The 72,089-nt window shown below is 41.0% G+C and overlaps 1 protein-coding gene across 2 annotated transcripts; it reads left to right on the top strand.

The window, feature by feature from the left end:
• The first annotated feature begins 34,791 nt into the window (after positions 1–34,791).
• On the top strand, positions 34,792–61,466 carry npy4r (neuropeptide Y receptor Y4). 2 transcript variants are annotated; one of them, XM_039735228.1, is made up of 2 exons: positions 34,792–34,915; positions 56,647–61,466. In XM_039735228.1, exon 2 carries the CDS (start codon positions 56,741–56,743, stop codon positions 57,878–57,880), a length of 1,140 nt encoding a protein of 379 aa, XP_039591162.1. In that variant the 5' UTR covers positions 34,792–34,915; positions 56,647–56,740; the 3' UTR covers positions 57,881–61,466. The 2 variants fall into 2 exon arrangements, with proteins under 2 accessions (XP_039591162.1, XP_039591170.1); XM_039735236.1 differs by lacking the exon at positions 34,792–34,915 and adding an exon at positions 35,710–36,046.
• The last annotated feature ends 10,623 nt before the right edge of the window (positions 61,467–72,089 follow it).

Raw genomic sequence — 72,089 nt, 5'->3', positions numbered from 1 at the left:
TTTAATCACAATGTCTGAATTGTTTGCTTTGTAAATTTAAATTGTGGAGCAAAGGAGTAAATCAAGGAAAAATGTGTCTTTGTCCTTAACATTATGGAGGGCACTGTATGTGAAAACAGTTGTGCTGTAAATATGAAATTGTAAATTGACTTGTGGTGGTGTTTGCCATGCAATATGTGCTATAGGAAGTGGCTTGTTAAGGTAGTGCTCTGTGTAAAAGGCACTATATAGATTGTTTTATTGTATCCTATTTAATATTTGATCACTTTGTATTAATTTCTTTACTGCTTAATAAGGAGCTGTGGGGTGTTGCTCACTCCATAAAAATGTTAAATGAAATGAATGCTGGTGGTTGTGATATCATATAAAGCTGGGCTGTAATGCACATGGCTGCTACCTCAGTTCATACCTAAGTGGTTCTGTGTGAGGGTCAAACCAACCATTAAAGTGTAATATTGTACTTATCACAAAGAAAATGTATTTTATAAAATCAATACAGTTAACTAACATTCATTCTTCACTTTATGATTTTCTGAGCAATCAGAGATCACATTCTAGATATACTGCATCTAAAACTAAATGGACTATCAAGAAGACTTGTAGAAATGGAGCCCAGTGAGTCAAAATGGTTCAGTTTCAGTCCCCACTGGTATCTCCCTGTGTCCCTCTAGCAAGTTCACTTCTCGTGTCAAGACTCATATTGCAAAAATATGTAAACGTAAAACATTGTGGATTGTGCTTACAGTATAAAAGCACTACACAAAAATCAAAACTCTTTAAGTTCAGTCCCCATTACTGACTCCCTGTGTGACTCCAAGTGAGTGCTCACCATCCACAGCTCAAATTATAAAAATTTGTAATGACAGCCCTGGACTTGGAAAGAGCCTTCGGATGGTGTATAGCAGTGTGTGTGTGTGTGTGTGTGTGTGTGTGATATTGACTAAGTCTTTTTTTTTTTTTTACTAACAGAATTCTAACTTATTCTGGTCTCCCCAAATCTAGTGTTGAGGCGAACAACGACTGCATCTACAATTTGATGTACTCGCAGGAGCCTGACAGCGACTGTGTCCCACAGAGTGCTGTTGTGTAAGATGACGCTCTTTTCAAAAAAAATCTCCAGTCAACATTTGGAATTTTTTTTTTTTTTAATTTTCTCTATGCTTCATTTATCAAAGCTTCATCTCTCATAGCAGAAGAAGGCATGTCAATCCAAACCTCACAGATTCACTGTGTTTATGATGAGTATTTGCTGACTTCTCCAAAAATAAAAGCATCATTTTCTGATCTCAAGTTCTCAGGTTTTTTTTTGTTCTCTCATTTCCAGAATGCTGTTCAATCTCAGGCAGTGACCCCCAAAGATGAGAAGGGCCATCTTACGGGGCAGAATTTTTTACATTTTAATTCCTGAGCTACTTTTATTTCTATATTTTTAATTTTCCTAAAAATTTGGCTGTAACATTAGGGGCACTATAATCTAGTCAGGTCAAGCCATGTCAACCTTGTGAGCCCCACTGAGCCCCAAACCTCAGACACAATGTCACTCAATGGAATTCTGGGTTCACATAAAGGGTTTTGATTTTCCACCAACACTTTTCAACATAAACACCTTCCAAAATACTCAAAAACAAACAAACCCTCTTCCTCCTTCCTCTTCTTGTTGAGTGTTGCCCACTGCCTCCTGACCTGATGATCTCTCTATAAGCTGGACCTGGGAATGCTTTTGGTATTACAATGTGTCCTCTTTCATGCAGTTCTGGGCCACTTGGATACCAGTTAGGTCCACCCTCTGATGGCAGCTGGGGACCCCAACAGGGCTGCACTTTCAGGCTCCAACTCCCATGTACCCCTGTGGGTGTGCAAACTGGGATGCCTCAGGAGGACCACTGCCACCTGTTGTATGGGAGATGGAACTGCTCCTGTCCTGCAGTTTCTGATGGTCCATTCTTTATTTGACTCAGGCCAGGGTCTGTTCCTGTCATGTTCTCTATACTAGTTGAGATAGGCTTCAGCCAGACCTGCCACCCTGGTGTAGATGAACTAGGTTAGAAAATGACATGACATGAATATCATTATGAGAATATCAATTATAGTTAGCCAAGAAGCTGTTTCCTTGTCCACCTGGTATGACAATCTGCCCTTCCATTATGACATCTAAGTCAAGTGGCGGATGATTTCTTGCCCTGTCCTTCCTTTCAGGCATTTACAACATTTATTGTTCTTCTGCAACTTTGTACACATCCATAGGATATCAAGTACACCCCTTAATGGCCATGGTACTCTTTGGTGGAAGTGGCACACTGCCGCAATTCCACAGAATGTGTCGAGGAACATCGTGAAGAGTTCAAGGTGTGGCCTCCGGAAATTCCCCAGGTCTCAATCCAATTTTGGAATCAGTGGGATGTACAGTGCATTCAGAAAGTATTCAAAGCGCATCACTTTTTCCACATTTTGTTATGTCACAGCCTTATTCCAAAATGGATTAAATTCATTTTTTTTCCACAGAATTCTGCACACAACACCCCAACATGAAAAAGTTTACGTGAGGTTTTTGCAAATTTATTAAAAATGAAAAAACTGAGAAATCACATGTACATAAGTATTCACAGCCTTTGCTCAATACTTTGTCGATGCACCTTTGGCAAAAATTACAGCCTCAAGTCTTTTTGAATATGATGCCATAAGCTTGGCACACCTATCCTTGGCCAGTTTCGCCCATTCCTCTTTTCAGCACCTCTCAAGCTCCATCAGGTTGGATGAGAAGTGTCGGTGCACAGCCATTTTAAGATCTCTCCAGAGATGTTCAATCGGATTCAAGTCTGGGCTCTGGCTGGGCCACTCAAGGACATTCACAGAGTTGTCCTGAAGCCACTCCTTTGATATCTTGGCTGTGTGCTTATGGTCGTTGTCCTGCTGAAAGATGAACCATCACCCCAGTCTGAGGTCAAGAGTGCTCTGGAGCAGGTTTTCATCCAGGATGTCTCTGTACATTGCTGCAGTCATCTTTCCCTTTATCCTGACTAGTCTCCCAGTTCCTGCCGCTGAAAGACATCCCCACATCATGATGCTGCCACCACCATGCTTCACTGTAGGGATGGTATTGGCCTGGTGATGAGCGGTGCCTGGTTTCTTCCAAATGTGACGTCTGGCATTCACACCAAAGAGTTCAATCTTTGTCTCATCAGACCAGAGAATTTTGTTTCTCATGGTCTGAGAGTCCTTCAGGTGCATTTTGGCAAACTCCAGGCGGGCTGTCATGTGCCTTTTACTAAGGAGTGGCTTCCGTCTGGCCACTCTACCATACAGGCCTGATTGGTGGATTGCTGCAGAGATGGTTGTCCTGGAAGGTTCTCCTTTCTCCACAGAGGACCTCTGGAGCTCTGACGGAGTGACCATCGGGTTCTTGGTCACCTCGACTAAGGCCCTTCTCCCCCAATCGCTCAGTTTAGATGGCCGGCCATCTCTAGGAAGAGTCCTGGTGGTTTCGAACTTCTTCCACTTATGTATGATGGAGGCCACTGTGCTCATTGGGACCTTCAAAGCAGCAGTAATTTTTCTGTAACTTTCCCCGGATTTGTGCCTCAAGACAATCCTGTCTCGAAGATCTACAGACAATTTCTTTGACTTCATGCTTGGTTTGTGCTCTGACATGAACTGTCAACTGTGGGACCTTATATAGACAGGTGTGTGCCTTTCCAAATCATGTCCAATCAACTGAATTTACCACAGGTGGACTCCAATTAAGCTGCAGAAACATCTCAAGGATGATCAGAGGAAACAGGATGCACCTGAGTTCAATTTTGAGCTTCATGGCAAAAGCTGTGAATACTTACGTACATGTGCTTTCTCAATTTTTCTTATTTTTAATATATTTGCAAAAATCTAAAGTAAACTTTTTTCATGTTGTCATTATGGGGTGTTGTGTGTAGAATTTTGAGGAAAAAAATGAATTTAATCCATTTTGGAATAAGGCTGTAACATAACAAAATATGGAAAAAGTGATGCGCTGTGACTACTTTCCGGATGCACTGTATTGGAACAACTCAATGATATCAAACATTCCAGCTTTCGGTCACAAAGCAGCAATGCTCCATGGTCACCAACAACGTGGTCATGGCTGTCAAAAAACAAAAACAATCACCAAACAGTGAAGACTGAGAGTAAAAGCAAAATTTTAAACATGGCTGTGCAAAAGATGTAACACAATGTCATTAACTAATGAAGACTTATTAATGGATAAAAAAAAATTATGATGCACATACTGAAATAAAATTTGTACGTCCTAAAAATTCAAAATCATAACATCAACAAACAAGATTATGTAACGGGTAAGTCTCTCTAAAAACAAACTCTTGATTAAGTAATTTAGTTAGAAAGAGGCTTCTTAGATCAGTTCTCGATCTCCTGCCTGGCTATTGTGACTTGAACTTGACGTTTTAGGTTCTGGAGATCAGTGTCATTTTGACTTCCTGGTACTCTTAGCTCCTCAATCTTCTCTAATTTTGATTCCCAATCATCATCCCGGTTGCATTGACCACTCCAGGGCTTATTTTTCTACAACAACAACAACAACATTTATTTATATAGCACATTTTCATATAAAAAAATGTAGCTCAAAGTGCTTTACATAATGAAGAATAGAAAAATAAGAGACACAGTAAGAAAAGAAAATAAGTCATCATTAATTAACATAGAATAAGAGTAAGGTCCAATGGCCAGGGGGGACAGAAAAAAAAAAACTCCAGGCGGCGGAGAAAAAAATAAAATCTGTGAGGGATTCCAGGCCATGAGACCGCCCAGTCCCTTCTGAGCAATCTACCTAACATAAATGAAACAGTGCTCTTTGGATTTATGGTTTTCACGGAAGGATTTGATGATGATGATGATGATGATGATGACACGTGACTTCTGGCTTTTAGTCCATCAATGTTGGAGCATCATGATGCTTTGAGTAGGTGGTGGTGGCGCAGGCCGCCACCAAGAAACCGAAAAAGAAACAGAAGAGAGAGTAGGGGTCAGTACGGATTTTAGAGCCACCATGAATAGTTATTATGATGAATTGAACATATAGAGTATCAGGATTAAGATAAAGTGAAGTTATAAAATGGCCATGTTAAAGTAATGTGTTTTCAGCAGTGTTTTAAAGTGCTCTACTGTATTTGCCTGGCGAATTCCTATTGGCAGGCTATTCCAGATTTTAGGTGCATAACAGCAGAAGGCCGCCTCACCACTTCTTTTAAGTTTAGCTTTTGGAATTCTAAGGAGACACTCATTTGAGGATCTAAGGTTACGATTTGGAATATAAGGTGTCAGACATTCCGATATATAAGATGGGCCGAGATTATTTAAGGCTTTATAAACCATAAGCAGAATTTTAAAGTCAATCCTGAATGACACAGGTAACCAGTGTAGTGACATCAAAACTGGAGAAATGTGTTGGATTTTCTTTTCCTAGTTAGGGTTCTAGCGGCTGCATTCTGCACTCGTTGCAAATGATTTATGTCTTTTTGGGTAGTTCTGAGAGGAGTGCGTTACAGTAATCTAAGTGACTGAAAACAAAAGCGTGAATTAATTTCTCAGCATCTTTCAATGATATAAGAGGTCTAACTTTTGCTATGTTTCTTAAGTGAAAAAATGCTGTCCTAGTGGTCTGATGAATATGTGATTTAAAATTCAGATTACAGTCAACGGTTACCCCTAAGTTTTTTACTTCCGTCTTAACTTTTAATCCTAATGCATCAAGTTTATTTCTGATAACCTCATTGAATCCATTATTGCCAATCAATAAATTTCAGTTTTCTCTTTATTTAGTTGAGAAAATTACTATTCATCCATTCAGAAATACCAGTAAGACATTGTGTTAGTGATCGAGAGAGTCGGTGTCATCAGGTGCTATTGATAAGTACAGCTGTGTGTCATCAGCATAGCTGTGGTAGCTCACGTTGTAACCTGAGATAATCTGACCTAACGGAAGCATATAGATTGAGAAAAGCGGACCCAGGATAGAGCCTTGTGGAACACCATATAGATATCATGTGTCTTTGAGTTGTGATTACCACAACTAACAAAGAATTTTCTCCCTGCCAGGTAGGATTCAAACCAATTTAAGACACTGCCAGAGAGGCCCACCCATTGACTAAGGCGATTTCTAAGAATATTGTGATCAATGGTGTCAAATGCAGCACTCAGATCTAAGAGGATGAGAACAGATAAATGGCCTCTGTCTGCATTTACCGCAAGTCATTTACTACTTTAACGAGTGCAGTTTCTGTGCTGTGATTTGTTCTGAAACCTGACTGAAATTTATCAAGAATAGCATGTTTATTGAGGTGGTCATTTAACTGCATAATGACTGCCTTCTCTAGAATTTTACTTAAGAAGGGCAGGTTAGAGATGGGTCTAAAATTTTCAAAGCAGAGGGGTCAAGATTATTTTTCTTGAGTAGGGGTTTAACTACAGCAGTCTTAAGACAGTCTGGGAAGACCCCGTATCTAATGACGAATTTACTATGTCAAGAATTATCAATTAGCGCCTGATACTTCTTTGAAAAACCTTGTTGGTATTGGGTCAAGGACGCAGGTGGAGGGTTTCAGTTGAGAGATTATTCTGTGTAAATCAGGTAAATCTATCCTGGTGAAAGATTTAATTTGTTTATAATGGAGTACTGGGGCTTTGGAGGTTCCAGTGTTGGGGAGATATACTATGTTATTTCTAATATCATTAATTTTTTGATTGAAAAATACAGCAATGTTCTCACAGGTTTCACTGGAAGTATTCTTGGGGCATTCCTTTGTGTTACCTGGGTTTAACAGACGATCAATTGTAGAAAATAAGACTCTTGGATTACTAGCATTGTTATTTATAATCTTAGAGAAATAGCAGCCCTCTCAAGACGGACTGTGTTATTGTATTCTGTTATTTTAACCTTCAATATCTCATAATGGATAGTTAGTTTAGTTTTCCTCCATTTACGCTCAGCTCTACGACATGTTCTTTTAAATCAGACACTCTTTGGGTCTTCCATGGTATAACAATGCTAGAAGATTTTTAACTGTCTTTTCAGGTGCAACTATGTCAACAGCAGCTCTTACTTTAGAATTAAAGTTTTCCACTTTACTATTTACATTATCCTGCTATTATAGCTGGCACTATAAACGGACTGATTGCTTAGAATGTTTGTAAGTTTTAAAGCTGCTGATGAGTCAAAGAAGCGTTTTTAACAATATGCTTCTCATGAATGTTTTCTATCATTATTTCTATATTAAATAGTAGAAGAAATGGTCTGATAGACCAATATCAACAATCTGCTTTATATCAACTTTAGTCCTTTAGTAATCATTAAGTCTAACGTATGACCTGCTTTATGTGTAGGCTGATTAACGAGCTGTCTCAAATCAAAAGAGTCTAGGAGGTTCATAAATTCCTTTACTTTTAGGTCACACTGATTATCGATATGAAAGTTAAAGTCGCCACTATTAAGAGTGTGTCATAGTTGTAATTAAAATTGACATTAAGTCAGAGAATTCCTCAAAAAGGCGCGTTAAATTTAGGAGGTCTATACACGGATAATACGAGAACGTGAGAATCTCCATGAATAACAATGGCGAGATACTCAAAGGACTTAAATTTACCAAAACTAACATCTTTACATTTTAACCGGCTCGAGTAAATGTTTGCCAATCCGCCCCCCTTTTTCCCTGGCGGTCTGCACGAGTAAAACTGTAATCCGGAGGCGCAGATTCGATTAAAACAGCCGCCGCGCTGTCTGAGTTAAGCCATGTTTCACTTAGTGCAATAAAATCAATTTTTTTATCACTAATAAGATCATTGATAAAAACGTTTTGTTAGTTAAAGCTCTAACATTTAATAGTGCCATATTTAATGTTTCGGGGCAGAGCTGAATTCTATGCGTTATTAGTTATTGGAACAGAAACTAAATTATTTTTGTTAGCGCCGCTCTGTGTGTATTTTTATGTAATCTACAATCTGTTTTTATAGTTTTAATGCATTGTTGATCTAAAGTAGTAATTGCAATTAAATTATTGGTGTTTATGCCGCACTGCCTAGATTTTACGTGCATTAAGATTGGTTATTAAAGTATTAATGTTGTGCACTTTTACAGAAGACTTTATTAAGCCATTATGTCCTAGCAAAGCAGTAATATTACAGAGGGAGTTTAAAGTAGAAACAGACAGTCAATATAGACGAATTACCTTAGCGATGTTTTCGAGAGGACCCGGGCGCCAAATCTATTCGGTGCAGTCCATCCCGCTTGAAGAAGCGGTCTTTCCCAAAAAAGGTCCCAGTTGTCGATGAACCCAATGTCTTGAGTCTCGCAGAAGCCTCTCAGCCAGTTGTTTAATCCCAGCAGACGACTATAGTATTCATTTGATCGTCTGACGAGAGGTAGTGGACCCGAGATGAAAATTTTTGCCGATGGGGTCCTCTCCTTCATGTCTTTAATTAGTGCTGCAAAGTCAGCCTTGAGAATCTCAGACTGTCGGTGCCTTATGTCATTTACGCCGGCGTGTAAAATGATGGATCCAACTGCCCTCTTGTGTTTCTCGAAGATGGTCCGTGCCCGTCTTATCACGTCTCGGACTCGAGCACCGGGAAAACAAGAAACAAAAGATTTTTGATTAGGGCATGTGATGTTAAGGTTTTGTACTATCGAATCACCTACCACCATTATATCACCCGGGGTTGAAGGTAAACTGGGGACGCGGAGAGGGTCAAACCGGTTCTGGACTGGGATGCTCGCCTGTGCCGATGGAGGTGTTCTAGCCTTGAACCCCCGCCTGCATGTCTGAAATATGCCAAGGCCTTCATCGGCATCGTCGTCTCTCCTTCGAGGCGCAGGGGTGAAGCTTACTTGTCCTTGAAATTGGGCGGCACAAGGTGGGGTTAATGTTGCGTCGACATCAGATGTCGAGGATGGTTTATCCTGCAGCCGAGCCTTCAAAACTCCGAGGTACCTTCTTCTGGACAGGAGTTTCTGGATCTGCTTGTCGAGTGCCTGGAGTTCTTCGACGATGACGGCAACACGATTCGTCTCACTATCGGCCATTGTGTGCTTGTACTTCCGCTTCCGCTTTGTGACCTAGGAAAGAAAGAAAGAAAGAAAGAAAGAAAGAGAGTTAGTCAGTCAGTCAGTCCAGACCAGACCAGACCAGACCAGACCATTACACTAGCTGCTGCTTGAGTAGAAACCTGCCACTTTGAGTTAGCACATTTCCTAAAGCGTCTTTTAGATTGTCATAGTATTTTGTATTTTTGACTGTTGCTTATCACTGATTTTGGTTTCATTTTTGCACTCTACTACTTTAGCACACAATCTGAAAAGTATTTCAAATCCAATGCTGTTTAAGATCTTGAAAGAAAATAAGAATGAGATCAATCAATCAGTCATTCTCCATCCTGCTATATCCTAACACAGGGTCACAGGGGTCTGCAGGAGCCAATCCCAGCCAGCACAGGGCACAAGGCAGGAAAAAATCCCAGACAGGGCGACAGCCCACCTCAGGGCACACACACACACACCAGGGACTGTGGGAGGAAACCAGAGCACCTGGATGAAACCGACACAGACACGGGGAGAACATGCAAACTCCACACAGGGAGGACTTGAGAAGCGAACCCAGGCCTCCTTACTGTGAGCCAGCAGTGCTACCACTGAGCCACCACAATGAGATCAATTTAAACCATAATGAAAACATTTAAAAAAAAAATACCATTGACGAACGACTGACAAACTCAGGGCCCATAGAAGCAGAACTTGCTATTTGTAGTATTGAATACAGTCTTATATTCATCCGCTTCCAAATTGTCCACTCAGATATAAATATACAAGGGAGACAACCAAACTCTTCTAAATTTGTACTTTATTAGAAACTGAACATATTCACCAGTTTACAACAAGTGCCTCTGGTTAGCACTTGATTAAAAATGTATCCAGACTGATGCACACCGTTGGCAATGGTCGCCATATACAGTTATATGTTCTCTGTATTATATATCTGCCAAAGCAAACATTTCAAAATGTACATATCAGATGTAAGACAGGGGATATCAGCAATTTGAAACTTGACACCTAAATTCTAGAAAGGCCTGCCTTAGGGGATTGAAGCATTTGTCTTTGAACGTCATTCAGTTGCGCTTTACAGGTAGGATATTAGAGGATTATTTGTATATTTTTGCATAATGATTTCTGGCAAATGATGTGACTTGCTTGGGGATGTGAACCAACGCCCTTGAGCTTCATTCTGTGATTCATCAGTTACAGGGAGCGCACATCTAACAGTTTTGGTCATCGTAGATTGTGAATATTCATAACAATAGTGACAACTTTCCCAACTCAGATTTCTTTTATCTTTTTAGGATTTTCATTTATGTCTACCTCACATTTAGAATAATCTACAAGGGAGTCCAAATGCCTCTCTTACCTGTCCTTAAAGTGTGAGGACAAACCTGATTTGCAGATCACTGGACCATTGTGTTGGACCACGGTATAGGGACCTTGTTTCCAGGATGTAACCCTCAGGTGGACATTTCATATGGTGAGCCAACTCCTTCAGCCTTGCTTAATACTCAGCAGCTGACCTGCATCCACAGCCCACGGACTGCTTGGCAGAGACTCCTGCCGTGACCCTGGACCACCTTGTTCCGATGACGAGTTAAGAAATCAGTGAAGCTAGGAAGTAAAGCTGCAACAGAATTGAAGATATAAAAGAAGAGGTTTGAACCCATGCAAACACTCAAACAGGCCTTAGATAAAGCTGCTCCCCTCAAAATAAAGGCGATCAGAGTTAAATGGTATGCATTACAGTTGTGGAAGAAAATCATGAATACAGACACCCATCGCTGGAATGTCCCAATTTAAGCAATTAAACACAGGCGGGAGAAAGCGTCAATCGCTTATCTAAATCTCCGAAAAGATAAAAAGTGCATTACATGTTAGCCACATGCTATAAAGAAAAAAAGTGTCCTCTGCGCTATATTTATACAATTCATTGATTAGGTCACTAGTCTTTAGATGGAATTCATCACATAATAAGAAAACTTTTTATATGATTTGTTATACCTAGTTGCTAACGGGGCATGGCAGATGTTGATATCTTAGAGGACCACAATTTGATTAATAGTCCTGTTTGCTTAGGATGTACATGACATTTAAAATATATTATTTTTATTCTTATTTTAGGAGATGTGTGAGTTTCTCCACATACACCTTGTTTGTCATGTTTTAAAAAGAAAAGGACAATGGCCTTTATATATATTATGATCCGGCTGGGCTCAAAAACAGGAAACTTGGTACTATAGAAGAATAGTTATGCCATAAATAATATATATTTCTTTTAAGGGGTTATACAAAATAACAAGAATTAGAGGTCGCCACAGCAGACCATTCTTCTCCATCTATCCCATCATTTTCTACCATCCTGATTGCTTTGTTGTCCTTCCTCACCACATCCATAAACTTCCTCTTTGGCCTTCCTCTTTTTCTCTTGCATGGTGGTTCCATCCTCAACATTCTTTTCCCATTGTACCCCTCATCTCTCCTCTGCACATGCTCAAACCATCTCCTTCTAGCCCAGGGATGGGCAAACCTTTTGTCTCAGGGGCCACATTGACTTTTAAAATTTGACAGATGGGCCCTGCCAGCACTAGATGCATGCACATCAAACATAAACATAAAATAGGCATTACAGTGTTAATATTTACATTCACTTTTAGTGGGAACAGTGTTGTTGATCACCCTTTTTTGCCATGGCATCAAAGTCTGGTTTTAGTGTTGTTGTGGCAATTCTCAATTCTGTGGGTGCTTTGTTGGTGTTCATCACACTAAAAGTCTGTTCACACACATACGTAGAGCCAAACAACACCAGCATCCTCTGTGCCATCTTCTGGATGTTTGGACATTTGGCTGTGCTTAATGAAGCATAAAACTCATCCAGTTTCAGAGAGTTTAACTTCTCCTTTAATACGGTGTCACATTGGAGATCAATCCGTTCCAACTGCAACTCCCGTGGCGCCGTTTCAGGGTCCTGTGTGAAAGGACATGACACTAGGTGAAGTGACTTGTAAATTTTTCCAAAATCAGAGAACCAACGGCAGAATTCTCCATGCAGGTCATCCAGTGATTTCCTGTATTTTTTCACAAGTCAAGGGGCCTCTTTCAGTGTAGCTAGTGTGGGGAAATGAAAAATGAGTTGTTTGACATTTGCTTTGAGAATACAGTAAAGCTAGCTTGGTTTTGAAGGCTCTGACGTTTGTGTATATTTCATGCACAAATTGGTCTTTCCCTTGTAGCTTCACATTCAGCTCATTCATGTGTGTCAGTATGTCCAGAGCAAAAGCTAAATCACAAAGCCAATCTGTGTCACTCAGCTCAGGAAAATCGTCAGCTTTCTCAAGTAGCTCCAAAAATGAGATAATCTCTTGTTTGAGCTGCCACACTCGTCAACATACTTTCCCCAAACTTAACCAGCGAACATTGGAGTGGGAAAGCAAGTCCTGGTGATCAGCGTCAATTTCTTCAAGAAACTTAATAAACTGACGATGCTGAAGTCCCCACTCGAATAAAGTTAACGAGTTTTACAACTGGCTTCACTACGTCATCAAGCTGCAATACGGATTTACACAGTGCTTCCTGGTGGATTAGGCAGTGTAAGAAAATTACCTTTCCTCTCAGGGTTGTCCTCCTTCGCCCTCTCCTGGATTCTTTTGAACAACCCGATGTTTTTTCCAGTCAGATTTGGTGATCCATCTATGGTAACGTTGGCGAGCATACTCCAAGGTAGCTTGTGCCTATTGATGACCCCTGACACACTGTCATACAAGTTCTCTCCCCGCCTTTTCCCCTTTAAGGATTCCATGGCCAAAAACTCTTCCGTTATCTCAAAATTGTCATTAATCCCTCTGATAAAAATTAAAAGCTGAGCGGTGTCCTTTATGTCATTACTTTCGTCCAGTGCCATGGAATATAATGGAAATGACTTCGCTTTTTTGTTTAACTTGCTAACAAAGTCTTCGTCAATTAGCTCAACGCGGCGAGTAATTGTCCTACGTGATAAGCTAACTCTCAGGACACAAGATACCTGCTTTTTCTACCATGCACTCTTTGAGAAACTCCTCTTCGGAGAAAGGCTTGCTGGTCTTTGCTAATTTGAATGGCAGCACATAACTTGCCTTCGTGCTTGATTCTTGGATGGCAGTTTGTCGGATAAAGGTGTTTTACTGAGCCTGCAAACTAGCTGCCAACCTTTGAGCGGTAGCCGTCCGTTCTTGTGTTGACTGGTTGTTAGCGTAATTAGCATGCTTGGTGGAAAAGTGACGGCTGATGTTGTATTCCTTTAAAACTGCAACGGTTTCTTGGCAAGTAAGACATACAGCCTTTGACCGGAATTCAGTGAAAAAGCATTTAGTTGTCCATTTCTTATTAAACACTCGGCAAACACTGTCGACTTTTCTTTTCTTTGGCCCACTCATTGTTGCAGATGGGTTCAGAGCAGTAGCAGAGTAATAACAGTAAGTAACCTGGGCTCCGCAAAATCAAGTCAATATATCACTGCGCTTAATGCGCCACCTGGTGGAATGCCAGGCATTACAGGACAAGGTCAAATGAATGCAGTCATAATTATGATATGATTTGATTGAGGCAATTTTGTACTAATCTTGGCGGGCCGGATTAAAAAGAGCAACGGGCCGTAGTTTGCCCACCCCTGGTCTAGCCTCTCTCACAAACCATCATACCTGTGTTGCTCCTCTAATATACTCATTCCTAATCCTTTTTTACTGTTGATTCTCAGAGTTAAAATCGTAGCATCTTCAACTCCGCCACTTCCAGCTCTGCCTCTTGTTTTTTCATCGGTGCCTCAGTCTCCCAACCATACAGCATAGCTGGTCTCACTATAATTTTATAGACCTTCTCTTTCACTCCTGCAGATACTCCTCTATCACAAATCACTCCTGTCACTCTTCTCCACCCAGTCCACCCTGCCTGCACACTCTTCTTTACCTCATTGCCACATTCTTCTTTGGCTTGGACCGGTGAGCCCAAGAATTTTACTTTGTCTACATTCACCACCTCTGCTCCTGGCAGTCACCCCCTTCTGTTGCCTCCCCTTTCATTCACACACATTCAGATAAACTCTGAGATATTTCTATGTCCTGATGTCCTCCAAATATTTGCCATTGATGAGAACCAGGATAAGAGTGGACATTAACCCCCCTTAGGTTCACTGCTTTGGCTTAGTGATGTCAAGCTGCAGATCGTTCAGTTTGCACTATTCAAGTCCTTCACTAAGATCCTGCATTTGTTCTCCTGTGCACCACAGATACGGAAAGCTGTGGCTGTGTTATTGGAAAATGTCTTCAGATGATATGATTCAGTATTTTAAGATTGAGGCTTACAGGATGAATTGTAATGGCGTAAGTACAGTTGATTTAAGGCTGTGACCAAGCCCTAGAAGGAGGTCTCTCTTGATTTTTATACTCTCACCATACAACACCATGCCATCCAGTAGCAGTGGATCTGGCAAACATTATAAGAGTGGTACTGCTAAACGTAAGGCTCGCCAGAAACAAGAATTGAAAAACGCTAAGCTTACCAAGATTTCTACCTTTCTCAAAACTGAGCAAGCGCCAGCGATACGAACTGAGAATGCTGATGCTGGTGAATCGTCACAATGGTCACAAGCAGGTTATGCAGACAGTTCAGTGAGTGAAATGGTTTCAACTGCCGAGTCTGGAAGTATCGATACAACAACTGCAGATCAGTTCATCAGCTATCTGATGAAACTGTTCAAAATGAAGAAACTAGTACAGGCAAAGAAACAATATATATGACCATGCAATTTAATACCGACAAGGGTAATTTCTTAGAAACATTGACACGTCACTTTATGATGTCCATTTTCTCAGAACTTGTGTAAAACCAGTCGATGGTGTAGTAGTGTCCAGTCAGCCGGGGTTGTCGTTTTAATTTGTTATAAACTGAATTGACATCATTTTATAGCACAGAACATTTTCTGCTTTTTAGCTTTCAGCGGGTCCACATTATAGATATATTTATGTTCTAGTACTACTACATTCCATTCCCATGATTTACTTTATTTTTGCTAACTTACAGCTGCTGTAATAAAGCGATTAAAAAGTTATTACAAATTCCAGAGAACCAGTTTGTTTGTCACCAGCATGTGATTTGATAGTGACGCGGACACCACTGCCCAGCCGGCCCCTAGGATCTGGTTGTGAATAAATTACGAAGAGTTATGCTAGACAGTAAGGGCCCACCACAGGGTGCTGCACATTGGTCTTCAGCAAGCTGGCTACTCCACTGGTTGCTCCACTACATACATCCTGTCACACACGTGTGAATGGGAGGCAGCTAAAGGGCCCGAATGAGGGTAATTCCATGCCAGACTAGGGGGTGGCGGAGTGTACTGGTCCTTTCTTCCTTTCCACTGCAGATCGATTACGGGAAATTCCACCTGGTCCTGATGACGTCACTTCCGGTTCCAGCCCTGATGACCTCACTCCCTCTACTCTCCCTTAAAACTGCCATCTTTGCCTCATTAAGACAGCTCTGTTTTGGACTCAAACCTGTACACAACTGTAAACAATTTAACTATTTTGCAGCCAGGAAAAATTATGTGGGTGGCTGCCCCAAATCTTTTTGTGGTTCTTTGTCTCATCCTTGACAATCCGGACACTTTGTCATTCAGTTCTCTCTGTTCCTTCCATCTTTTTTAAATTGTAATTCCTCCCACAATTTCCTTCTGCCGTCACCTCAGTTTCTTCCCTAGTCTCCTCTGCTCTCCCATCTCCTGAATACTTCTCCTCTCCTGATAACAATGCTGCCATCTACACCCTCTGCCCAGCTCTTTCCTCTTGACTTCATGCTGTCTGACCTCAATCCTCTAGGCTTACATGTGAAAGACCCTCCTGCCCATGGCTTCTGAAGTGCTAGACAATCTATGGACAGAACTTAGGAGACCAGAAAATAGAGGAAGTCAAAGGCCCAGACTGACCTGAATGAGAATCAATCTGTTCTGTCTTTCTTCTCATCTTCTTCTACTATGACTAAGGTCATTTTCTGTCAAAGCAGGATCAGCAACTCTTCAGATACTTATAGCTTGTTCTCTGCTTTCACTGCTCTCTTATCAACCCTGCACCACCTCCACCGCCAGCCTCCTGGACCGCCAATGACTTTGCAACCTTTTGTAAGATAAAAAGCAAGCAATCTTCATCATGCCTACCAGGCAGTCTGCTCCCTCCTAAACACACCACAACAGGCTCATCTTTCTCTCCTTTCTCCACCACTGGTGTTTCCAAACTCCTCCCTAGTAACCACAACACGTCTCTGCCACATACTCTCACATCTCTTCAAAGCTATCTGTCCCTCACTCATTTCTGCTGCTACAAACGTCATCAAAATGATAAAAGGAGCTAACTCATAACAGGAGGCTGTAAACAAGTGAATATGTTCAGATTTGAATAAAGTACTAGTTTCGAAACGGTCAGGTGTCTCCTACATATATTTTAACCTGAATGGACAATCTGAAGTGCCTAAAGAACACAACAATGCCAAAAGGAAAAAAGAAATGAAAACCAGTAATAAGCACCAATGAAAACCATAAAATACTTTAAAAAATCAAAAAGCATTTTAGGAAACAACCTCTAGTATCTAGAATAGGCTCTGTAAATAAAGTAACTGTAAAAACTAATGGTAATGCCACAGCATTAGACCTTTCAGGTAACTGTAGTGTCCATCCATCCATTTTCTAACTGTTATGCAGGCCCACATCACGGAGGCAGCAGTACTAAGCAAAGAATAAGATGTCAACCCCCCGCCCCCCCACCTTCTCCAACTCCTCTTTTAGTATTAATTTTTATGAATCTTCTTCTTCTCCTTTTTTTCACCCACTTCTATGTGTCGTCAATACGCACAATCAACCTTCTCCAAACAGCTCAGTCCTGTACCTCCACCCCGGTCAGATCCTTTTCCTTCAGATCTTCTTTTACTTCATCCATCCACCTCTGCTTTGGCCTCCCTCACCTTCTCATCCCCTGCACTTCCATCTCCTTCACCATTTTGCCTACACATTCATTGTCTCTCCTTATCACATGTCCATAGCACTTCAACTTACTTTTTCTGTTTGTTCACATGTGATGGATTTCATCATTTTGTGGCAGGACAAACGGTCATTGTAGAAACTGATCATAGGCCATTAATATCATTATCTGTAAAACCCTCAACGAATGTCCATTACGAATTCAACGGATGCTGATCAAACCATAGTGTAAGGCACTAAACATTGTAAATACACCTGGAAAGCAGATGCATACAGCAGATACACTCTCCAGAGCAGTTGATCCAAAGTCTCCACCTGATTATTATAGAAAAGTATATTCTTAAAATTGGTAATCTATACATACTACAAAAGTACTATAAGCACATACTTTAATACTTAATATTTAGTGATTATAATATGACTCCCACACTCCCATCCATCCATCTTCCAAATGTGCTTATTCAGTGTAGTTTTTCCAGGGAAGCTGGAGCCTATCACAACAAGCATTAGGCAGGAATAATCCCTGGACAGGACAGGGAGTCAGCCCATTACCAGGTGGAATCACACACACACACGCACATGCACACACGCACATGCACACACACACACACGCACACACACAGACATCAGGGGCCAGTTTAGCCTCACCAGTCCACCTAACCTGCAAAGAAAGCAGACAATCTGGAGGACACCCATGTGGACATGTAGAGAACACACAAACTACACAAAGGCTGTTATAGAGAGGCAGCAACAATCGAGATACACATTTTACATGTCAGGACGCGCATCCCAGCATGCACAAGGGCACACAGGATTCTGGAATGGTAGCTGAGAGAATGAGAGACACATGTTCTAGTCATTTCCACATAGAGAAATAGTCATTTGTAGTAACTAAGAGTCCATATTATCCCCAATCAATTAGAAAGTGTGTGTTTAATGATCAGGAGTAAGTGCATTTCTATTTAACTTGCTCGATATACAGTTAAGTTGTAACTCGTTTACATTGTACTGTAGCATTTACATATTAAGAATCTTTGCCTCAGTGTTATTTCCATACAACAGTGGTCCCCAATCTCAGTCCTGAAGAACCCCTGTGGCTGCAGGTTTTTGTTCTAACCAGAATCACAATCTGTGATAATAATCGATAACATCTGATCTCATTTCATTAGCTGGTCTTTTTTTAACTCTTCTCTTATTCTGCATTCAGTAAAACACAACACTGTTTTTTTTTAATTTTATAAGACATTTTTAAATATTTCTATTTTTTTCTGAAGATATAAATGCTTAACTCTCTTTTGTTGTTTTCCTATTATTTTTCCTTTTCCTGTGTAGTTTGCTACCTTCATTTTAACCCTTCAGTGACAATTAACAAGCAGCACAGCAGACACCCAGGATGATGAACGCTGGAATGACGACCTGCTAATTAGTAAATAATCAATTAAACAACCAGAACACCAGGAAAATTAGGTTGAAAATACTGTTAACTACTTATTCCCCTTATAACTGCTTATTACATCTTAATAAAAAAACTGCCAAACTTAGTTTGTAAATTCTGCATTAACTCTAAAAGACAGAAACTGGGAAATAATGACTCACATAATTGGCTAAGAGTATAATGAAAAACGGAAGTTGGTTTGAACAAAAACCGGCAGCCACAGGGGGTCCCCAGGACCGAGTTTGGGAACCACTGACATACAGTAATATTTATTTCAATAATCATTTTATGTTGCCACATTAATATAATAGTTAAGTCTGTTGAAACTGTTTATTGATAAACTTTATTGCTTTAAAATTCATTCTGGGGACAAGTTAGTAACTAGACTAATTTGAGAGTAATGCTGCCATCTAGTGGACCTCTGTGTAATTTACCATTTTTTTCAGTATTGCTGACCACACACTCTTTCTAATACATGTATACTTCTTTATATCTCTAAAAAAATCTTGGAAGGAGAAGCGATGTGATTTTCTCAGAGAGATTTAACCACACCTGGGGCCAGAAATAAGAAACAAAGAGTAGATGACAAAGTAGAACGTTGTAAAGAATTGAAAAATGTTGCCGTGGTACAGATAATGGAAGTACGAAAATTCGAAAGTCTCAAATAAATGATAGTAAAGGTCATATTAGCACAAACAAACAGAAATTATTACTTGGTGAAATAATGGAAAAACAGTGAAAAGAGATTGAATATATTGTTTGGCTTTAAATTTTAAGTCAGAGACTTGTAGATCATCTAATTCATGTTGCCATCAGGGAGAAGTTGTATTTCTTCCCAATGAAGAGGCGTATCTGTGAGAATTAAAAGATTTGATGGTTGGTGAAAGTGAAATCCACATACGTGAGTGGCAGAGACACGAAGTTGCTGGTGCGTAGCGCAGGCAGGGGGGTTGGCGAGTGAAGCGAGCTGGGGGCAAAGCACCCTAGTATCACCAAATAAATTAACCATAATTTTTTTCAGTGCCACTGTGTGCAATACTCTGAATCCTTTACTAGTGTTCTGACTGACACTCTGGAGTGAACACTACATGTCCTGAACTCCTCACAGACAATGCTGTCCTCCTTTGCTAAACAGAAGGCACCTGGGATGTGAACCTCGTTTTCCTTGTTGTGAGGCAGCAGTGCTACTACTCTACCACTGTGCCACCCCCAAAACATCTAAAGTTCTGTTATTCTGTGAACAAAACCACAAGCGAGATGAAGGTGCCCACTGGTGATTCTGCCACACTCATGCCTTTTTTGAATTCAGCTGGGAAGAATGAACAACAATTTCTAAGGAAACATTCATGGGCCTGTTTAAAAGGACTGTCTAACTTTCCGTGAGTGGATGATTCCTTGTACTGCATGAAATGTAGTTTGTTTCAAGTCAAATGCTGCTTTTCAGAAACTGATCATCAAGTCTCAGAAAATGAATAGTGCTAAGGGCCTCCAATATCAGACTGCTGTCTCAAATAAGCAAAGTTGAGGTATGCATAGTGAGTTATATTATCTAATGCTCACCCAGCCACATCTGCTGCTACTGCATCCACACAACTACACTTTCATTTAAAAACGCATACATTTGTCTGTGCTGTTGTCTTTTATCTGCACAACCCTGTCATTTTTGATCAGAAACAAAGTCTTTTAAAATTGCTCTACAGAGATGGATGCTTTTGTAAATGCAGCATCAACATTGCGCTGAGTAGAAACGGGGTTTGCCAAAAATGAGGCTGTAACTCCACTCTGATTGGTTTGTGCGTATTTCGTGGCAGCTCCCGGATTGGATTCTGCTCATTACAACATCTTATTCACTAACTGGTCCCCTTCTCGGAAGAAGAACATTTTTCAACATGGGGGGTGTAGAAGAGTTGCTTTCTTTTGTTGTGCTGCTTACTTGTATGCATCTAAATTGTATGTTTTAAAGTTTGAATGGTGCAGACATGTGTAAAAGGAAAATTATTTACTGATTGCCACAGTTTTGTGATAAATCCTGAGGCTAGCAGCATTACCGGTGCAGTGAAAAATTCAGAGTCCCATGAAAGTCAGAATGTAAATAACTCGATTGACAGCCTCCAATCAACACTTATTACCTAAACCAGGGGTGTCCAAACGTTTTTCACTGGGGGCCACATACAGAGAAATATACGAAGGGCTTGCCACCGACTAGAGGTGAGGTATATTGCCTCACCTCCTGTGTATTAAGCTAGAAAAATCAGTCAAATATAGGTAAATTATGATTCGTAATTGAATATGCTTAAAGAAAAAACAGCATTACAGCTCTCCATTAATGAGTTTTCATTTATGGCATCGCATGCAATCGAATAAAAATCAAAGGTACACGCTTAATCTAACACTTGATGTTTTAAGCTAGCTGAGAAATCTTCAATTCGCCACACAACTGCATTTTTGGACAACAACAACAACATTTATTTATATAGCACATTTTCATACAAAAAAAATGTAGCTCAAAGTGCTTTACATAATGAAGAATAGAAAAATAAGAGACACAGTAAGAAAATAAAATAAGTCAACATTAATTAACATAGAATAAGAGTAAGGTCCAAGGCCAGGAGGGACAGAAAAAACAAAAAAAAAACTCCTCCATTTTCTCTGGGCACATTATTCCTGCGACTTTAGTGCGGCACTGTTTTATGAAGTCACCATCTGAGAAAGGTTTCCTGTGATGGGCAGAGAGTTGTGCTACCACGTGACTGGCTAATGTGGCATTTTCTTGTGTTTTGTTATCATGGAAAAAATACTGTTGTTAAGCTAGCAGACTAGCTGCCATTTGCTTAACTTTCTGTTCTCGCTCAGCACCAGTGTAGGACATGTAGGTCAGATGTTTGGTTTCATAGTGTCGACACACATTTTACTCTTTCACCACTGCAATAGTTTTGTTGCAAGTCAAATAGACACACTTGTCCTTGACTTCTAGGAAGAAATATTCATTTTCCCACCGTGTCTAAAATTTTCTGCACTCACTTGCTATTGTGCGTTTCTTTGGTTCTGCCATTTTTGGTCACCCGTAGCAAAATTGTTCTTTGGTTGCACTTGTTTGTGAAGACTATGCCTTGATCAAAACAATAGCTCCACCTTATGTTAAATCTAAGAAGTACAATATAGTTAAGAACAAGTTTCATGTGTGGGCCATACTGTATTTCATTATATTTTTAGAATTTGCTGCAGGCCAATTAAAACTGGACCACGGGCCAAAGTTTGGGCACCCCGACCTAAACTTAATGGGTCAGTTGCAGTACCATACTAGCTGCAGATCAAGACATAGTAGGGTTGTACAAAAGTCTGAGCACGCTGTCTGTTGCGTCATCACGCTCGCAGGTTATGCGTGAGCATGCACATGTTTTATTTCTGTATCTGATACGTGGAAAACTATGTACTTTCAGGAGTCTGCACGTACCCGCATTTGTTCAATTGTTTGTTGACTTTGTGTGCATTTATTTGATGTAAGTTACGCTTTGCTGTTATTTTATTAGAAATAATTTAATCTAAGTAATGATAAAGTTCATAACGGTGTTTTACTAACAAGTTCAGACGACCCTTTATGTCAAATTGTGTTCAGTTTAACGTTCAACGTTGCTTAAGTTGTGATTTGTCTGAGTCTGTACAGTGCTAACGTATTTGTTAAGTTTTATTTAATGCCTTTTGCCAACGACAGCACGTCATAGCGCTCCGTTAATTTCTGCTGACCTTTTTGGGCATTACCTGTTTCAGTGTTCTCTGAGCCTTTATTTTGTGAGTTATTTTATGTTATTGTATTTGTTCTGTTTCAGAAACCACACATAAATATTTGTCTGAAAATAAACATTTAGCTCTACAATACCATTGCAACGATTCCTTCCTTTGCAAAGTTCAGCAGTTAATTGATATCTTTCTACTTTAATTCTGGTCTAGGATTTGGTGCCACAGACGCACACCAGTTTGACGCATGCACTGTTTAACAAGGGTACCAAGGGGAGACGATCCTCAGGCCTAAGTAGGGGTGGAGTGGGTCTTTCAACCCCCGAGTGACATGATACAGGTTGGAGGGGTTTATTATAGGCCTCCATGGTAACTTGCAACAAAAGAAAAGAGACATACAACTCCTAAATCAGCTGTCTCTTGTTCTTTCAATGCACTCATCTAGATGCTAGAGCAACAAGTGTTCCTTTGTAGAGTATAAGTAGCTTCAGCTCTCTATCCATGATAGTGGAGGCCACACTTTCCAAATGTCTCTACCACATCTGCAACACACTTTGTTTTTGAAATTGTTAGAGGTGATAGCAAAATAAACAAATCAAGGTCTTTGGACTGGAGATGTGTAAATGAAAACCTTCAGCCGCTGGATCCCTCCAGGACCGGAGCTGGGAACCCCTGATTTATGAGACATTGAAAGGATGTGTATGGTGGATGAACTGACCTAGAAAGTCACCGGCCACCCCCAGGAAATGGAAAGGGCATACAGACTTCATACAGAATTTACCTTTGTGTGAATTATAACTGGAGCCCAAGCACTGTGAGATGACATCACTACAAGCCTGTCATTCTATTCTCTCTAAAGTCCTCTTCATTCCTATGAAGAATGAAACATTGATGGCCATTCCACCACTGACGGTTGTTTGCCCTCCTAGATCTGCCCCTTTCTGCCTGGAACCCATATGACCACCTTTGAGTCTGTTCTACATTGGACTCCCAACTGAAAAGACATTACTGATATCTTTGTAAAAAGATGATTTCTTTTTTCATTTACTAGGGGGCTCTGCCCCGTGCTCACTTCGCTCACCCACCCCCAGGTTTGGTTAACCGGATATACAATTTAAAGAGATTGTTATTTTCATGTATTTTTCACTTTTACTTTAAAACTTTAGTAAAAACAATATTTGGAATGAAATTTTCTTCAAGATTGCAATGAATTTTGATTCCATGTTTGGACTTACATCATAACAATGCAACGTATAACTAACTGCCTGTGAGTGAATATCGTTTCTTTCTCTCTAATTAATAAAATGACTTTTTTGAATGTTTGTCCATGCTCTTTCTTCTTCGCTTAGTCTTAACGTGTCATCAAGAACATATAAAATTATTGTCCTGATAAAAGTTATAAGATCTGAGAGTGCAGGAAGTGTGTCTGATAAAAGCATTCACAGGACTGAGGTTAGATGACCGTGGTCTTGTTTGAAAACAGTTGTAAGTAGGGCGTGACTTGAAAGAATCTCATGTTAAAAGTTACGGGACTTTTGGAATCTTTTAATTCTCGCTGGCAATACAAATTATACGATCTACAAGTCTCCAACTTAAAGTTTAAATTAAAACAGTATATTCAATCTCTTTTCACTGTCCCGTTATTTCACCGAGAAATAATTTCTGTCTGTTTGCGCTAATGCAATCTTTACTATCATTTTTTTGAGATTTTTGAATTTCCGTACTTCCATTATCTCTAACCTGGTCTATGTGTGTACCGCAAAACATATTTGGAATCTTTCAATTCTCAAAGATAGGCCTCTTCATTGGGAAGAAACACTACTTTTTTTTCCTGATGGCAACATGAGTTAGATGATCTACAAGTCTCTGACTTAAAGTTTAAATCCGAACAATATATTCAATCTCTTTTCATTATTCCGTTATTACACTGAGTAATAATTTCCATTTGTTTGTGCTAATGGGATCTTTACTATCATTTTTTTGAGACTTTTGATTTTTGTATTTCCATTATTTCTAACCAGCTCTGCATGTGTACCACGCCAACATTCTCGCGGGACATATAAGCATCTCTCTGAGAAAATCACACCTCGTCTCCTTCCAAGATTTGCTTTATAATAAAGAGATTTTTTTTTTTAATGTGTCACAAACTTTTTATGTCTGCTTCTTGATTTACTTGACATTTTGATATGCTTGCTTGTTTCTGAGAGATGGGGATTATTTTAAAATCACTAGGCCACCTTGTAACTCTAATATCTTCAAATTTGATATCTCTTTTCATTAACAAATTAAAGTTGATTATTGTATAGTTCCATAGAAACAAACACTGTGGCAGCAGAAAAAATCTGAGATTGGGCTGATAAGGTGGCAGCACAATAAGCATCCCTGCATTTATTCACCCATTCACAACGGACACCTGTAAATAATGGAGACCCTGCCCTGGTGTTCCCCTGCAGGAATGTGACAGTGTGGGCTGGCTCCACCCTCCCCTTGAACCCACCACCATCGATAACGTAACCAAGGGATGAGTCGGACAAATGAGGACACATACACTTAGCAAGTGGTAGGTGCATAAATTGAATAGTGCTTTAACTAAAACAATCAAAAACAAAAGTGTCCAGCAGTGCATAAATAAATAATCCATAAAAGTCAAAGTAATCATGAAAGTTAACATCAATCAAATAAATAATCTGTTAAAATGAGGTTCAGATTTTTTGAGAGAAATCTTTTAAAATCTCCAAGCCCTTTTGCAACTCTTCTATCCTGGCGTCTCCTCCCCTTATTTTGACCAGACCTTGCAGGAGGAGAAGATGCCCATCCGACAGTCACAGCCATCCTTCTTCCACAGGTCCAGTTTCCTACGGTCCCATGGCCCACTACAGGGCTCCGAATCCAAGCCTCATCTTGCTCCATCCAGCTCCCAGCGCCTGGGTTTACATCAGAGCAAGCACCGAGTCACTTCAGCTTCACAAATTACCCAGCTGGAATGGCCCCATGGCATCTGCCTCACGCTCCTCTGCAAGCTCTCCTCAAGGCTGTCTGCCTTCTCTCACTCACTCACACCGGCTTTCTCCCTTTTTCTAACCTCCCGTTCTCTTGTTGTCTTTTTCTCCACTTTCATTTCTCCCCCTTTCTGTCCTGTGTGGGCTCCTTTTATCCTGGCTGGCCTCCTAAACACCATTGAGGCGCCTGGCACGTGTATGCGGTGGCCACACACACTCACGCTCACCCTTACCTGATTGGCAACTGCACCTTCTAGGGGAGTGATGATTTATTTAAAATTAGCCACCTATTGCTGAGCTGCAAACCCACTATTACCACAAGGAAAAACTTTACAAATCCATCCCACAGAAGATGACAATATGACTTAAATGGGGAAATGCACCACATGGCCGTAGTGCCGTAACTGATGCTCCCTCACAATGCAAGTAATGTGCCTCATTCAGAACTCCATGAGCAACTGCAAATTCGACACAAAGTCAAACCAACGGTACCCAAGGATTTTCCAGAGAGACACAGTACCAAAGGAGTCCAGTCTTCATCTCAGGTCACTGGATAGCGTCCATGTCTCACAACCATATAGTAAGACAGGAAGCACCGTGACTCTAAAGACTTGGACCTTCGTCCTTTTGCATAGATATCAGGAGTGCCACACACCCCTTTCCAGCAACCTAATGATCCCCCATGCTCTCCCAATACATCGACTGACTTCACAGGAAGAGTCAACAGAGACATGAATGTCACTGCTGAGGTAAGTAAACCTCTCAACAAGGTTAACGTACTCTCCGCAAACAGACACACTGCTGATGGCTGTGACCAAAAGGTCATTATATGCCTGGATCTTGGATTTTATCAGGACATTCGCAAGCCCAGACACTCAGACTCCTCACTCAGTCTCTGGAGTGCTCCGATCAGAGCCTCCATTGACTCCGCGAAGATCACAGCATCGTCAGCAAAGTCGAGATCAGTAAATCTTTCTTCACCAACAGATACCCCACAGCCGCTGGACCCCATGACCTTGCCCAACACCCAGTCCATACAACCATCAAACTGAGTAGGAACAAAAGCACACCCATGACGAACCCCAGTATCAACTGTGAAAAATGCAGCAGTCCTGCCTCCAGGATCAATCACACTAGAATAAATTATTCAAAGTGATGTTCTACCAATTTTTACCTTCCACACAATTATTCAAAGCAGTAAATTAAAGCTAATATCATACATCGTGGACTCTCACTGTAAAATCCAGAATGAAACGTGATTGCATCTTCTTCTACACTTCCTTGTTGCAAACTCCTCAGTAGTCCAAATTAATGGAGATCTGGACAGCAACCTCAAAGTGGATGCTAATGACAACAAGACCACCAGGGCAATCCTATGACATAATGGACCTCAGGTAAGTCTTATAGGGTTTAAGGTTCGAAAAGCTCCTCTCTACTCGAGCCACTGTCAAAGTTGCAGAAATCCTGAGAGCGACCCGTAGATTTGCACAGATCTCTGTGGGCTGCTTTTCATGGTGGAACAAGAGCAGGTCAAGAGCAGTCATGCTGTTTCATGGCAAATCAAGCAATGTCTTCAGCTACTGTGCAAGCTGTCTTCCATCCAAGTCCGACTGTTCCACTCAGCTGAATGTTTTGCCAAAGGGCTTCTGATTGTTTTGTGAGTTACTTATCCAACACATTTTTGGAAATCTGAAAGCACTCTAAACTTTTCTCTCACATTTCTCAAGATCAGGAATCTTTCCACGAGCACAGAGATTGCAGCATCCAGAACTACACTGAAAAAAGTCACCTCCAACTTTTTAAAGTGCATCGTTTATAGGCACGTCATGGGACTCACAGAAGAAATGCTGTTTTGTGGAATGCAGCCTTTTTCGTTTGCTTCAGGATGCCACCACAATGATCTCTTCTCACATGTACTTTAGAGACATTTGGGCAGCTGTACTCACTAAGGCCTGTTTCAGGATTTCTTAGCAGACTGTGACATCAACAGCATTGGTGGAGAATGCATCAGCTTGCATGCGCCACAAAACAGGCAGACTGTTAAGAAAGCTCAGGGGTAAGCTGGGCTCTGTCTCGGTAGCAAGGTGGGAACCAGCTAAAGATGGGATACCATTCATTTGAAGAGCCCAGCCAGGCACATGGACATAAGGATGTGATAGAACAGCAATTTAAGTTAAGGTTTGTAGGGATGTGGGAGAAGAAGACCCCAGTGAAACATGGAGAGAGCACACCCTATAAAGATAACAACTGAGCACAGAAATTATACACCCATGACAGCAGACACAAAAGTCAACAGAGCTGAACGCTTGTCTACAATGTATGTATCAATATAATAAAACACTAAAATTAATGTTATTATGGAAGAATTAAGCAGATTGGACTGGCGAGCTTTGTTGGGCTGAATGACTTGTTCTCTTCAACATTGTTCTAATGATAAAATGTCTTTGTGTTTGTCCAGGTCCTTTGGAGCAGTCTGATTGGTCAATTTGCCATTGGTCTGATTTGTTAGTTTCTTTGTGGTTGCTCAGTTAAACACAATCGAGACAGGAAGCTCCAGGTAAGAGAATAGCTGGGAGGATTGCCGAGAGCTGCTCATACACGGGAAGCATTTATAAAGAATACAAATGAAGCTTTCACAATGAGTAATGGGTGGCCATCAACCACTGCTGGTAGTCAAAAACTGAACAGAAGGCAAAGTCTGAGAAGCAGGCTTTATGGGAATGAATTCAAGAGAGGAAGCACCACAGGTTTAGAAACATGATGATACCAAAGAATGGTGTAGGATTAGTGCTGAGTGGACATGAAAAGCAAAATGTAGCAAATACAAAATATTTTAAAATTTATTCTGTTACCTGTCAGGTAACATGGATAATTAATAATAAGACATTTTATATTGAACAATTAGGAAACAAAATGATCTTAAAGTGCCTCAGGCCTTATTAGAAACACTTGTTTGAATGTTTCTCCTGGGATACTAAGCACATCGATAAAACTGACAAAGTAGCTGTGAATGCGTATCCTTCTGTAAGTTCTCAATATTCATCTTTTGTTTTTCACTTTTTTGCCATTCTAAAAACTCTGTTTTAGCTGACTTGTGAGACGATTTACTTAGATTTGTCTCGGTATCATTCTACTGTTAGGCTACTTTCCAAAAAACCAAGATTAAGGGCTTTAATGACCTCTTGGACATAGCCATCAGCAGTGTGGCTGTCTGAGGAGAGAGTATCAAACTTGGTTTACTTACCTCGGCAGTGACATTCATGTCTCTGGTGACTGCCCCTATGAAGTCAGTAGACGGATTGGGAGAGAATGGGGGGTCATGAGGTCGCTGGAAAGGGGTGTGTGGTGCTCCTGATATCTATGCAAAAGGACGAAGGTCCAAGTCGTTAGAGTCCTGGTGCTTCCTTTCTTGATATATGGTTTTGAGACATGGACGTTATCCAGTGATCTGAGATGAAGATTGGACTCTTTTGGTACTGTGTCTCTTCAGAGAATCCTTGGGTACCACTGGTATGACTTTGTGTTGCTCATGGAGCCCCAAATGAGGCACAATACTTGTATTGTGAGGGATCCTCAGTTATGGCACCACAGCCATGTGGCACGATTCCCCGAGGATGATCCGGCTCACCTGACCCTCATTGTTGAGGACCCGAGCAGCTGGACAAAGCCAAGGGGTTGCCCATGTAACACCTGGGTGTGGCAGATAGATGGCTATTTCCGGAGGGTGGGACTGGACCACGTGTCTGCCTGGGGGGTTGCCAACTGGGATCTTGAGCTGTTTTGTAGTGTGTTGGGTGCAGCAACGTGCTGTACCAGTGCATGCTTCCCAACCAACCTTCCAAAACAGATTCACATTCTTAAAAACAAGAAGTAGTACCAATTGTAGCAATATTAGCCAATTAAGTTACCAAGAGGAACACGACAAGCCACCAATAATCAATACACGATGTTCACGGAAGCCTTCAGATTTTTTTGAAGTGCTATGTAGGCTCCTCAATGTTCTCATCACATTGTTACAAGATGCACAGACTAAGTCTGTTTCAGAGCAACAAGCAGACGGCCAAAGAGCGGCACATTGCCGACCCCTGTGATGTCTGCCTGTCTGTCTGCTCCCTGTGGACCAATTTTGTTGATACGTAACACATTTATTCCTCAGGGTCTTTTGTTGAGGCAGTTCCATTTTCATGTTCAAATCTTGAACAGATTACACTGTAGACAGTTTTAAAATTTCAAGATTTCCCTTTGAAAAGCAAATGATGAATTTGAAAACTTGTCTGTGTTAAAATGGAGAATTGTTGAATTAGTTTAGTTTATTTATTTATTTATAAAGCACTTTAAAAACAACATCAAGGCTGACCAAAGTGCTGTATAATAAAATCCCAACATATCAGACAAACAATAACCAAATTCCAATTTTACCTTAACAGTGGTTACACCGACTTGTATATTTTGTATATTTCTTTTAAACCTTTGGTAGCTGCTATTGACACACCAAATTAAGAAACCATCAGTAGACTGCATGTGTGGGTAGGAAATCGCTGGCTGCTTGTGCATATGCAGAGATGAGTTTGGGGGGCAGTCCTCCATCAGCAAGTCCAGTTTGGTTTCTGCATGTATTTCACTCCTCACTGCTTTAAGTTGTAACAGGTGTGGGAAACAGCCTTGTCACAGACAGGCAGACATCGTTTAAAGGACCACAATACGTTTATTATTAATATTAATATAAAGTGAAAACACACACAACCCACTTCACCCCAAAGTCCAGAGGCCTCATGTATAAACGGTGTGTACGCACAGAAATGTTGCGTAAGAATGTTTCCACGTTCAAATTGCGATGTATAAAACCTACACTTGGCATAAAGCCACGTACTTTTCCACGGTACCTCATACCTTGTCGTATGAAAGTTCTCCGCTCGGTTTTGCAGACTGGCGGCACCCAGCGTCAAAGCAGTGCTACTGTTCCTGTGTGGTTACTCCTTATTTTCCTGACACAGCTTTATAAATACACTGAAACTAACCGTATATTGTTTATTAGTATAATGCATCTGATTGTAATTAACCTGTAACAATATAATGGTCCAGGGAATAGCCATAGTATTCCAAATACCATAACTGTTTTAGCGTTGTTACTCTCACTGCACCTTCTTCTTCTTCTTTCAGCTGCTCCCATTAGGGGTTGCCGCAGCGGATCATCTTTTTCCATATTACTCTCACTGCACGACTCGGAGTATTTATATCACTGTATCTGAGTGTGAATCACAGCTCTACAGCAGCTGATCGGAAAGAGAATTATTGGTATACAGCATCAAGCACACACTGCCTCAGCCACGACAAAACGCTTCAGAGCCTTTCCTGTACGGACCTCGTAGTTCAGAAACAGTTTCATCCCAAGAACTATAAACGCACTCAATCAATCCATCAAGTGCTCCTTGTAGAACTCTTTGTACTTATAAGTACAATCACCTCACTGTAAACTTGCGATACAGTTATAATATTGCACAACCTGAGCCACTTTATAAAGCGCGTATTTACATATGATGACAATATCATTTTTAAGATGAAATGCAGCAAAATATGTTGATTATATTATACAGATAAAACTTTAACTTCATTTAAAAAATCAATATTGTTAATAATTAAAGGCTGGCACGACACTGGAAGGATAGACAGATAGAATAATTAAACACGTACTATGAAGATATTTCAGTGTTCCTTAACAGTTTTAAAGAATCGTCGGTGTAAACTTACAGATGGCTTAACGTCTATTACAGAGCTGATTGTGTGGCGATTGGGTATTTGGGGAAAGAAAAGTAAGGACAAGAATTGAAGGTTAATACGTTTGAAAGGGATAGTACTGCTACAATAAAGTATTTCATCGAAGGTACAGCAAGCATCTTGTATGAGACATGAACAATCACTGCATCATTGTGTTCTTAATAACATGCTTTCATTCCAATCATCATGAAAATGATATCACGTATACATCTCAGTATTTTAATTATTCAGAGAGCTGTAATATTACGAATTTAATGGATTCTGTGTCCTGTCGGAGAAAGAAAAAGAACGGAAGCACGTAGTGATTCACACACATAGAGCACATAGAAGATCAAATACAAAACAAAGAATTTAACATGTTACTTTAGTTACGATGGGATTTCAGAAACTAGTAAATTACACAATTTTAAGATGAAGTTTATGTTCTACTTTAATGACAAAATAAACTACATGATTAAAGTGGATATTTCGAGATTGAAGTTAACATTTTGTGCTTTTTTCCTACTCTGTGCCTTTTTTTTTTCTCTGTACCCTAATAAGCTTCCATATGACACTCAGACGGTGGGCTACGACTCACCTTTTCACGGCAACTTTGATATGTGACAACTTCTTTTTTATGTCGGGCACTGTGCGACTTTGTGAACTTGTTTCTCCAACACACTATGTCACTCGATCAACTTCCTTTTGTTGATTATACCACTGTATAAACCAACAAATAGTACGTTTTTCATTACCTCCACTTGGTATTCGCTGAAATTCTTATATTTTCCCTCTTGCTTTTGCCATTGCCTTTTCACAGAACGCTGAGCTTAAGGGCTATTTATATTGATTTGCATATTCAAAGAGGCGTAATTCTGTGAGGAGACGGGGCGGGATAGAAGGCGAGTGCAGGTGCGTTAGTTTTCACGCTGATCGGGATTTATGGAGTGGAAGAATGCGGAAGTTGGAGTACTTACAGATTCCTTCATCTGGAATTTTCTGTGCGTAAGCACATTTCGGCATTTGTGCTTATGTCATGTTATAGTGCGAATTCTATGCACGGCATTATACATGAGGCCCCAGACCTCTTTCCAATGCTTCTCCTTCAGGTCCGCCTCCTCTCCTCTCCTCTCCTCCAAGCTCTGTCCAGCTATCCTCCCAACTCCAGCCATCGAATGGAGGGAGGCGGCCCCTTTTATCCTCACCCGGATGAGCTCCAGGTGCCTCCCGATAGCCCTCCCTGGTGTGGTGGAAGTGCCAGCTGTGCGCACGGAAGCACTCTGGGTGTCCCTGGTCTTCTTCCCCCCAGCACTTCCGGGTGTGCCGGAAGTGCTCAGGGCCAGGGCTCCGGGTGCCCTTTGTCAGTGACCATGGGTCAATATAGGGTTGAGCTTCTAAGCTCTGTTCCCGTGGTCCCCAAAGCCACCAGGGCAGTCGCCCCCTCATGGTCTGGAGGAGTTATAAGCCCTCCTCCGGTCCTTCTGGGCATCCCGGTTGGGTACCACCTTCAGCCGCTTGACACACAGTTCCTAACCATAAAAATATAAAATGAAACCCAGTGGCGTTTAAGCCATTGTGCATAGCATAGAACAAAAAAACAGAGTGAAACTCCTAGGGGCGAGTACAGCCACCCTAACCCGTCACTGACAGGCCGACACGACTTTACCACACAACACACCCTTTATTTACAACTGGTGAGTGTTTCAGCCTGCTCACCACAGCACCAGCACACATCACTTAGACCCTTCCTCCTTTTTCGTAGCTGCCTCCACTCCTCTCCCAGCAAGCTCAGTCTTCCTTCCTCCCGACTCAGACCACCTGAGTTGTGGCAGCTCTCCCCTTTACAGAGCACCCAGAAGTGCTCCAGCAGTTCCATGATCACCTTCCGGTTGCACTTTCAGGTGTGATGACAGCCCTGCACAGGAGGGCTCAGCCGTTCTCCACACGCCCTATGATGGTGGCCATGGGCTGCAGCAGGCTTGAGCTTCCCTGGTCCATGGCACTGTAGCATGCCAGGGGTCATCCCCTGTGCAAGCTCCTTCCCCCAGTCCTTCCCTTAGGGAGGTGTCCCGGCCGGGTAAGAATCCTAGCTGCCCATTACAACACCTACTCAATATTTACCTAACACTAAACTGACCTCACAACTCCATTATTCGTAAGTTATAATGATTCACTGTTTTTCTGTCAGTATAATTTACTAGGGTGACCAGATGTCACGGTGACAGTGACAGTCACACTATGCATCCCGATACATAATCTTCTTATAGAATACACTACCGTGGCTGTCCGTTTGTCTGTCCAGTATTTTAAATCACCTGTAGCTCTCAAATCGTTTGAACTATTGACCTTAAATATAGTACACATATACTAGTTGACATCTACTGTCTGCTTTTTGTGTGATCATTGACCTCCAAGGTCAAAGGTCAACCCAGGAAGGTCAAGGTCAAAAATAAAATAACCTGTAGCCTAAAATTTGGTATGCATATACTACGTTGAAACTCTGCACTACAGCTTTATATTAAAAGTGAAGAGTTTTGGAATTATTTATTTTTATTTTATTTTATTATAGAATCAACTCTGATGCATATGGGCTAGGAGTATGGTCAAGTCAAGTGTATTCACTGCATGTTATCGTGCAGTACGCCGTTACTGGTATCAATATATTATAACAGGCTGCCCAACTACTAAAATATTGCTCTTCCAAAGCAAACATCCCCACAATATCTTTAGAGATACAAAACTCCAAGGGGGTCCCCCTGCCATTAACTCCCATTCGTTGTCTATCTCATCATTTCCTCTAATTACAATACCTTTAAAAGCAGTGCCCATGCTTGGCTATTTTGCACTCAAGGCCAAACCTATTAGTACACCGACTGACTGTTTGCTAGTCCCCTCTTCCCCATAAAATTATGAGTTACACCCCTGGCAAAAGTCTAATTGTCATTAATGGTGGTGCCAGCCCAGTTTGCAAGTGCCATTTTATGAAAAATCACAACAGCCAGATATGCTTAAGCAAACAAGGAATTATTTATTTATTCATTTATGCATGTATGCATAATATGTTTATAGTAAATTGAAAATAATTACTTTTTCTGAATATGGTGTGTATGTGTTTGTAAGTGAGCGTGGTCCCTATGATGAACTAGAGTCCTGTCCAGTCCTGTTTTCAGACTTTTGTCGAATCCTGCTTAGTTAGTCTTTAAACCCTGGAATTAATCGAGAAGGTTCTAGAGCTCAGGCCATTGAGTGCTACAGCGCCGTCAGAGTCCTCGAAAACATCAGAAATGTTACACCATGCGTACATTCTCTAGCTTGTTTAAGTGTGGCAAAATAAAACACTTATTACAAGGCACAGTGGTCATCCATGATGAGGTGCAAGCTTAATTTTCCCTGCCCGTTTCTCCCAATGCAACAAAGGCCCGTTACTGGTTGTTCATTGAACCTTCGAGGGTCCAGCGTCCCGTCCAGAGTTCACTCCGGTATCTGCTCGCCACACTGATGCAAATAAAAGGCTTTCTGAAAAAAAAAAAAATTGAAGAGGAAGTGTAACTGACAAAACGGGTGCCTGTCAACCATATCGATACATTTGGCCTGAAGTGAAACGCATCAGGACACCACGGCGCTCGAGGGTCTGCAAGGACTGTTTGGAATGTAACTGACCGTACTGAGGAGTCTTCAAAGCAAAATACTGTAGAGCAGTTACTGCCACTGGGGGGCACTGCAGTTCCAATAATTCTCCCCAAACGAAACGAGTAACAAAACACATCCTCCTCGTTTAAAAGCCGCCCTGGTCAAAGAGCTGAGGTAGCGAGCGTTCGGATTTACAGTTGGCATCACCTCGGAGGCGGAGATGATCTGATTTTATGCAGTGGAATTGCACAAGCCCTTTTGAGTTTGGATTTCTGCGCCTGACAGCCGAGGTTAGTGTGTGTGTTTGTGTGTATTTGTGTGTGTCCGCAGAGTGCATGTGTATTTGATTCAAAAAAAGTTCAGTGTGGGGTATCAATGTTTAGGAAATTGTCGATTGGTAAAGTGGCGTGGTCAGGTATTGAGTATCGTGGAACACTTTCTGTTTCTGGAATTCACCGTATCCGACTTTAAACAAAGAATAAACATTAAATAAGAAGAGGACAATAAGCAAACTAGGAGTGGAGTGCAACCCAATGCCAAAATCCGCGTTATTCTCATTGATCACCAAATACTCATTGCTCCTTGTAACCAAATTACGGACATTTCACCAAAGGCAGGCTTTTGTGCAACCTAAGCAGTGGTAAAATTCCGGACAACGCGGGTCCATTTTCTGTTTCCACAAAACAAATTCTTAGAAAGACCAAACTTCCACGAACGCCCATATCACACAGGCACCTTGCAGCTTCGAAGCTTCGTGTTCTCGCCATCTCAAGATACCGTTAAAACCTACTTCATAGTGCTGCTTGCTTTTTGTCTATTTGAACGCGTTTGCTCTCTTTCGAAATGTTACAATAATATATTATTTGTAATAAGGTGCTATATGGAAATCAAGACGGAACGGCAGCATGCAATCAACACTTGAGAACTGCGCCGTGGTGAATAAAGAAAATGGCATTCGACCTTTTCCAAAAATTTACACGAAAGCTTCATTCTAATTGTTTGGAAAGGGCGACTCAGTTGGCGCAGGTTCTGAAAACCTCTGGGTGGTTTGGGGACGCCGGCGATGTAAGAACTGAGAGAAAGAAACGCGTTTGACGTCAGCCTGCGGGACTGTCAATTGAAAAGATGCGCACAGTCATAGAGCCAGTGATTACTGTTAAACGTCAAGCACGACGACAAAAAGACAAAAGACACCCCAGACAAGGTCTGAGTAAGTCTGGTTTTGGCAATGCTCTCAATATCACGAAAAAAAAAAACCAGACAAAAGGAGGCGATAAGGCGAACGAAATACCATTTATACACTCGAGACATAACTGAGGGCACAGGTTTAGCGGTGATGCTTCACGAGTCCAGCCGGCTCCCCGTCACGACACAAAAGAAAAACGGATTGGGACGACTAGAAATTAACCCCGTGTGGACTTGTGAGTGGCTCAACTATTCACTCCATTATATTGTGCCTTTAATGACATTTGTCTTTCTATCTTTCTATCATATAGTGTCTTTTGTGACCCACCTATCTATATTGTGCATTTCTTTCGTTCTATCTATCTATCTATCTATCTATCTATCTATCTATCTATCTATCTATCTATCTATCTATCTATCTATCTATCTATCTATCTATCTATCTACATTATAGTACAGCTTTATACCACACTGGTGAGGCCTCATCTGGAGTTCTGGGTGCAGTTTTGGTCTCCAGGCTACAAAAAGGACACAGAAGCACAAGAAAAGGTCCAGAGAAGTGCAACTAGGCTGAGTCCAGGGCTACAGGGGATGAGTTATGAGCAAAGATTAAAAGAGCTGAGCCTTTACAGTTAAAGCAAAAGGAGATTAGGACGAGACATGGCTGAAATGTTTAAAATTAGGAAGGGAATTAGTGCAGAGGATCGAGGTTGTGATTGTAAAATGAGTTAAATAAGAACACTGGGACAAAGTTAGAAAGTTAAGAGAAAACTTTTCACAAAGACTTTACAGACTTTCATAACTCAACTTGATGTTATTTTGAAGGAATTATGTGGATAGGACTGGCAAGTTTTGTTGGGCTGAATGGCCTGTTCGTGTCCATATCCTTCTAATTTCTAGTGCTTTTCATAACTATTGTATAGTGACTTTCATGACACTTATATTTCTGTCTATTATACAGTGTCTTTCATGACTATCTATTACATAGTCCCTTTCATAAGTATATGTTTGTTATACAGTGCCTTTCATTCCTATCTAGCTATCTATTGTATGGTGTCTTTCATGACTATCTATTTGTCTATCTTGTACAGCCTCCTTCGTATCTTTTTATCAAAAACATAATAACATTATTAGACCTGCTTAATAAGTTCACTGATGCAGGGCCAAAGCCTGTCTTTGCAGCCTGAGGCACAAGACAGGACCCAGTTGAAGGCCATCCTGCCACACCAACTTCACTCACGTTCACACTGGGCCAGTTTGGAATCACTAATTAGCCTAACACATGCATTTTGGAATAATCATTAAATATTTGGCTGATAAAGTCATCAAAGGCAGTTTTGTCAGTTGTTTGCAATTTTTTTACAGTTGGGGCACAAACAGGGTAAGTGACTGGCACTTATCTGGGTACTCATGTTCAGTGTCCCTCTGTTGGTATGGAGGCCAGCCGGGCACTAGTCTACAGTATTTGCGTTTCTAATGGCTGATTATCCAGTGTGCAGCACTCTGCCGCTATTCAATGAGAATTACTGTTACCCTGAAACAGGTGTCATTTTTGTTAGAGAAGCAAGCTATTGCCATTAAAAAAGAAAGCAGGACCCATTTCTTTTAAGGTTCTGCACTATTACAGCATTAACAATTCTTAAATTCTTGTCTCCCAGTGGCACACACTTAACCAGTTTAAAAATGAAGGCAGTGACTCAGGTAGATAATCAATTGCTAGTTGTCACGTTGTCAGTCTCGGTTGACTTGTCTTGTCTTCTGCACTTTTTAATCGCATTGCCCGTTTTCACTTTATGCTGCCAATCTAGCTGTTAACCCTTAACTACTCACACCAGTTCCCATCTCATAAGGACTTGCGTGTTGTACTTTAGGCACCAGAGTTAAAATGGTTATTTATATGCACACTGTGTGTTATCTCTCTATTATAAAAACAAATCTCGGAAGAAGATGAGACGTGATATTCTCAGAGAGACACTTTCACGTCTGATGGACTTTCTGGGTCACACAGAAGTAGGGAGTTCTTTTCCCTGCAGGGCCACCTGGTGGCACCCAATGGACTTCCAACAGGGTTGTCCCCCAGGACTACAAATCCCATGGATCATACTGGACACTGCCATCTGTCATAGAGAGGATGGAGCTGCTCTTGAAAGACAATGTCCCCCCAGTCCATCCAATAATCTTCCACCCTGATTGGGTTAATAATTAAGAATTATTCCAGTCATGTTATGCCTCCATATATAGTGTCAAATCAGCTCTTACCCACTGAAATAAATGTGTGTTGTGCTTCAAACTTGTGCCTGGTGTCTATCTGTGTCAGGTTTGGCCGGCTGGTGCGCCCACTGCAGGCCACAAAAGCTTTTTTTGTAGAATTTGTAGAATATCCTCAAATCCAGTTGTGTGAAGCTTGTTGCGTGAAAGCCATGAAGACTCTGGGCTGGTATTGCTGCCAAAGGGGCTTCAATGAAGTACCGAGTAAAGGGTCTGAATACTTGCATCAATAGGAAATTTCGTTTTTTTGTTTTTAAATAATTTGCAAAAAATCCTACAACCCTGTTTCTGCTTTTTCATTCTGGGGTATTGAGTGTTGCTTGACAAGGGAAGAAATGAATTTTAAAAGATTTTAACACATGGCTGAATCACAACAAAATGTGAAAAAGTAAAGGGGGTTGGATTGCTTTCTGAATCCACTATACATTTATACAATGTCCAGCAGCCTTCTCACAGACTTGCAAACAAAGGGGACCCTTGAATTCTGCAGACCACCCTTCGCACCACTTCACCTTTATGGAGATTTCTACCACCTTATTAATGCCACCTTCACCTCGGTCATTCCTGCACTTACATGGACATCTTTCTTCTACTGACTAAGCTCTACTTCTCAGGAGAAGATATTGTGTAAAAAAGCATTGGCTAAATAAATACAATTCAATAATAATATACATTTCTCCAGTCTGTAATTTTCCATCTATGATCCTTCAAAAGATAAAAATATAGTTACTACTATTTTTGAAGGAAATAAAAAAAATGAGCCCGGGGAAAGCTGTAGTGTGCAGATCTCAAAAACAGAAACTGCTTCACAGGCTGCTTTGCAAACAGAAGCAGCTCTTGAAATCCCCCCTGCTGTGGCCTTCACCGTAGTTCTGAATTTGTGATTTCAGTGCCTGACATGTTAACCTGTCAATTCAGAGCTAATGAGTCTGTCTGGAAAACAACGATGAGCCCAACAATGGCGGATCATAGCAAGAGGTAACCTCACATCATAGTAAGGGCTCTGCATTTCCATATCCTAACCGCTGCTATGGTCCTGGGCCGCTCCACTGACCTGTGGTCTCAGGTTTAAGAGCTCGGGTGGTCTGCACTCCTCCAAGTTATTCAGCATCATGCTCTGGCTCTGTGTCAGCATTCAAAACCTGAGAACGCACTTCCTAGGAAACTTGCTCTGTGGCTGGGTGGACATGAGCAGGAGGTCCTCAAACCTGCATGGTGGAAAATGAATGGCGTCTGCTGCTTATTCTCATGGGCCCAATAAATAAACCTCACACGTTTTATTTACCATGAATTTACAATGTCATTCCTAATTCAGCAAAAGGTGAACCAAGATAAAGTTCTTTTTGGTTTGATGGACAGCACCTATGGGCTGGAATTCCTTCAAGAATGGTTAGAGAAACTTTACCTGGCTGGGAGGTCAGAATGATGAAAAGACAGAACAATTCCTGTCTTTGCCAGGCAGTTGGCACAAGATGCCAACAATACAAAGAGTGTCTTGGCATCTCAGCTGGCATGGAGCATGGCTCTTTACCTGGCTGGAAGGCAAATACAATGGAAGGGGGGGAGGGGGGACAACTGGACATGGCTACAATTTTTCCCAATACACTTGATGGCTTTGGTATCCATACGGACACCCACAGGGCATGCTGGGAACTGTAGTGTTGTGGAGCAGGCCTGTTGGGTTCTGTGGGTGCCACCAGGGGGGAGCTGCAGGGATTTGTGATGCCTAATTTGTGGGACTTCTTACCTGATCTGAAAGTGCTTGGCAATACCCTGGCACAAGGAGTACCCCGCCTATGAGAGTTGGAATTGAGTGTGGAGGATGGACAAAGCTCACCTGGGAGGATCTGAGGAGAAAAGAAAGAGAAAGAAGAGTGTTGTGTTTGTGTAGTTGTTACAAAGAAGCCTTAGTTAAGGGAAAGAATGGTTAATAAACCTTTTATTCAAAATGAGACTTGTGTCTGTGAAGTTGTATCTGGGGTTTGAGGTTCTGCAGTGCCCCCTACAGGTCACACAGGATACAACACATTTCTGGCTGGGTCCTCTAAGTCTTTTATTTTGGTTTGTGCATTGGACATATGACTTTTGTCTTTGATTCGTGAATCTGTATGTGAAAAATAAAGTGCACCCCATGATTGAGTAGGTGGTAGAGGACGTAGACCAGTTAGTACAACTGCAATACACATGTTATGGTTATGTTTTACTTTTTTTTCTCACATTATATGTCATTTTCTTCAGGATTTTCTTTTTTACTTTGTGATTTGGATTTATCCAGAATCTATTTCTGATATTTTTGTTTAAACTCCATGTTGCTTTATTATGGACGCTGCTATTTTGTTTCAGTAATCGTAGCACTACTAGATGAATGGAAGTAATCTACATGTAATAATTAGGTATAAAGGTCAGCAAGTAGGCATTCTGGTTATCCAAGTTTGTGGATAAAAACCTTCATTGTGATGTGTGCTTTTTCATTAATGATTTTTTTTTGGGTAAATACCTTGTGATTCTATTTAACTTTGATTTTATGAAGTACTTTTAGGCTTGACAATAGATCATTATTGATTTTTAGCTAACAAACTTTGTGCAACCTTTGATCATGTTTCATGCCCTGATACCTTTTCATAAAAGTTTTCTCTTTGTGGACAGAAGATATAAGACAGATATCAGGCAGTAAGATACGCAGGTGTGCTTACAAGAACCACCAATAGGGGGTGCCATGCTCTAAAAAATGGATTGCCCCAGGCGTCATCACTCCCTGAGCACAAAACAAATCTGGCATGAAATTTAAAGATACCTCCAGACAAATAGTTGGCAGCAGAGAGTAGTAATGGGCTCTATTCTGGATTAACCAGGATAGCGGATGAAATTCTTGGTGTGGTATAAAGTTAGTAAGAACGTTTTTGAATGTGTGGTAAAAATTAGTGGAAAACGTAAATACATTAACCTAAAGGATTATTAGGAACACCTGTTCAATTTCTCATTAATGCAATTATCTAATCAACCAATCACATGGCAGTTGCTTCAATGCATTTAGGGGTGTGGTCCTGGTCAAGACAATCTCCTGAACTCCAAACTGAATGTCAGAATGGGAAAGAAAGGTGATTTAAGCAATTTTGAGCGTGGCATGGTTGTTGGTGCCAGACGGGCCGGTCTGAGTATTTCACAATCTGCTCAGTTACTGGGATTTTCACGCACAACCATTTCTAGGGTTTACAAAGAATGGTGTGAAAAGGGAAAAACATCCAGTATGCGGCAGTCCTGTGGGCGAAAATGCCTTGTTGATGCTAGAAGTCAGAGGAGAATGGGTTTTAAGCTGATAGAAGAGCAACTTTGACTGAAATAACCACTCGTTACAACCGAGGTATGCAGCAAAGCATTTGTGAAGCCACCACGCACAACCTTGAGGCAGAAGACCCCACCGGGTACCACTCATCTCCACTACAAATAGGAAAAAGTGGCTACAATTCGCACAAGCTCACCAAAATTGGACAGTTGATGACTGGAAAAATGTTGCCTGGTCTGATGAGTCTCGATTTCTGTTGAGACATTCAAATGGTAGAGTCAGAATTTGGTGTAAACAAAATGAGAACATGGATCCATCATGCCTTGTTACCACTGTGCAGGTTGGTGGTGGTGGTGTAATGGTGTGGGGGATGTTTTCTTGGCACACTTTAGGCCCCTTAGTACCAATTGGGCATCGTTTAAATGCCACGGGCTACCTGAGCATTGTTTCTCACCATGTCCATCCCTTCATGACCACCATGTACCCATCCTCTGATGGCTACTTCCAGCAGGATAATGCACCATGTCACAAAGCTTGAATCATTTCAAATTGGTTTCTTGAACATGACAATGAGTTCACTGTACTAAAATGACCCCCACAGTCACCAGATCTCAACCCAATAGAGCATCTTTGGGATGTGGTGGAACGGGAGCTTCGTGCCCTGGATGTGCATCCCACAAATCTCCATCAACTGCAAGATGCTATCCTATCAATATGGGCCAACATTTCTAAAGAATGCTTTCAGCACCTTGTTGAATCAATGCCATGTAGAATTAAGGCAGTTCTGAAGGCGAAAGGGGGTCAAACACCGTATTAGTATGGTGTTCCTAATAATCCTTTAGGTGAGTGTACATTTACAATAGTGAAATAAATAATTTAAACAAATCTTACGTAATTTCTTAAATATTGTTACATCTTGTGCAGTGCAGAATTTGAATCAAGGCAGGAGTGGAGCCAAGTGTGTATTGCTGTTGTAATAATCTGAATTTTACTTTTTTCATTCTGCAAATTTATTTTTTTTGCAAGGGTACAGCCATATTTTTTTCCGTTGCTATGGCCATCATTTTGATTATTTTTAGCTCAGATATTAGCTTTGGTTTTGATATCTGCCTTATTCTGTCATGTGTAATGCAAGGGAAATACTCCACACAAGGGCATAGGACACCAGCCTGAAGAATTTAGTGGCAAGCCTAAAGGATAAGTACTCGTAATATGCACCTAAATGGGATAAAGGATTCATTCTAGGCAGAAAGAGGTTTGTGTTATGAATAGAAAATAGTAGGGAAAGCAGTGAAATACAGACAAGAAGTCTGTGACATTTTAGAGGTGGCGTATTATCTACATTGCAGTTCATCCCACTTATTGAACTCACCCAAAAAAGCAGCTCGTGCATTTAATGGAGTCATCACAGTAGTCAAGTGGCTTTCCTGTCAACCATCAATACGCAGTATTTCAGCATACAGTGGTACGAAATAATCTATCTATCTATCTATCTATCTATCTATCTATCTATCTATCTATCTATCTATCTATCTATCTATCTATCTATCTATCTAATAGTGCCATTACTATCTATCTATCTATCTATCTATCTATCTATCTATCTATCTATCTATCTATCTATCTATCTATAAACACAGGACACGTGCATTTATTGTTTAAATAAATAAACAATAGGTAAATGAATAGATAGCAATACTTTGAAATAGACAGTAATAAATGAATCAATGAATGAATTTTAAGAAAATCTAATACAAAAAACAACACCAGAAAATTGTACTGCAGATAAATAAACTGTTATCAGCAGATGCTGACAACACACACTTCAGAGTCCATTCTTGTGATAGAATCTGACAAATCTGGTTCCGATGATGCAGAACTTTTTGCCAAATGGAAGTGGTCCAAAGAGACCGTGACATGGGTGAGAGCAGTCCTTCACAATGCTGTAGCTTTATGGATACAACTCTTTATAAAGTATTTATTGAGGGCAGGGAGGACCCTGTGACTTTTTCTGCTGTGTGCACAGTCCGTCGTATGAGTCTGCAGTCAGAACTGCTACAGTTACCAACCAGACTCAATGGTATCCCTGTAAATTGTGTTGAGAATGAGGGAAGGTAGGCTTGCTTTTCTTAGCTGCCAAATAAAATGGAGATGCTGCTGCACCTTCTTGACATGCAATTAGCAGCGACCTGGCAATGTGTCAGTATATTCGTGTCTACAGTAATAGGTAATGTATTTTGTGTAGACCTATATGTGTCCTGTATGTAATACATGAACCTTTTCCCTTAATGGTATTACCCAGAGTTCTGTGCAGTTGATACAAGCAGGAAGGAGTGAAAAATCCATGTGCTTTAGTGTTGTGCTTATTTAGTAACAGTGACAGTGAGCCAATGCGTCAGGGAAAAAAACACAAGCTGTAGTTTTTGGTTTGAGAGACGTGAGAACCTGCAATAAAATTTGTGTAGCAAAGCGTTTTGACAGATAAGAATTTACCAGTGTTCATAATTAGACAGTAGTACATTCATTAAAAAAAATATGATTTTTTCTGTAAAGTGCATAAAAATACATTATGACCATTATCTCCTGACTCTGTCAGAATTATGTCATTTACTGTGATACGGAGTTTTGAGTATACAACTCACTGCTAGCAGAGAGACATGGTAGTCTGTCAACAGCCCTCAGCCATCACTGTTATGATGCTTGGAGTTTTATACATTTTTCCAGGGCATAATACAAGGAATGTTCAAAAAGTTTCTGCACTTTTATATTTTCATTGGAATCGATGAAGGCAGGAGGAGTAGTAACTGGACATTATAAAGTTGGTATGACACTGGGAAAATTGAACTGCAAATAAAAGTGACTATGTGGAAACGTGAGGTCATTTGTTTTTGAAATTCTTAATAAATAGAGTTTATAAGTGCGGAAACTTTTTGAAAGTCCCTAGTACATTTTTGTTTTGGACTTGATAGATTTTTACTGAAGATTTGAAATGTGTCTATTTCCATTTCACTTTTGTTTTCTGCTTTCATTTTGAGTTTGAACTTGTTATTTTAACATTATAATTTGAAAGTGCCACGTCGTCGCAACAAGTCATTAGTCCTGGAAGTTACGCTGCATGTTTCTCTCTTTTGCTTCCTAATCCTGACTGTGGCTTAGTTTAGTGTTTTGGTCAACTGTTAGAATACCATTTAGTGTGTCCAAGTTTGTCAATTCAATCTAAGCCATTTTGTAAGTGTGTCTCTGTCGTTCTTTCTGCTTTATGACACATTTTTGGCCAGGTCCTCAAAGATTTTGGTTTTTGTATTAAGCTTCAACATTCAATCATTTGATTGGTTGATGGCTACTCTTCTGGTTTAAGATTTCATGTCCTGATCCTTCAAACATAAGCAATCAAACGTAATGGACTAGTAGCTGGGAGTTGGCATGGCTTTTAAGTGGGGACTGGTAGACAGGCCTGCACGGACACCTCTTGCTGATGGGGAAAGCTCTCAATGAATGGGTACTTGTCCAGCACAGGACGCACTCATCCACTTGCCCACCCACAGTCACTAACAGGTGGCAAGCTTAAAGTTGTCACAGAGAGTTAGCTTAGAATTGATCTTCAGGATGGAGACGAAGCCCAGAATGCCCTATGCAGACACTGGTAGAATGTGCAACCTCTATGGCTTTTATTTTTACATTTTCTCAGCTGTTCCTTGGACTCTAAAAATATTTTAAACATCATTTTGTGGATTTTAGAGACCTAGAAATCCAATGGTCACATTTATTTTCTATTTTAGTAGATTTTTACTTAAGTTAAAAATTAATTATATTCTCCTTTGCTCCATTTTTTATTTGTGTGGGCAGCGCCCTTTCGAGTCACTTTGTGTCTATTGTTTCTATAGCATCAAAGGTCAAAGGTATAAAGGTCAGGGCTGTAGTTGCCCAAGTTTGTGGATGCATTTAAAACTTCTAGTCTATTTAGTGCTCCTGGTTCTTGACATGTTTGCTTCTCAATCTTGACTATGACTTATTTTAGTGTTTTGGTTTTGGTCAACTGACACCATTTCTAGATGCTAAAGGAATACCTGAACCTTTTCCATCTGGTTTTGACACTCATCATAGTACGGAAACAGCTTTATTGAAAGTGACAAATGATTTGATACTTTCTGTAGATTCCGGTGAAAAGGCTATTTTAATTTTGCTGGTCCTTTCTGTAGCATTTCACAGTGTAGATCATAGTACAGTGGTACCTCGGTATACATCCGCTTTGGAATAAATCCAACTTGGTATACATCGTGTTTGGATTTGAAAAATTTTGCTTGGTATACGACCTTTGTTTGGAATACGACTTGCGTGCTAGAACACTGCGTGCTACCCTTGTTTACCTCTCTCGAGACAAAATCACGACTGCCCACGAATGTCAGTACGCCAGTTGCTAGCATTCAGTGAACAACCCGCGTTATAACTCTCTGTGAATTTTAACGTGATTTTGTGTTTTTTCGCATAAATTTGAATTGATTGTTGAAAAGTATGAATATGGCATGTAGATCGGGGACTTGGTTGCTGCATACCGTATGCCGAGAACGACGGTATCTACGATTGTGAAAAACAAAGACGTTATTAGAAAATGTTTTCATTTTCATTTATTTCATCTAATTGCTTTTGTATTTATATATTTTATTTTTAACCAGTGTTTAAATTATTTTATACAATCCCATCGATGTATAATATGCCAGTAACAATAGGATTTTTTTTCATGGGAACGGATTAATCATTTTCGCTTTATTTCTTATGGGAAAAATTTCTTTGGTATACATCCTGCTTGGTATAAGTCAAAGGATATGGAACAGATTAAGGACATATACCAAGGTACCACTGTATTCTCATTTCTCATCTAGAACATTGGGTTGGCATTAAGGGTACTGCATTAAATTATTTAAGTCAGTTAATTTCTTATTTATCGCATAGAACATTTTCAGTGGCACTACATACTGTAACTTCTAATCTTCTTAATAACTCGTTCCCAGTGGGATTCGTGAAGGGTCTGTTTTAGGACCAGTTCTTTTTTGTTAATACTGTACATTCTCTTTGTTGTTAACATCATCAGAAAATGTATATATATAAACTGCTCAAAAAAATTAAAGGAACACTTTGAAAACACATCAGATCTCAATGGGAAAAAGAAATCCTCCTGGATATCTATACTGATATAGACTGGGTAATGTGTTAGGAACGAAAGGATGCCACATCGTTTGATGGAAATGAAAATGATCAACCTACAGAGCCCTGAATTCAAAGACGCCCCAAAAATCAGAGTGAAAAAATGATGTGGCAGGCTAGTCCATTTTGCCAAAATTTAATTGCAGCAACTCAAAATTGTACGCAGCACTTTGTATGGCCCCTGTGTTCTTGTATACATGCCTGACAACATCGGTGCATGCTTCTAATGAGATGACAGATGGTGTTGTGGGGGATCTCCTCCCAGATCTGGACCAGGGCATCACTGAGCTCCTGGACAGTCTGAGGTGCAACCTGGTGGCATTGGATGGACCAAAACATAATGTCCCAGAGGTGTTCTATTGGATTTAGGTCAGGAAAGTGTGGTGGCCAGTCAATGGTATCAATTCCTTCATCCTCCAGGAACTGCCTGCATACTCTCACCACATGAGGCCAGGAATTGTCGTGCACCAGGAGCCACTGTACCAACATAGGGTCTGACAATGGGTCCAAGGATTTCATCCTGATACCTAATGGCAGCCAAGGTGCCTTTGTCAAGCCTGTAGCGGTCTGTGTGACCCTCCATGGATATGCCTCCCCAGACAATCATTAACCCACCACCAAACTGCTCATGCTGAATGATGTTACAGGCAGCATAATGTTCTCCATGGCTTCTCCAGACCCTTTCACTTCTGTCACGTGCTCAGGGTGAACCTGCTCTCATCTGTAAAAAGCACAGGGCACCAGTGGTGCATCTGCCAATTCTGGTATTCTATGGCGAATGCCAATCGAGCTGCATGCTGATGGGCAGTGAGCTCAGGGCCCATTAGAGGACATGGGGCCCTTGGGTCACCCTCATGAAGTCTTTCCGGTTGTTTGGTCAGAGACATTCATTCACACCAGTGGCCTGCTGGAGGTCATTTTGTAGGGCTCTGGCAGTGCTCATCCTGTTCCTCCTTGCCCAAAGGAGCAGATACTGGTCCTGCTGATGGGTTATGGACCTTCTATGGCCCTCTCCAGCTCTCCTAGAGTAACTGCTTGTCTCCTAGAATCTCCTCCATGCCCTTGAGACTGTGCAGGGAGACACAGCAAACCTTCTGGCAATGACACGTATTGATGTGCCATCCTGGAGAAGTTGGACTACCTGTGCAACCTCTGTAGGGTCCAGGTATCGCCTCATGCTACCAGTAGTGATACTGACTGTAGCCAAATGCAAAACTAGTGAAGAAACAGTCAGAAAAGATGAGGAGGGAAAAATGTCAGTGGCCTCCACCTGTTAAACCATTCCTGTTTTGGGGGTCATCTCATTGTTGCCCCTCTAGTGCATCTGTTGTTAATTTCATTAACACCACAGCAGCTGAAACTGATTAACAACCCACTCTGCTACTTAACTGACCAGATTAATATCCCATAAGTTTCATTGACTTTATGCTATACTCTGATTAAAAAGTGTTCCTTTAATTCTTTTGAGCAGTATATATAATTCACTAAGGCAAGACACCCATGGAAAGCACGCCGGAAGGGGCGTGGATTCACTAAGACGCCGACAAGTAAGACACCTATGGCGCACGCAGGAAGGAGCCACGCCGGAGGTGAATCGCCATATGCAGCGTGTAAAATGGTTTGCGAGGGGTATCCCATGGGATCCTTAAAACAATCCTTTACAACTGAGGTTAAAACACAATGAAGTAAGCAGTCTTTAAAAACCAAGTTTTCAGTTATGACGCATGACCGCATGCATCATAGCAAACTGTTTTACACGCTACATACAGCAATTCGCATCTGCGACAAGCATGCGTCTTCTTAGATGCTCCTGCAGGAACACGGAAAGTCTGCGTGAGTCACTGGTGCATCTGGACTGTGCAAAGACGACAACGACTCAAGTGACGAGTTGGAGGTGGGCACATGATTGATGGCGGGCCGCCAGTTTTCAGTCACGGACGATTGTGTGTTGGTTCGTTCCGTGCATTGTTACAATGATGCTTTTCTTGCTGATTTATTACATTACCAATTTTTCAAATGTTAATTTTCTCCCTGTGCTTAAAAATCATTAAAAAAACGGCTTGATTATGCGGCGTATGGTACACCGCGGGTTGGCTAGTATAATATACTTCTTTTCACTTTTATGTGGCAATCTACAGCCATATTTTTCTCCTTGAAATCTAATAAGTCTTAATGGACTTTTTTGATTGTTTGCAGGATATCAAAGGCTGAATGGACAGTAATTTTCTCCAGCTTAATGATAATAAAACCAAGGTTATTTTATTTAGCTGCTCCAAGTTGAGTAAACATGCTTTTAGAAATGTAAATCATCGTACCTCTTGTATGTCATCTCATGCCAAAAACTCGGGTGTGATTTTTGACTCCACACTTAATTGTAACAAATAAATTGCTTCAGTTATTTAAAGTAGTTTTTACCAGTTAAGAGCCATTTATAGAAATGAAATCAATTTTGTCATATCAGGATCTGGAAACAGTCATTCATGCATTCTTTACATCACGATTGGACTTTTGTAATTCTTTACACTTTGCTCTCCCACAGTGAAGAAGTGTCCACAATTCTGCTGCACGTCTTTTGACTGGCATTAAAAAAATGTGAGCACATTACCCGAGTCCTGGCTTCTATTCACTGTCTTCCTGTTCAGTATAGAATTCAGTTTTAGTGTTTGTTTTTTAAGCTTTCAATGGGAGGGCTCCACCTAATATTTTAGATCTTCTCTGTCTTTATTTGGCTCTTTGATCCTCAACTAAGCAAATTCTGCAGGTGCCACAGACACATTTGAAGCAAAAAAGCTGACCCAGGGTTTTCTGTTGTGGCTCCGTGTTTGTTGAATAGCTTGCCGACTGATGTTAGGTGTTCCTCCTCCATTTTTGTTTTTATATCTCAAGCCTTTTTAGGTTGGGAGCATACACTGATAGCATACACCCACTGCACGACGAACCACCTGGACTGGGACCCGAGTGCAGTGGGTAACACCTCAGCACCACACTGGAACACTGTGAGGTTTTTAATGGTGACCGGAGTGCCAATCCTGCCACCAACCCACAAGTTTTTCCTGGAAGTTGGAGGACCTGCATGCAGATTAACGTCATATCCAGGATGAAGCAATTGCAGGTTACGGGCCTTGCTCAAGGGCCCAATGGAGTAGAGTCACTTCTGGCGTTCACAGGATTTGAACCGACAACCTTTCGATTGCTGGCACAGATCCCTTGCCTCAGAGCCTTTTTAGACTCTTAATAAATATTGCAGACATGTTTAAATTTTCAACTTAAATTTTTCAGTTAGGGATGGCGCCCTGCCTGAGGTTTGTTTCCTGCCTTGCGCCCTGTATTGGCTGGGATTGGCTCCAGCAGACCCCCGTGACCCTGTAGTTAGGATATAGCGGGTTGGATGATGGATGGATGGATGGATTTTTCAATTTGTTTCATTATTATTATACTTTGTATGTACAGCACTTTAGTCAGTGAAAGCTGTGTTAAAATGTGCTTTATGATTACATTTTACTTATTTGCTTTACTTTTGGCTTAGACATCGTCATTTATAGATTTCCAGGCATGCACTTCAGCCTATTTCAACAATGTTTCTCCTCCTCGTCTCCTTTTTGTTGGACACTTCTCAGTTCCAGTTTCTTTCCACTATTTTCTGCTTTGTTTATGCAGTATATGCACAAAAAGGATGTGGTTTTTAACCTATGACCTTCAAATGGTTAAGAAGCAAAAGAAAATAGAATGATTTCTGGATGAAATTTTGCCAATATTGCAATTTATATTTTTGCCAACTTTTGATAAATTGAACAAGGAAGGTCATTTCCAACAAGGTGTCTCCCGCTGCACTCGGGTCCCAATCCAGGTGGTACATCTTGTGGTGGGTGCATCAACACGCTGTCAGCGCCGGCTCCCAACCTCTCTCACTCTCTCTCTCTCTCACTCTATATCTGATGTAAAAACTCAGTTCTGGAAAGGTTCTGACACTGGGAAGAAGACGTTCAAGTGAAAATGTTAGTATAGTCAAAACAAATGTATCTGGTGCCAGCTTTCCGTCTTCGGCGGGACGATCCAGGACTCTGTATATTGTGAACGGAGAGGATGCCATCGTGATATCTGTCAAAACCTGATTTAATCTCAAGGAGTCACACAGATATTGAACACATAAAGGAATATGACAAAAGTGAAGTGGGTCCTGCTGGTTGCTAACCTCCTGACATCCCAATGGGGTGGCTCACCCACTTGCCCACCTTTCTGGCACCAACAGAAGAGTGCCTTCTTTCCCTTTTTCATGTCTTTCTCTTTCTCTCTCTTTCTCCATCCTGACCTCTTACTTCCACCATTCAGCTTTTATTCTTAACTCTTCACCTGGCTCCACCCTCAATAAGACCCCTGGCCGGAGGGGGTCTTAATTCCTTCTCATAGTCATTTCTGAACCAGCTCCTGTATTGAGCTTCTGGCTCAATCTGGAGCAATACACACTGTCATACATGTGTGCCTGGTGCTCATCTTTCTGTCTTTGTCAAGGTCAGCAGTACCACCCCGTGACTTCAAGGCTGCACTGTTGCTGGCCTTGTCTTCTTTCCCTTCTACATTTCCAATACGCAGACCCCAAGATGACCCCCCTAGCACCCGCCCATTCTGGTGTGGACACAATAGAGATGTGCCACTCCCAGAGAACAGCGGCTCATTCTGGAACCAAATGGCAAAAGAGACAGAGCTTCCTTTAACACAACGTGTTATTTATGTTCTAAGTTGGCCAATTTGACCATTATTTCACTATTGTTTGTAAGTCTAAAAGCAATAAATGTAATTTTTGTTTATTTATTTGTGGCTCAAACACCAACGATTAAATGAGGTAGCCTGGCTTGTTCTCCAGTTATTCTTGCTGGCTCTCTTACAGTCTGTCCCTGGTCACAACACACACAAAAAAGGAGAAATTGGGACTAAACCTCCAAGTGGAGCCTCACGATTTCCTACATATTGGCTCCAAACTCAAAAGGCCAAGTGAGGTATTTCCTCCAAAATTTAGCCTCAGGCTTCTCTGAGACTTAATCTCACAAGTTGATTGCCCCCCAAAACCAGAAGACACAAAAAGAGAGGAAAGTCCAGAATCAAATCAATCCTGAAGGGAAATTGTGAAAATAATCAAATTAAGATTTTCAAAAATTTTGAAAGTTTATTTGAACTAATAATCCATCCATTATCCAACCCGCTATATCCAAACTACAGGGTCACAGAGGTCTGCTAGAGCCAATCCCAGCTAACTCAGGGTGCAGGGCAGGAAACAAACCCCGGGCAGGGTGCCCGCCCACCGCAGGGCACACACACACTAGGGACAATTTAGAATCACCAGTACACCTAAACTGCATGTCTTTGGACTGTGGGAGGAAACCCACTCAGATATGGGGAGAACATGCAAACTCCATGCAGGGAAGACTAGGGAAGTGAACCCAGGTCTCCTTACTGCGAGGCAGCAGCACTACCACTGCACCACCGTGCTGCCCCTGACCTAATAATTACATTCAAAAAATGTCAAAAAAAAAAGAAGAGCAAGTAAAGGAACACGTAGAAGCAAACAAGACAAGTCCCCAATCCAGGAATCAGAACCTAAAAACCAGGGCAAGGAAATGTTGAAACCTAAAAACTCCACAAAACACAAGAGAATGACTGTTATCCAAACACCATGCCAATCTGAAGGCCTGATCCTCTGCTTGAATGTAAATAGGCAGATGGTGGTCCTCCATCAGTATGTCATGGTGGCCCAATCCCCCAAAACTGTATTTTAAGATTCTTAATTCTTAATATTCATATCCTAAAAGACTTTTGAAATCATCACATGAAAAAATTGGATGGTAAGCACAGACTCCACTATAGAAAACCCAGGAGCAACTCGGTGGCCAGTTGGCCAAGGTCTCCAGAATTGTGACTTTGATTTTGACTTTCTCTTTAACAATTTTAATCTCCTCCATTGTCAAATGGCCATAGTTAATCAATTAATTAATGGACAGATATTAGTGGTTTCCATTTCTGTTTAATCAGTTTCTACCGTGTTCTCTATGTGTTTTAAGAAATCTGTATTTATATGGGGCGGCATGGTGGCGCTGCTGCCTCACAGTTAGGAGACCCGGGTTCGCTTCCCGGGTCCTCCCTGCGTGGAGTTTGCATGTTCTCCCGTGTCTGCGTGGGTTTCCTCCGGGCGCTCCGGTTTCCTCCCACAGTCCAAAGACATGCAGGTTAGGTGGATTGGCGATTCTAAATTGGCGCTTGGTGTGTGGGTGTGTTTGTGTGTGTCCTGCGGTGGGTTGGCACCCTGCCCAGGATTGGTTCCTGCCTTGTGCCCTGTGTTGGCTGGGATTGGCTCCAGCAGACCCCCGTGACCCTGTATTCGGATTCAGCGGGTTAGAAAATGGATGGATGTATTTATATGTGTGAAGTGATACGTATATGAAGTGAATGAGAAATGGTTGCCGGTTGCATGGATAAAACAAACCCGCAGCATGTTATTCGTCTGCAGTTCTCCAAGGGCAAGGACAACTAAAGATGACGTTCAAGGGTGAATCTCCAAGGGGGTAAGACGATGTTCGGGGTACAGTACGATGATCGGTCTTGAAGACATGCAATAGGCAAAACTGAGTCATGAGCAAAAAGGTTTAGGAACCACTGACATAAATAATAAACGAAACATTTAAAATATAACATGTGTCACACTTGCGCATGGGAGGCAGCTAAAGGGTCTAATTGAGAGTAATTCCACACCAGACCAGGAGGTGGCAGAGTGCGCTGATCTTTTTTCTCAGTTTCCTGCAGACCGTTTACAGGAAATTCTGAAGATGTCACTTCCGGTTCTGGGCCCTTGGATGATGTCACTTCCAGTGTAGAACCCATGGATGAAGAGCCTTCCGGTACTGGCCCTTTTGATGACAGCCTATGGCAGAGGACCCTTCCTCTTGCGCCCTTGATGACTTCACTTCTCTTTCTGGCCTTTAAAGCTAAACCCATCAGTTCTGTCTTGAACTCTGATCTGTGCATATCAGTGCTATTAATTTACCCATTTTGCAGCCAAGAGACATTATACGGGTGGCTGCCTCAAACATTTTTATGACTTTTGTTTCTGGTTTTTGTATAACTAGCAAAAGGACGAAAACTATAATCAATGACACAACATTCACAATAATAATATTTAATGGAAAACAAAAAGATCACATGAAATGAAACTATACTCAACCCAGACTGAGACCCTGGCTAAAACATGACAGCCTCAGAATTCGTCCAGTGTCCAGTGGAATGATACTCCTTTTGGTGTGGGGACTGCATGACATTGGAGCATTCGAGTAATTCTGGTGAGAACAGGCCATTCAGCCCAACAACTCATTAATTCTATTCATCTGACATCTCCAAAATGACATCCAGTTGAGTTTTAAAGGTTCCTAAGGTCCTACTGACTACCATGCTATTTAATTCATTTTTGATTTGGTAATATTTAGTAATATATTCTATGTTGTCAATATTTTGCTTGGTGAAGAAAAGCCTTTCTAACATTTGTGTGAAATTTACAAGGCACCACTTGTGCTCCTGTGTTCATGTAACGTAAAAACTGGAGTCCACCATACTAATTCCCTACCCAATTCTGAGCAGTTGTGTCACCTTTTAATCTATCTTTGCTTACTCTGAAAAGGCCCTAACTCCTTTCATCTCTTACCATAGCTCATACCCCTCAGTCCTGGAATCAGCCTGGTTGCATTTCTCTGAACCTTCTCTGACACTCATATGTCTCTATTGCAGCATGGAATCAAAACTTCAATCACAGTCCACACTACAGCATTATATAATGTAACTGTAACCTCCTTTGATTTGTACTCCACATATCATAACAAACTTAATGGCTTCTGTACTCTGTCTGGCCGTAGATAGTGGGACCTCTTCCAGGTCATACTCATAAGTTTCAAACCTCCTGAGCTTTGTTGGGCTGAATGACCTGTTCTTGTTTAGATTGTTCTAATATTCACATTGTCTATTAAAATCTAAAATTTTAACTTTCTATGTGCAATACTTCAGATTTACGTGTGTATATTAAATTTAATTTGGCACAAATCTGGCCAAATGTGGATTCTGTCCAGGTCCATCTGTACAGATTTGGCTGATTCTCCATTGTCCATCCTTCCACTTAGCTTGGTATCATCTGCAGACCTTATAAATTTGTTATTTATCTTCAGAAAGAATTCAGATCCCTTCACTTTTTCACATTTTGCTATGTTTCAGCCTTGTATTAAAAAAAAATCAATTAAATTATCTTTTCCCCATATCAGGCGACACTCAATAACCAAAAATGACAAAGTCAGTCAGTCAGTAATTTTCCAACCTGCTATATCCTAACACAGGGTCACGTGGGTCTGAAAAGAGAATTATAGAAATTTTTGCAACTTTATTAAAAATAAAATACCAAATGATCCCATTGACACAAGTATTTAGACCCTTTTCTCAGTAGTTTGTTGAATTTCCTTTGGCAGTGATTACAGCCCAGAGTCTTCCTAGTTATGACGTGATTTGAGGATTTTTTGACATTTGTCTCTGCAGATCCTTTCAAGCTCTGTCAGGTTAGATGGAGACAGTCAGTTGATATCAGATCTCTCTAGATGATTGTATTTGGGTTCAAGTCTGAGTAACTCAAGGACATTCCCAAAGATGACCCTAGGCCACTTCTCAGCATTCCTGAGGAGATTTTCATTAAGGTTATTTCTGTATTCTGCTCAGCTTTCCCTCAAATCTATCTAGTCTCCCAGTCCCTGCTGCTGATACAGAACCCCACATCATGACACTGCCACCATCATGGTTCACCATTGGGATGGTTCTGCCCGGGTGATGAGCGGTGCCTGGTTTCCTCCAGACATGATGTTCATATTGGTTTCATCAGACCAGAGAATCTTATTTCTTACAGTCTCAGAGTCCTTTAGGTGCCTTTTTGCAAACTCCAAGTGGGCTTCCACATGTCTTTTACTGAGGAGAGGCTTCCATCTGGCCACTCTGTCATAAAGCTCGGATTGATGCAGTGTTGTAGTGATGGTTGTCCTTCTGGAAGTTTCTCCCATCTCCACACAGGTTCTTTTGGAGCTCAGAAAAGAATGACCATCAGGATCTTGGTTATCTCTTTCACCTCTACTATCAAGGTTCTTCTCCCACAGTTGCTCAGTTTGGCTGGGTGGCCACCTCTATAAAGAGAGTTGGGGGTGCTCTAAAGTTCTTCCAATTACTCTTGGGAACCTTCAGTGCTGAATGAATTTTTTTGTAGCCTTGACCAAATCTGAACCTCAACACAATCCAGTCTCAAAGCTCCTCCATGAATTTTGTAGACCTCACGGTATGGTTTTTGCTCAGCTGTGGAGCCTTCTATAGATAAATGCGGACCTTTCCTAATCATTTGAAATCAATTCAAATGACCACAGGTAGACTCCAAACAAGGTGTGGAAACATCTCATGGATGATCAATTGAATGGAATGCTGCTGAACTAGATTTTGAATATTATAGCAAATGGTCTGAATACTTGTGTGAATGTGATATTTTGTTATCTTCTTATAAAATATGCTACCATGGCTGTCCGTTTGTCTGTCCAGAATTTAAAATCACCTGTAGCTTGCAAACCATTTGAATTATTGACTTGAAATTTGGTACCCATATACTGCGTTACCTCTACTGTCTGCTTTTGGGGTGATGATTCTTATTACTCTTTTTATTTTTATTTTATTTTATTGTAGGACCAACTCTCGGCATCGGCCAGCAGGGCGGTCGTGTGGCACATGTGTATGGGCGCCGTTCTCATCCCTATCTATATTGATCTGAATATTTTATGAATCCACTGTGTATTTTTGTTAAGATTGTTTGCTTCTATTAAACTGTTCAGCAAATGGCACAATGTTTTGCTACAATTCCTGGTTGAAGATGGATAAGAGATGTGCAATAAGTAGCAGGGATGTGTTATAATGATTTGTTTGTAGACCAAGACCTGACCCTAAAATTCCTGTTATGCAAAAATGGTTAAAGTGGCAGAAACCTTACATTTCATCTTTGTTTTCATCCATTTTATTTCTTTCTTTTTTTTGCAGATGATAATCCTTTCACTTCCCATTCCCACCTAAACCTCAGCATGGTCTGCATAAGTTCTGCTGTCCTTCATTTTCCACACTGAAGTTTTCAATCATGAACAGGAGCAGACCAAACCACCTGGAGGAAAACTTTTCACTTCCAAACCGCTCCCCCATCTTTAACAGCAGCAGGCACGAGTTTCCACCTTTCATGGATGAGCCGTGTAAGAGCTCAACAGGACTCACTTTTGCTCTGGTGGTTCTGTATTGCATGGTCACCATTGTGGGGCTGGTTGGCAACATCTGCCTGATCTGTGTGATTGTCAAGCAGAAAGAAAAGGCAAACGTCACCAATATCTTGATTGCCAACCTCTCCTTCTCTGACATCATGGTCTGCGCCTTCTGCCTGCCTTTCACTGTGGTTTACACACTAATGGATTATTGGATCTTTGGAGATGTTTTATGCAAAATGATGCCTTTTATCCAGTGCATGTCAGTGACGGTCTCCATCCTGTCCCTGGTCTTGATTGCTCTTGAGAGACACCAGCTGATCATCAACCCTGCAGGCTGGAAGCCCACAGTGCCACAAGCGTACTTCGCCGTGGTCCTCATTTGGATGCTTGCTTGTTTCATCTCGCTGCCGTTCTTGGCATTCCACATTTTGACCGACGAGCCCTATAAGAAGTTGAGTCCCTTCATGGCGTCCCTAGCAGACAAGGCAGTCTGCACAGAGAACTGGCCCTCTCACAAACACAAGCTGATCTACACCACGTCTCTTCTCATCTTCCAGTACTGCGCCCCTCTCATTTTTATTCTTGTCTGTTACCTGAGGGTCTACTTCCGCTTGCAGAAAAGGAAGGACATGCTGGACCGGACGTGCGAGGAGAACCGAAGGATGACTCACAGCAAGAGGATCAACGTCATGCTGGTTTCACTGGTCACTGCCTTTGCTGTCTGCTGGCTGCCACTGAACACATTTAATGCAGTTGCCGACTGGAATTATGAGGCTGTGATGTACTGTCACCATGACCTTGTCTTTTCCTTGTGCCACCTGATGGCCATGGTGTCCACCTGTGTTAATCCAATCATTTATGGCTTTTTGAACAACAACTTTAAAAAGGAGGTGAAATCTGTGGTGTTTCACTGCAAATGCCACCCACTGGAGGAGGATTATGAGCATTTTCCTCTTTCCACTATGCACACGGAAATATCAAAGACATCGCTGCGACTGAGCTGCAGGAACAACTCTGTATAGCCAAGTGTCCATCTGTGCCAAAGTCTGAATGTCCATTTAGGGAAATCAGGGAGTGGTGGCTCCTTAGGTTTCCTGGCTGCAGTTACTGTAACTTGTCGTGATGGATGATTGTATGCCGACATGCACTTTAATGGAGGATGTAAACTACACTGCACATAGCTCCTCTTAAACTTTATCATAATCAACTAGTCATTCCATTTTCTGCACCACCTTTATCCAAGACATGGTACAACACAAAATATGAATCCATATCTACATAAGGTTACAAATGAAGGTCTTGTTGGTATTGATCGCATAACCTTGAGTGAATGTTGGGAATGCTGCAAATGTGAAACTGTTCTTCTTAAAGAACCGTTAGGCACACCACTTCAGTTTAGAATACACATAAACTTAATCTGAGTTACCCCATGTAAAATCTCAAAGTTCCGGTCAGACTATACGGTGCCATATATTTGCTCACACTGAACATGGCTATCAAAGGAGGTTGCAAGCAAGAAATGAAAGGCACATAAAAGATTGAGAACACTGAAAGCTTGTAAATGGGGTTTGCGCACTGAGGACATTTTTGAAATGCTCACCAACTGGGTCTGGATGCAAATTTTAAACATCCATAGAGAAGGTGGATCACTCCTCCACTTTCTTCCTATCTCCTTATTTTTGTCCACCCTCATCCTGTCACTGACAGAGCCCAATCCTGCTATGAACCATTCGCCAAAGAGGTGTTTGTAATTGGATGAAACTGTTTTATTTCTTTAGGCCTGGTTGCAACCGTGGCCATTGATGGAGCAATTAGGCGCAGTCAGCCCTGTTCCTATCATCTGTACCTACTGTGAACCAGTCACTAACCACCTTCTCGCACCTTGCTGCCGCTTCTTTTATTTCCCATGTTTGTTAGCTGCAAAGCAGTAGGAGAGAACCCTTGTGGTGCTGCCACCTAATGATTTCATCTAATATAGCATCCACAAAACCTTAACTCTGATGTCAAAATAATGTAAAGAAGTAAAACGAGCAAATTGTACAGAAGAGTACATGCTATTAAAAGATCATTAGGGACAAATAAAACAAATAAATAAAACCTTAAACTGCACACGCATTCCATGCCTATCCACCTGGCAAGGATGAATGATCCATTTGTCCACCTGCAGTGTCTTATTGCCTCTCATATCGCCCTACTTCTCAATATTTGCCTTTCTTTACCCAAACCTCTGGCTTCTCGTTCTTGTGTCAGTCAAGCTCCTTCCTCCCAATGCAGGGTCAGCACTAGAATGATTGGTAGGGGCTTCGAAGCAACAACCAAGAGACATCTTGGCATTGATCTCATGAATGCTATCTGGAACCATGAGACCAAACTCTCAATAAAAGAGCCATTGAACCCCCCAGGTAGAGAGTCTGTGACGTTTGGTACCAAGAAACCATGTTTAAACCAATGGATGTCTTGGCTGCTACCTACTGGACGGGGGTTTTGTTTTTATGGTTTCCACTGTCCTTCCTCTACTCCTATAACCCTATTCTTAGTCCTTATGGAGCACCCTGCTTAATTATGGGACTTAGCACTTGTTGACAGTGAACGACCAATTACATTGGTATGAGGTAGTATAGATACATTCAATAAGTCACCAAGCTGTGTAGTAGACAGTAGAACTTTAGGGACCTTCAAAACTTTACTTGATGTTATTTTAGATGAATTAAGTGGACAGGTTAGGCAAGCTTTGTTGAGCTGAATGGCCTGTTCTTGCCAAAATATATGTAATGCTCTATTAAGATGTCAGTAGCAGTGCAGTCTCAACCTGGTGTTTTTATGGCCTAGTAGCCATCCTGATTGTGCCCTGTAGTCCCTCTCTTGATCCAGCCCTCCATTACAGTTAATTTTCCTTAGTTTATAAAATTTAGCAAGGTGTTTTGTTCTTTCTTCTCTTGAAACTGAATAATTTTGAAAGATTTTGCTTTCTTATTTCTTTTACAGTCCTATCATTGTAGCAGCCACTGGTTGACAAGCACATGATGTGATACAGAACATATTTAGGGAAATTACCATTGACTTTTAAATGTGATTTATAAAGCAAAGGATTTAAAAGCAACATCAGGACGGAGGTTACGAAATATTGTCATAGTACAGACCGCCATGTCCTTCAGCTCCTCATCCAAAAGTGCCTGTGCTCTCTCCACCCCAGAGAAAACTAACACATCTCCAGCCTGCCAGGAAAAGGCAACCAACAAACAGATCACATTTGAAATTGGTGAATTATTCAAAATAACACAATAATTTATATCTGTAATATGCATCATTTTATTACTAATAAATAAAGCTAATTATCTATAGTTTCTTGTGTATATCTAATACAAATTTAACAATTAATTTTCTTGTTAACAGATTGTTCCCATAATTATTTTTAAATGACTAACATGAAAAAACAAACTCAGAGCGGGAAATTCTTTATTGTCATACTAAAAGGTAACCATCTAGCCATTTTTAGGATTACAGAGGACAGTGCCCAGCTCAGTAGCATTGGGTGCAAGGCAGGGACCCACCTGGCATGGGCATTCAGGTGCACAAACTGTAATGTTCTATCTACTGTACATAAAGTAGAATAAGTTCACATACCCTTTTTAATGTCCAATTTCTTCAAAACAAAAAAAATAAAAAAACAAATACAAATAAATAAATAAATTCTTGCCAGTCTTCCCAGACTGAGAGTTTAGTAAGCTTCTCAGGATGGTCATCCCTCTGTGGAGGATCACCCAACAATGACTGCGGACTTCTAACTGTGGGCTTAAATGAGATTTGAGACTGGAAGAGGCGGGGCTTGTCAAGGCAGGCTGGGAGTGATGTCACTGGTCATCTGGGATTTTATCCTCCATTCTAAGGCCTCAAATGTGCACCACCACCACCACCATTGCCTTTTGTGAGTAGGTCCATGAGAAGTTTAGAACTTCATCAAAAATCTTGGCTTCATATGTGAACTTCTACTGAGAAGCCTTGGCCACTTTGAATTATACCATTTATATGTGCAAGGCAATGTGAATAAATTACCCACGACACTTTACCATGTCTTATAGTATTTGAAAATGAAGTCTTAAACTATTTATTTAAGTGTGTATTGTTGCTATTGACCATCTTAAAAAACATCAGAGTGAAACTGAAAATCTGCATTTGCTCTTGATTTATAAATGCTAAACAGAAAATGACTGGATTACAAAGGTATTGAGTTCCCTGGATTATCTCTTAATCTTTTCTGTGAGATTTGCATTGTGGGACACTAACAATTTTGATGACATTTTTTTGGAACATTGTTGAAATTGAATGAGAAAATAAGGTAACCATCATCTAAGGACAAATTTAAAAAAAAATGAATATTTGGGACTGAAATGTCATTGCTGGTTTACAGAAAGGACCATTTTGAGTATTGCCTGCATTTTTTTTTACAGTATTACTGTCAATAGACGCTTGTGGAATATGTGCTGTAATTTGTAGACTTTTCAAACAATGTAGAACATTGAATTCCATGTTTTTATGTGCCTGCAAAGCTGACCAGTTTTAAACAGTAATGTTTTGCTCTCTGGGTCTAGTGTTTTTAAATAAAGCAGATTTTAGTTATTTTTATTGTGCGTTTATCGCTTTCTGTTATTTTCAACTTCCTTTAACTGATTAATTGTTGGATTTTTAAGCCACACGGCAAATATGTTGTGCTTAAAATGTAAAGAATCTGATTAAGTACAACAGGGCTGGTCAAACTTAAAGCCTAAAGGCTGAATTCCTCTACTGGACCTTTAACATATGGCCCAGGCTGACTATTCATTTTCACAAAGACCCCCTTTAGTGTACAGATTACATCTATATATATAATTTAGGTGCATTTACACCTTTCATTATAGTGCATCTCTATTGTTTTCCCACATTTATCTGCACAACACAGCATATTGAAGCTACTGACATGTAGTTAGAATTGAAACTGGCTGCTTGACCCGAGAAGAAAAGGTGAAAAGAAGACATATCACACTGCCATATAAAACTTTATCATTTCTACGTGACGCTGAAGATGTGACAATCTCATGAAGGAGATGGGAGCTTGGGTCTCCATGTTACAATACTGTTCTCACTTTTTAACAGGTCTCGGTTTACCTGACAACTATCGCCACCCTACATGATTCTTAAGTCTTTCCTGCTGACGTCATTGTATGTGGATAGAAAACACATTTTCATTTTCACTTGTGTTTAATGGGATACATGGTGGCACAGCGGTAGTACTGCTGCCTCACAGTAAGGAGACCAGAGTGCACATCACAAGTCCTCCTTCTGTGGAGTTTGCATGTTCTTCCTGTGGGTTTCTTTCAGGTGCTCTGGTTTCATCCCACAGGTAAAAGACTTGCAGGTTAGACAGATTGGCAATCCTAATTTAGCCCTGGTGTGTGCTTGCCTTGTGACGGACTGGCACCCTGTGCAGGGTTTGTTCCTGCCTTGTGCCCTATGCTGGCTGGGATACACTCCAGCAGACCCCCATGACCCTGTTCAGGAAAAGGCAGGTTAGACAATGGCGGACTGTGTTTAATGTAATTGATATCCATTTCCGACCAAATCAGAATGTCATCAGTGTGGTCCATCACCACTGACACTATACCTGTTTTTTTAATGTGGTCACGTGCCATCTGATTGGCATGCATTTTAATTTACTGATAGTTTACTGCTGCTTTATAAGTGTTATGAAGACCCAAAGAAGTGTGAAACATAAGAGTAAAGGACTAACAGATTCATTTCTTCAGTATCTAAACTAAACTGCTACCAAAGTTTTAATTTAATTTTTTTCTCACAACCCCTGCTGTCTCTTATAGCATGGCCACCGTAATGTCATGGGTCAAGTGACACATGCATCACATGCATAGTAACCACGTGCCATCCTAGTGCCAAGACACACAAAATGTTGTGAATCAAATCAGATATTTAAAATGGCAATAGATGATTTAAAAAAAAAGATTATTAAAATAATTTCTGCCGTGCACTTTTAAGAGGAGAGGATAACTATAAACCTCTGGTCTATGGACAAACTAAACAAAGTTCCTTTATATTTAAAGAATTTATTAAATAATAAAAAAAAAACAGCACAACAAGGCAAGGGCAAATATAATTAAATCGATTTTAAAAGGTAACTCAAAGAAATCAAAGCTAATCCATAATCCCATTCCCAAATGTGCAGTATTAAAAAACAGAGAAAAGTTATCCAAAACCAAAAAATCTAAATGCTGCTTACAATACTGATTTTTATTTCACAACTTCAAATTCTACTGTGAAGAACTTTGATTCTTAAACGAAAATATTTAAGCTTAATGGAGCCCTAGAGATATGATGCCAAGATGGACTTGCCTCCTGAAATTACTTTATGGCATGTGCCCATAATACATAAATACTGAACACTAAATCATTAACAGACAACACAATATTCAAAACGTAAATCACAAAAACATAAGTAATAAAATAATCCACTTTAATAAAAGGACAAGTGCCTGTGTGTCTGTTTGGTTGCTATTCTTTTGTCATTCCAACAGATGACACATCACAAACGTTTGTATTAAGAAAATGCTTTGTTTTTGTCATTCGAAAAGATGTTGCATCACAAACATTATTCCAGCTTTTACTGTAGGAGTGTCATACTAAATGGCATATAACAGAGACATATGCATTGCATTTGTCACTCCAACAGATGGCACATCACAAACATTTTTACTAAGGTGTTTTATTACTACAGATGTTTGTGATGCACCATCTGTTGGAGTGACAAACAAACGTTTTTTTTATTACTACCTGCAATACAAAATACATTCCTAAAGATGGTGCACTGCAAACATTAATGATGAGATCTACAGTATGTTGATTATTTAGATTTCAACCTGTTTTAGACGTGTAGCACATCTAGGATGTACTATCCAATTAAAGAAAAATTTACTTGAGGCAGAGATGAATCTTTGGTTATTACATAGCAAATAATACTTCACAACATAAGCAGACATTGAAAAGGAATTAATAATTAGGAATTAATAATGGATTTTTGCCAGGCATAGCCTCAGAATGCACTGGTCCAGTTTCCAAGGGTGTATGGATGTGTGACGATGCAGGTTCTGCTCTCTGCTCCCATCTGGCTTCTGGGGAGTTCTCGAACCTGACACCATCAGCAATGTAACCAGATGAGCTGGACAGTGAAGACATCAACACTGAAGCAAGGGGAATGTGCAAAAAAAGTGCAAAGTGTTTTTTATTAAAAACAACAAAATCAACAGTGTCCAAGTAAATAGTGCAGTGTTGCAAACAGTCATTAAATAAAAAAATCCAGTAAAAACAAGTGAAAAATGTGGTGGTTAAAATCCAATAAATAAATCCATAAAAATGAGGTTAAAAACAATGCCCAGTGCATTCTTCTACTGGCGACTTCCCTGCTTCTCCCATCCAGGCTATGCTCCAGGGGAGTCACCTTACCTGCAGCTGACCTTCTTTGCCTTCTGGTCTGGTGGCTTCCCGATCCCTGGCTTCATTCTGCTATCCCCAGACTGAGACTTGGGTTCCCCAGCGGCCAGAGCACTCACACAGGGCATCCACTTCCCAAGCCTCCCAACTCCCGCTGTCTCCTGCGGCGAGCCATCCTCCTTCTGGTCATTCCTGCTCCTCAATAAACGCTCTGCAGGAGCAACCACAACCAACTGCCCCGGGTGCCGGCCAAACACCCCGCTAGGGCTCACTGCATAGCTGCCTTCATCTCTTGATGGCGACCAGCTTTCTCCTTCCTTCTGGGAACTGCTCCGGCCACACTAACACGCCCCACTTTGAACCGCGAGTGCAACGATTATCTTTTTAAAACTGGGCTTTTATCTGAGCTGTGGACCCGCTATACCACAGGATGGCACGTATGGATGTGCCATCCTAGAGTGCCTGGACTACCTGTGCAACTTGAATCGATTGCAGGTACCGCCTCATGCTACCAGTAGTGAGAAGAAAGTAGAGGAGGAGTAGACTCACACCTGGTGGCATGAATCGTGCACTGTCTTACAGACAGACCTCAGTATGTGCATCTTGGGAACTGCAGGTCTGACATTGTGGTCAGCAGCACATGAGCGCCGCAGGGGACTGTACTTTCTCCGGTCCTATTCAGCCAACATACATCAGACTTCCAATACGTTTTGGAGTCCTGCCACATGCAAACGTTCGCTGACGACACTGCTACCGTGGGCTGTATCAGGAGTGGGCAGGAGGAGGAGTATAGGAAACTAATCAATGACTTTGTTAAATGGTGTGACTCAAACCACTTACATCTGAACACCAGCAAGACCAAGGAGCTGGTGGTGGATTTTAGGAGGCCCAGGCTCCTCATGGACCCCGTGATCATCAGAGGTGACTGTGTGCAGAGGGTGCAGACCTATAAATACCTGGGAGTGCAGCTGGGTGATAAAATGGACTGGACTGCCAATACTGATGCTCTGTGCAAAAGAGGACAGAGCTGACTATACTTCCTAAGAAGGATGGCATCCTTCAACATCTGCAATAAGATGCTGCAGATGTTCTATCAGATGGCTGTGGTGAGCACCCTCTTCTTCGAAGTGGTGTGCTCGGGAGGCAGCATAAAGAAGAGGGATGCCTGCAAAAGAATGACATAACTATTGAACAGTGTTGTGGAAGGGGAGTGTCCACGGGGTGAAATCACCAAGTGGTGGCTTCCCACCCCACTCGATGAATAAATCAAGTGTCTGTGTGCCATTAAGAGTCGGAATAACTGCATTGCATTAAATGGGTGGGTGTCCGTGCACTGCGTTGTTTAAAGTATGATCAGCTCTCAGTTATGGAGCTCTATTCATCACATAGATCTGTGGGGGTCTTGATTCAGCATTTGGTACCACACTGGATGACACCAACACTAGTGATGGCATTAAATCCATAGAAATCATAGATAACTTCCCATTAACAGTTTATCTTCCCATGGAAGATACAAAGTCCTTTATTTTATTTTGAAACTAAGGTCACCAAACTATCTGTGTATAATCTGTTGAGTGCTAGAGATTTCTGGATTTTGTAAAAAGAGAACAAAGACAGAAAAGTGTTTTGGGGCACCTGGCAGTGAACCCCATAAATTAATCAGGAAAATAACATATGGTAACAGTGCCAAAGTTAAGTTATTCTGTCCTAAGCTCAGACTGACTGGAGAACATGGCGTTTCCTCAATTTGTGAGGAATTTTGGGAGGAAGAGGTGGGCCCAGGTGGGCGGACATCAAAGACGGGACAGTGTCAATCTTCCTTTTCGCAGAGGGGGGAGGAGAAGAGAGATCGTTATTATTCAGCACCACCTCTTGTCTCGGTGGGGAATGAAAATCACTCAAATCCTTAAGCTGATTGGCAAGTGCACGCGTGTGACAACGTCTAGACGCAGGACACACAGTACAGCTCTGATTCAGGAACAAACATTTGTATTTCTGGAGTGTTTTATGGCTTTCATTTTTGAGTCTTTAATTCCAGATCAATAACATCTACTGGACCCTCCATTTATATGACAGATAACATAGTTTCTGCTGCAAATGATAAATTCTGGTTCCTCTTCTACTGCAGATATTCCAAATTATTGTGGTAATGTATCTATTTTAGCATTCCTTTCTCCAGTCATATATAAAATGGAAAAATTAGAGTGCCCATTTTGCAGTGAGATTCCATGCAGTTTTTAAATATATTAAATTCTAATAGTCTATAAATACATTTAAAGGCTTTGTAGATCCTTCTAGCCAGGACGTCTTTACTGTGGATAATACCCTTTTTTTTAATGTCATTATTTTGTTCTGCCTGCGACCAATTAAAAATGGTGAATTTGTGTCAAAGAATTTGGGCTTTGCTATCCTTTGATGGCCTGCACCTTAGTTAAGTCCATGTGATTCTATCTTAAATTATCATGGCCATGATAAAAAGCATTTACATCAAGGACAAATCCTTTACAAAAAATAAAAGTCAAAGGTGAAACTAAAGTTGCTTAAAGCTGTGATGCTGTTTAATGTGAGCATTCATATCATCAGGGCCACCCTCGTGTCACAGGTCACAGTGCATGACCATCACATGCCTAGCAGCCACACAGCATCAAGATGGCTGGACACAGTAGATGGTGGCATCCATGCAAACAGCTACACACAATGGAACAAGATGAAGTCATCAGAATAACAATAAAAATACCAAACATTAATAACAAATGACCAATGTGTTTCAGAATTTCAACATAATATGTAAACCATAATCGCTAGAAACCTTTCTTCTGCACACTGAAAAATTCTATTATAAATTCGAGATCAGGTCAGGTCAGGTCAGGTTGGGGAGCATGAACTGGTACAGCACGTTGCTGCACCCACCACATGAAGAAACAGCTCGGGATCCCAGTTGGCAACCCCTGAGGCAGACATTCAGTCCAGTCCCACCCAGACCATCTATATGCCACAGCCAGGTGTTACGTGGGCGACCCCTTGGCCTTGTCCAGCCACTCAGGTCCTCAACAATAAGCCTCCTGTGAGCCTGATCGCCCAAATTCAAAGTAAAGGTAGTTATTTTCGATATAGAAGACAGAAGTTTTAAGATAATGAAGACAGGCATTTTGAGGCAATGAAATGAGAAGTTACGAGGTGTGATGGACAGCCGGGTCCCATGCCCGGCCGAGACGCCTCTGCTGCATACGTCCCGGGGGAGCCATCATGGACATGGCAGTACCTCCCGCGGGGCGCTTGGGGGCCGTCTCCATGGCCGTGGATCTCTCCTCAATCTCCCCCGTGGCTCCATGGGACATGGAGTCCACCACAGCAGCCCGGTTGGGAGATGGGGTGGCCGCTAGGGGGTGCTGCAGAGAACCAGCCACCACACTGGACGGTTTATCGGCCACATCCGGGGGTGCAATTAAGGCCAGCTGGTCAGGCACCTGGAATACTTCCGGGTGGGGTATAAAAGGGCCCGCTTCCCAGCAATCAGGGCCAGAATCGGGAGGAAGATGACGAGGTTGCCTGGGAGGAGTGGTGGAGGAAGGAAAGTGTGGGTTTTTTGTGCTTGGACTGTGTTGGGCCTGTGGGACACGGGGAAGATGTGTGCCCACGGCTGAAAAAAATTAAAATAAAAGTATTGAGAGTGAACACGTGCCTCTGCGTGGTCTGTGCCGGGTCGGGCGCTATAAAGTGCCTTTTTCACAGATCACTAATCATTGTGCCGAAGAGTAGCGACGTGTTGCATGTTGATTAACCACCAATGCATTACGTTTTTTCTCAAAAAGGTCATGAAAGTACTTTTTATTAAATCTCATCTTTGTAATGTAAACATGCAAAACACTAAAAGTCAGAAGTGTATAATAATGATACAAATAATTATAATAATGATGAATAATTATAATCTGAATAGCATACTGCACATGTACAAGTGACGTGAGTGTCACTTTCAGATTCCCAGAATCCCTTTCGGCTTGATTGACTGTTTCAATGTCTCTTCCTGAAAACAGATTCACTTAGTCATCACTGCTGATGAGAGGCATTTCTTATAAGATGCCATTATGAGGCTAGGAAAACACACGTCTACACTGTTGCCCAGATACACCTCAGGCCTGAAGCTTGCACAAGACAAGTGTAACACTTGGCACTAATGTTGTTGGCACTTTTACAGCCCAAGTAAACTTCGGGTCTTACACAAGACACATCTATACTGTTGCCCGAGTGACACTCAGGACAAACGCTTTTAGCACTGTTTTTACAGCCCGTGTGATGCTTGGGTCTAACACTAAGGAAGTTAACAAATACAAGTAAGAATTTCCCTGTACACCCCAAAAATCATCCCATCGAACCTATGTACAATAAACAGAGCTTAATGAATGCATTTTCGATGCAGGGTGGTGCAGTGGTAGCACTGCTGTCTTTTAGTAAGGAGACCAGGGTTCATGTCCCAAGATGTTCCTGCATGGAATTTGCATGTTTTTCCCCAAGTCTGCATGGATTTCCTCTGGGTTTTCCAATTTCCTTCCACTGTCCAAAGACATGCACATTAGATTGGTGACACTAAATTGGCTGTTTGGTGCATATGTGTTTGTGTGTGTGCTCACCCAGCAATTGACTAGCATTTTGCCCATTGTTAGTTCCTGATTAGTTGCAGCCCCCTTCGTGACCCTGGTCTGGATTAACCAGGTTCGAAAATGACATAACATGATTTTCGACGCAGGGCATGTTGCTCAAGTGACTGCGCCCTGTGATGTCACACAAACAAACGTATCTGTGAGGATTTCAGCTTTTAAAATGTATTCTTACTTTTATGAATTTCTCCATAATTTCCTTTCTTTGCAAAGTTCTTCATTATATTTTATTTTATGTTTTCCTTTAAGTTCATAATTGTTAATTATTGTGCTCTGGTGCCGTGGTCATTAGGACTGCAGTTATCTAAGAGGTCTATTTAAGACTCAGCCTGTCATAGGCATCAGTTAGCATAAGGAGCCGTACTTTGGGGCCCTTTTAAAAGAAATTGAGTCGTCTTTTGATATCGTAAGTATTTGGACATTTTCTGTTAGGATTAGGAGTTTCAACTTTGAGGAATTTGAGTTAGGAATTTAGCTAGTTTATTAAATTAGAGACTCGAAAAATGAATCTAGAAACAAGAATTTTATCTATGACTTGTATATTTATGTTATGTAATTGCATATTGAGTTATTCTTATTTATTCATTTGTGTGTGCCACTTATTCATTCCTATTCTTATCAAGTTTAATTTGTTTGTCTTTTCTTAAAACTTTTATTCACATCTTGTAAATCACTTTGAGCTACTGTACATTCTTTACATGAAAGTAAATAAATGTCAAAATAAACGCTATGGTTGTTGTTGCTCTTGCGCTCAGTGTGCCCTTCCTCTTTGATGGTCTTGTTTGCTAATTAGTTTATTTTTTATTTTTTTCTGTCCAGCTTAGTTTTTCCATTTATTTTCTTTTTTAGCTGTAATCTGAAGTATTTACTTTTATCTTTATTTATTTAATTGCTTTTTCTTTGAGTGCTAGACAGTATTTTTAGTTTTAAATTGCTTGTTTAATCTTGTAATAATTTTCACTTTTGAGGTTGAAAAGGATTTTATGTAATTTTGTCTTTCCCATATTAGAATATGTACAGTTGTAGTCAAACGTTTGGAGAATGACACAAGAATTGGTTTGCTGCTTCATTGTTTTTAGATCTTTTTGTCAGATGTTTCTGTGGTGTACTGAAGTAGAATTATAAGCATTTCAGACATTTCAAAGGCTTTTATTGACAATTGGATTAAGTTTGTGTGCAGAGTCAATATTTGCAGTGTTGGCCCCTCTTTCTATTTCAAGACCTCTGCAGTTTGCCCTTTCATGCTGTCAATCAACTTCTGGGACAAAACCTGACAGATGGCAGCCCATTCTTGCACAATCAATGCTTGGAGTTTGTCAGAATTTGGGTTGTTTCTTTGTCCACCTGCCTCTTGAGGATTGACCACAAATTCTCAAAGGGATTAAGGATTAAGGAGTTTCTTGACCATGGACTCCAAATGTCGATGTTTTGTTCCCCGTGCCACTTAGTTATCACTTTTGCCTTATGGCCTGGTGCTCCATCATGCTAGAAAAGGCATTGTGGGTCACCAAACTGTTCTTGGATGTTTGGGAGAAGTTGCTTTTGGAGAATGTTTTCGTACCATTTTTTATTCATGGCTGTGCTTTTTTTAATTAATAACTGTATATAGTAGGGTTTCTTAAATTATTGGTCTTGATCCAAAATGTTGCCTGCGTGTCACAAGTCACAATTGTACAGTGGTGTGAAAAACTATTTGCCCCCTTCCTGATTTCTTATTCTTTTGCATGTTTTGTCACACAAAATGTTTCTGATCATCAAACACATTTAACCATTAGTCAAATATAACACAAGTAAACACAAAATGCAGTTTTTAAATGATGGTTTTATTATTTAGGAGAAAAAATCCAAACCTACATGGCCCTGTGTGAAAAGTAATTGCCCCTTGTTAAAAAATCACCTAACTGTGGTGTATCACACCTGAGTTCAATTTCTGTAGCCACCCCCAGGCCTGATTACTGCCACACCTGTTTCAATCAAGAAATCACTTAAATAGGAGCTGCCTGACACAGAGAAGTAGACCAAAAGCACCTCAAAAGCTAGACATCATGCCAAGATCCAAAGAAATTCAGGAACAAATGAGAACAGAAGTAATTGAGATCTATCAGTCTGGTAAAGGTTATAAAGCCATTTCTAAAGCTTTGGGACTCCAGCGAACCACAGTGAGAGCCATTATCCACAAATGGCAAAAACATGGAACAGTGGTGAACCTTCCCAGGAGTGGCCGGCCGATCAAAATTACCCCAAGAGCGCAGAGATGACTCATCCGAGAGGTCACAAAAGACCCCAGGACAACATCTAAAGAACTGCAGGCCTCACTTGCCTAAATTAAGGTCAGTGTTCACGACTCCACCATAAGAAAGAGACTGGGCAAAAACGGCCTGCATGGCAGATTTCCAAGACGCAAACCACTGTTAAGCAAAAGAACATTAGGGCTCGTATCAATTTTGCTAAGAAACATCTCAATGATTGCCAAGACTTTTGGGAAAATACCTTGTGGACTGATGAGACAAAAGTTGAACTTTTGGAAGGCAAATGTCCCGTTACATCTGGCGTAAAAGGAACACAGCATTTCAGAAAAAGAACATCATACCAACAGTAAAATATGGTGGTGGTAGTGTGATGGTCTGGGGTTGTTTTGCTGCTTCAGGACCTGGAAGGCTTGCTGTGATAGATGGAACTATGAATTCTACTGTCTACCAAAAAATCCTGAAGGAGAATGTCCGGCCATCTGTTCGTCAACTCAAGCTGAAGCGATCTTGGGTGCTGCAACAGGACAATGACCCAAAACACACCAGCAAATCCACCTCTGAATGGCTGAAGAAAAACAAAATGAAGACTTTGGAGTGGCCTAGTCAAAGTCCTGACCTGAATCCAATTGAGATGCTATGGCATGACCTTAAAAAAGCGGTTCATGCTAGAAAACCCTCAAATAAAGCTGAATTACAACAATTCTGCAAAGATGAGTGGGCCAAAATTCCTCCAGAGCGCTGTAAAGACTCATTGCAAGTTATCACAAACGCTTGATTGCAGTTATTGCTGCTAAGGGTGGCCCAACCAGTTATTAGGTTCAGGGGGCAATTACTTTTTCACACAGGACCATGTA

The sequence above is a fragment of the Polypterus senegalus genome, chromosome 1, assembly GCF_016835505.1.
Source record: "Polypterus senegalus isolate Bchr_013 chromosome 1, ASM1683550v1, whole genome shotgun sequence".
Lineage (NCBI taxonomy): Eukaryota > Metazoa > Chordata > Cladistia > Polypteriformes > Polypteridae > Polypterus > Polypterus senegalus.
This window is presented reverse-complemented; position numbering and strand designations above follow the sequence as displayed.

What these genes read in the sequence shown, in the direction of transcription:
- npy4r (XM_039735228.1), top strand. Translation starts at nt 56,741, where the DNA reads ATGAACAGGAGCAGACCAAACCACCTGGAGGAAAACTTTTCACTTCCA.